Source organism: Procambarus clarkii, chromosome 43 (assembly GCF_040958095.1).
Source record: "Procambarus clarkii isolate CNS0578487 chromosome 43, FALCON_Pclarkii_2.0, whole genome shotgun sequence".
NCBI classification, from domain to species: domain Eukaryota; kingdom Metazoa; phylum Arthropoda; class Malacostraca; order Decapoda; family Cambaridae; genus Procambarus; species Procambarus clarkii.
Window position 1 is genome coordinate 7,855,852 of NC_091192.1, and position 72,089 is coordinate 7,927,940.

At 41.8% G+C, this 72,089-nt stretch overlaps 4 protein-coding genes and 1 long non-coding RNA gene across 6 annotated transcripts in view; all 5 read right to left on the reverse strand.

Moving 5' to 3' along the window:
• Nucleotides 1-2,939, reverse strand: part of LOC138349993 (uncharacterized) — a 5,364-nt gene extending 2,425 nt beyond the window's left edge. The window contains exons 1-2 of the long non-coding RNA XR_011221962.1: nt 2,591-2,939; nt 1,541-1,738 (exon numbers count right to left, since the gene is read on the reverse strand). This is a non-coding gene — a long non-coding RNA (uncharacterized lncRNA). The remainder of the gene's footprint in view (nt 1-1,540; nt 1,739-2,590) is intronic.
• Nucleotides 2,940-10,046: 7,107 nt separating this feature from the next.
• On the reverse strand, nt 10,047-28,769 carry LOC138349994 (hepatic lectin-like). 2 transcript variants are annotated; one of them, XM_069300022.1, is made up of 4 exons: nt 28,576-28,769; nt 15,086-15,175; nt 14,051-14,248; nt 10,047-10,567 (listed from the first exon to the last, which is right to left on the reverse strand). In XM_069300022.1, the coding sequence occupies exons 2-4, from the start codon at nt 15,135-15,137 to the stop codon at nt 10,320-10,322; spliced, it is 498 nt and encodes a 165-aa protein (XP_069156123.1). In that variant the 5' UTR covers nt 15,138-15,175; nt 28,576-28,769; the 3' UTR covers nt 10,047-10,319. The 2 variants fall into 2 exon arrangements, with proteins under 2 accessions (XP_069156123.1, XP_069156121.1); XM_069300020.1 differs by lacking the exon at nt 28,576-28,769 and having other exon boundaries at nt 15,086-15,381.
• LOC138349995 (hepatic lectin-like) lies at nt 21,197-28,631 on the reverse strand. The gene is made up of 3 exons (XM_069300023.1): nt 28,494-28,631; nt 27,444-27,641; nt 21,197-23,997 (listed from the first exon to the last, which is right to left on the reverse strand). The coding sequence occupies exons 1-3, from the start codon at nt 28,543-28,545 to the stop codon at nt 23,750-23,752; spliced, it is 498 nt and encodes a 165-aa protein (XP_069156124.1). The 5' UTR covers nt 28,546-28,631; the 3' UTR covers nt 21,197-23,749.
• Nucleotides 28,770-35,956: 7,187 nt separating the features above from the next.
• Nucleotides 35,957-41,249, reverse strand: LOC138349996 (hepatic lectin-like). The gene is made up of 3 exons (XM_069300024.1): nt 40,955-41,249; nt 39,920-40,117; nt 35,957-36,477 (listed from the first exon to the last, which is right to left on the reverse strand). The coding sequence occupies exons 1-3, from the start codon at nt 41,004-41,006 to the stop codon at nt 36,230-36,232; spliced, it is 498 nt and encodes a 165-aa protein (XP_069156125.1). The 5' UTR covers nt 41,007-41,249; the 3' UTR covers nt 35,957-36,229.
• Nucleotides 41,250-54,688: 13,439 nt separating this feature from the next.
• Nucleotides 54,689-66,663, reverse strand: LOC123755748 (C-type lectin domain family 17, member A). The gene is made up of 3 exons (XM_045738500.2): nt 66,385-66,663; nt 65,052-65,243; nt 54,689-57,240 (listed from the first exon to the last, which is right to left on the reverse strand). Exons 1-3 carry the CDS (start codon nt 66,434-66,436, stop codon nt 56,993-56,995), a joined length of 492 nt encoding a protein of 163 aa, XP_045594456.1. The 5' UTR covers nt 66,437-66,663; the 3' UTR covers nt 54,689-56,992.
• Between the last annotated feature and the right edge of the window lie 5,426 nt (nt 66,664-72,089).

Here is a 72,089-nt window from a genome sequence, read left to right on the forward strand (position 1 = left end):
TAAAACAGGAAACTTTGTAAATAGTTGTAGGCTATAAATGCGTGTTCGACTTTACAAACAGAGATGTTAGCCATTCAAAAGGCTTTGGAACATGCTCTTGCTGAACACCGACAACATGAACAAAATACACATATAATGTACCGACAATATGTTATCATACATACAGATTCGAGAACTACCATCGAAACTTTGCAACAAAAACACATTCGTGATAACATCCATCTGGTCACAAATGTCATATCATTAATGCAAACAATAAAACGTCAAGGCCGTCGGGTACTTATCAACTTGGTGCTAAGTCATGTGGGAATAATAGGAAATGACATTGCAGACGCAGCTGCAAAAACTTGCAACTAAGAGAAGAAATCTAGACATTTACATACCACAGAGTCTATCACAGATTAAAAAAGTAAATTGAAACAGAGCAATGCAAAAGATGTTCATTGATCACAAACCAGCAGTTGCAGCATCAGGATCTGCGGGTTGGTACAAGAATTCAACCAACTATGAATCACTTAGTTTGATGAAAGGGAGCAGTAGAACAACAGAAGTACACTTACATCGCATCAGGCTTGGATACCCATGTGCATGGGAAATAGGTTTACAGGTTCCGAAAGATGAGAGAAAATGCCAGCACTGTGGAGAAATGCCCGACAGACCACTAGAACATTAATTAAGACAGTGCAAAGTTACAAACCCATTAAGATTTCAACTTAGATTCAACAGAGCAGAAGTTGTTAAACACATGGGACAAAATCTTACTGAAGCGACCATACGAGTCATAAATACTCATACTCCGCCCAAGTAAAACAGAAACGAGCAATACTTAGTGGGCCAGCCAGAGGCTTAGGGCCCACGCAGGAATATCCCTGCAAAAAAAAAAAGTGGGTGTCGTCAGTATAATGTGGGGCATAAGCGTTGTGCCGAGAGTTTATGTCTTATTGCTAACGCTTCAAGAAATTAGTTCCCAGAAGCATATTTGCCTCATTCCGAACATTAATGCATTCATTTTTTGCCTTTAGATCCCTACTAATCACGACTTCAAATCTTTATTTTAACATCGATCATCTGAGTAATGTAGGACCCTTCTGAGCACTCCTCGGACTCTCTAAAACTACAGGATGAGGATGTTGCCCTCCTGTGTCAGGTGAGGTTAGTTTGGTTATATCTATACCTCAGCTTATTTTCTGGTCCCCCTTGGTTAGGCCCACGGGCGGGTTCACCTTGGCTACGCCCATGGGCGGGGGCCCACCCTAACTAGATGGTGTCTCAAGGATTTACCTCTTTTTCCATGCGATCATGGGTGGATCCTTAGAAAATTTTGGTCACGAGTGGTCTACAGCAAACTAACACCTCTCCCATCACCATCACCACAGTCAACTACTATCACCATCACCACAAACAATCACAACACAGTAACTCTACATCAGCATTACTCCCACTAACACCACCACAACACACACACGGACATTCCAATAAACCCATTATCAATACAATCACTACAAGCATTGTGCCACCGTAACAACAACAGTAGAACTACCGTTGGAGATGGCGTAGGATTCTATTTTCAGGAAGTCGTCGCAGTAAGTGTCCATGACGACCAGGTCGGCGTCTTCCTCCGGCAAGAGGTTTTTGCAGGTCGCTCGTGCCTCTTGTCACGTCATGAAGGTCTCACTGTAGTAGTAGCAGCCCTCCCCGATCATGAAGAAGGGCGCTGGGCAGGCGTCAGCACCTTCACCTGCACCCACAGTAATAAAACTGGATTCTAACTCAATGCTTAAAATAATTATTGCTTTCCGTGATACCTTGTCAACTTGATTTTACATGCATTATTATCATATTTATTGAGTAGTAAAGACCCAGTTGCAGTTTAATGTACTATTACGTCATTATAATTGTGAAGATGCATGTTGTATTATTCAATCATTGTATTCCATTTATACCAATGGTTGGTGGTCAGGGAGGTGGCCAGCAGTTTTGGACAGGTCCAGTTCTTGCCCGCATGGTGAGAGCGGCAGCTGTGGCCCAGGCCGACCAACAATTGCTGATATTGTAGTTCATTTGCATTTTTCTTTAGCATTATTAATGCTAGATGCTTTTTGACCCACATTCTTGCATAATTTGTTATTTTATTATCATAAATAATGGCAGTGTTGGCCAGAGTGGGGAGATGGTAATATTGTTATATGAATATGACCGGTTGGCTGGCATGTGAGGGAGGTTCCTGGTTGAGTTAAATGTTTCCTGTAGACTGGAACGATAGAATTGTCATCTGCCTGGACCAGTACTTGTGTGCTGTTTAGAGATACAACTGTAAACAAATTCTGTCTGAATATATATAGTTGTGTTAAAATTATTTAGGAGTGAGCCAACCCGTCATATTTCTTCAACAATATTTACCATCTTGCCATTAATTATATTAATGAAAAACAAATCAATGTAAGGAAAACCATCTAACATTAAGCTGCACACGACACTAGAAGAGAAAGTAGTGTTTGATGAGGCCAGAAACCAGGATCACTGGCACGACATGGTGCCCAAGTGGTGACCTCAAGTGGGTGTCAACACTAGTTTACTCTGACACTCTTACCGGCATATATCTGTGTCAGGAGGCTGATGACCAGCACCACTGCTGCAAACATGGTGACCTGGTGACCTAGGGTGGTGGTGACCTCAGGTGATGGTGAACTCGGGTGGTGGTGATGACCTCAGGTGGTGATGACCTCGGTCAGTAGAGGCCGGTGGACGTTGCCTCGGACGAGGGTCTCGGCACAGTGTTGTGGGTGTGTAAGACTGACTATCAGGAAGCGCCGCCTGTCGACGTATCTGGGTCTCGTACGAGTGGCTGGCTGTCCCTTAACTACACGAGAGAGCCAGTTTTTTTGTTATCTTGGTGGTGGTGATCTTGCGTCACCCGCTGCTGCCTGGGAACTGGCACCACCTGCTGCTGCCTGGGAACTGGTAGCACCCGCTGCGGCCTGAGAACTTGTAGCTCCCGCTGCGGCCTGGGAACTCTCCAGTTGGGGCATCACAAAATTGCCAATTGCAGCTTTCCAAACTGTTGTTCATTTCTCACAAGAAATAAAGTTTCATCAATTTATTTTTTGTTCGGGAATATCACAAAAAAAATCTTGCAATAGCTTTTATCAATTTTGTTTAATCCTTTTAAAGACTTCGTTACCAAACCATACCTTAGTACCTCGTGGTGCATTAACTTGATGCTTTAAAGTGAAATCTAACACTTATTACTAACTTATATTACTATTATTATAACATACAAAGAAATAAATAATCCAAACCTAAGACTTGAAACGGAAGTGGCAACATTTCGGTTCGTCCTCGACCCTTGTCACTCCTGGGGAAAAAATGCTTTTATTGCACTTATTGAATTGACCAGAATTTACCTGAGGGCTTCCATCTCTCTAGTGGTCTCGACAGGGAGAGGAAGTCGTTGGCTTGTCAAAGGTTTCCTTATTATTCCTGAGAAGTTTTTCTAAATAGATTTTGAAATGAAATCATGTTTGGGCATGTACGGCTTCGGCGGGTAGGCGATTCCTTGGGTATCTCTCTCTGTATTTATAAAATATAATATTTATCTGTCTGTCTGTCCTAGGGTGGAGGCCAGACGGTTGTGGACAGCTTCACCCACCTTATTATTGTGAATTCTGACTGTTTGGAGAGTGGTCATGATCCACGCCCCCCCCCCCCCCATGGTCTTCTTGAAGAAGGATTTGCCTCCCGTTGCGACAACTCATGCAACCCGTCCTCTTACATATTACATTGCTTTTCGCTCGCATGCGCACTAAGGCTAAAAACCGCAGTACTTGAAAATTAAAGCAGCTCGCGAAAGTTTCGTACTGTCCCATTTTCTGTTTTGGGTCCTCTGTCCTAGTCTGTTTGGTTAGGTGAGGACACTTTAAATTTAAGGTTTTAATGAGGTTCTGAAACCTTAGGAGAGAGTCCTGTCCCTCTTAACGGCAATGTTGACTCCGGTGGTGCTTGCGGAGGAGACCCTCGCGGCATTGACGACGACAACAATAACGGCTCAAACTGTAGAGACCGAAGTTATGGAGGTGTCGGCGGTGACGAGTACGACGACGACGACGACTAAAGCGGTGGGGTCACAAACGGTAGCACCGACTGCAACAGTGACGACGATGACCGCGCGTTGTCCTGCCCAAGACTGGAGGAATGACTGGGAACAGTCTGTGTCCGAGGCACGTTTTACTAGGCTATCCACGCTAGGTCGACGCCGGTGGACGGCCCTGTGTGGGAAAAGGACCAAAAGTGTTACTAAAAGCACGAGACTTTCCCTCAACCATCGATCTCGGGTTATGTGCCACCATCCGGAAGTAACAACCCACCTCCTCCAGCACTCGTCCCCTGGGGAGCCGTTTACCAAATTAGCAAGAGCGATGAGGCGGCTGTGAAGCTGGCCCTTGCCAAATTGACGACCACAAGCAGTGGACTGGCTCTGGTAAAGAAGACGTCGTCAGGGGCAAAAAAATACTTTTGGAGAACCCGAAACATGTGGTAGAGAATATTGGGACAACATTCCAACTATGTACAGAGGACTTGCTGTCATCGCAGACGTTAAACTTGGCGGTGGCGCTCATTAGTAATAACGACTCCGAGGGTCTGGCAGAGTTAGCAGGCGCTGCAGTGAGTATGTTTACGACCCTGTTTGGACCTGTTGAGGGGTTCACATCACCAACGAAGTCGTACACCGAGGTGGCCGACATATTCGAGTGTGGACAGCGGCTTTATGACGAGCTGGACTTTGTGAGGCCCACTCCTACGGCAGACTTGGGAATACCCATTGTGAATGAAACATCAGCAAGAGTCAGCCGAAAAATAAACTTCCCCCAAACATGATTTTGTAGCCTATATATTATTATCATTATTGTAGTTTTTAACATACTAAATAAACAATTAAAATTAAAAATGTTTTTAATTTGACCAGCAGAAACGTGGATAATTTTTTTTCTGTATATGTTTGTATATAAGCAAGTGTATGTGAAATGAGCATTTTTGTATGCATTTTTTCAATGTGTTTATGGGATCTGACACCTGAGTGGACAGCGCTTGGGATTGCGCTGTCCTCGTCCTAAGAACCTCGTCCATTAGAACCTCGTCCTAAGGTTCCGGGTTCGATTCCCAGTGGAGGCGGAAACAAATGGACAGAGTTTCTTTCACGCAGATGCACCCGTTCATCTAGCAGTAAATAGGTGTCATGGAGTTTAACAGCTGGTAGGGGGGCTGCTTCCTGGGGAATGTGTAATAAAAAGGAGGCCTGGTCGATAATGTATGTTTGTGTATGAGTATGTTGTGTAAGAGTATGCATGTTTATGCTTTTTATGTGTAAGTTGATGTTTTTTTTAAGAATGTGTTTATTTTGTTTTGTAATTTTTTTAAATACCACAGTTCTTTGCATGAGCAAACTTGTTCAAAGAAAGAGAGAGGGAGTGCAATATAAAAAACTTAAAAGGGCAAGATACTGCCTCAGTTAGAGAAATTTATTGTGCTTGATAGACTGGACGTAGGGAACTGAACCCGGGGCTTGCATTCCTGTGTAAAAAAATGAAGGAGAAATAGAATGAGAGAAGAAAACAGGAAGAGATGAAGAAATATGAGATGGGGAAGAGAAAGAGTATTCTTTCAGAATTATTATCATATGTTGTTGAATATGACCGTAAAGGTAAGATTAATGACCCTAACACGAATCTCCTGAATATTTTTTATGTTTTTCTCACTGTCGAGGGAAGTTGAAAAATTAACTCGCCAAAGTTCATTTTCAATATATATTTAATGGTCTGACGCCTAGGGAAGCATTTTGCAAGGCGCTCCTTATATTTTCAAAGACAAATTTTCCATATTCTGCTAATGTTTATATTAGCTTGGGGTGAGGTGATACAGGACATGATTGATATGAACAAGTGGATCAATAGTACAATGGGTATAATAGGACATTGTGTGTTCTATCTTCTTGCTTCTGTGTTGGTTCGGGGTCTTGAAGTGTGTAAAATGTAATTATGTGTTAATTTGCTGTTGAACAACCAATTAATAATTAACATTAATGAACTTTGGAGAGAACATTTTTCAACTTCCCTCGACAGTGAAGAAAAACATAGGAAATATTCAGAGGATTCGTCTTAGATTCATTAATCTTTCCTTTACGGTCATATTTAATAACATGTATTTACAAGAAAGATTTCTACCAAAATATACCAATTATTTTCCTCTGAGTTATTATCTCAGAAAAATAAAACTCAAGGTTTTTTAAACTTTAATAACTAGAAGAAAAACAATCTAATAGAACAATATAAACAATACATATTCAGTTATGCCTAGTTTATGTTAATTTATTAAAGATTTTGTGGCATTGCAGTTGCGACTAACATCAGAGCCTGTTTCCTCAAAATACGTTTTTCACAAAATATATTAAGTATTTATGTAATACTAAAAACAACTATTATAATGGACAAATGTTCTTCATAATATTAAATGCAGTTTATATGGTAAATATAATGTAAATATAAATCTGCCTCATATTTTACATATTATTTTAAATAAATATAGCTTTGTGAGATCGTGATCGGCAGTCGGGTGGGGCTGGATGGAGAGTGAGAGGGGGCTGGCAGTTTTGTGTGGCGGAGTGAGAGGGGAGTAACTGATTAAAAGTTCTACCCAAGTTCTAGCACGAGTTTATTCAAGTTCCAAGCAGTTTTTTTTATGAAATAAAGTTGCCTCGACAAGGACAAGAAGATGGCGGCTTACCGGAGGTTTCTTTATTTGCCCTAAAGATCTTTTCAGCTGCTTTTCTAAAGCCCAGCAAAGTTTTTTTGGGCATTTCCGGCATCAGCAGGTAAACGGTTCCATACAATTATCATTATTTTATATTAATTTGCCTGAGGGCTCCGGCTTGGAGTCATATTTTGATAATAACTTACTTACCTGCCTGAGGACTCACTAATTGCACTAATTCTAGTAGCCTCGACGAGGATAGAAAGTCAGCGGCTTGTTCAAGGTCCCTTCATTTGCTCTGATGATCTTTTCCAGCTGTATTTTTAAAACCTTAGCTGTCAGGGTTCTGAAGTTTTATTACAGGTTTGGCCGGTTGGCTGTTCCATATAATCATTATTTTTATATTAATTTGCCTTAGGGCTCGCTAATAATAGTAGCCTCGGCGAGGGCAGGAAGCCGGCAGCTTGCCTAAGGTTCCTCCATTGCCCTCATGATCTTTTTCAGTTGTTTTTCTAAAGCCCCAGCAGACTTTTTTTTTTTTTTTTTTGGCATATACAGCTTCGGCAGGTAGGCGATTTCAAGAGTTTATAAAACCCTATTTCTTACTTATTACTTATACTATATTACTTATACTATCTTACTATATTACTTAAAACTTATTTCACACGTCTCCCCTCCCCGCCCCCACAGAAACACTATTACTGAAATAATAATGATTATTATTTGTAGTTTCAGAGTTTTGGGGATATAGAGAGTTTCAGAGATGCATGCAGCTTCGTCAAATAGACTTAATGAGAGGTGGTAAATTAAATCATCCTCTCAATAGTATTTATAAGTTCATTGGGTCTCCAACCACAATACGACTACTGTGATGCAAAATTTACATTAAAAGGAGGAATATACACAGATTCCAAAAGTATATTGCACCGCTCAAAATAAAACACAACACTATATTAACTTTATATAGCATTACAATTGTTTAAAAGAGAGGTATGTCGTTTGCATTGCCTTACACAAAATGACTGAGGCTATTAATGTAAACAGCATGTTTGAATTTTACAAATGTTTAACTATCCCCATATTTTGACATTTCATAACGAAGATTGCCATTGTATTCTTCGATATTAAAACACATTTATACCCAAAAATGTAAATATGATACGCTTGGAACTATAATAATACCGCTTTGCTATTTGTATTAAGGAAACAAAAACTTTGCTATATTATACAACGAATATTTATCGGAGTTAGCCCTATTAATCCCAGAATATTTGTTCTCATACTGGTCGTTTGTCGTTATATTTCGTCGGGGTCATGGCTCTCCTTCCGGAGTCTAACAATGAATTTTTAGTTTACAATGATGTGATCCTAGCTTGGGGAACGATTTCAATATGATAAACATTCTATGGTCGAATGAGTGATGATTCATGCAACTCATTACTATTATCGACTCAGCTCAACCTTATTCAAATCTTTGAATATGTTAGATATTAAGTCACTGCACATCCTCTCATGTGTTATCTTATATATTTATAACTCTGAACTGCAATGTCAATCCTGATCTTAAAAGTTTCCTAGAAGGTTGTAACAGAACCCATGCGCACCACACCAGAAACAAATATCTATTTGATATTACAAGAGTGCGACTTAAGCAAACTAGAAATGCTCTACAACTTAAGTGACACAGAATGTGGAATGACCTCCCTGATCATGTCAAAGGCTGTACCTCTCTCAACCAGTTTAAGAGTAGAACTAGGTACTACTTAATTAAATTAATTAACTCCATGCAACCTACCTTACCCTCTAATGTCAACCCTTGTCTTGCTATTCTAAACAATGTTGATTATTGACCAACTTGTACAATTGCTATTTTTTGCTATGTTCACCCTTTTTTATTCCTTTTTTTTAACACAATTTATACTTTACTCCCAATTACTATTAAGTTTTAGTCTAAGTGTTTTTCCTCCACACTATGGCCGAAACGCTATGTGTATTAGTGGCTTTAGTTATTGTATGTACTAGCTCTGTCTATAAATCCAACAGAATGTTTGTAACTCTGCATCTATGTATGTACTTTTCCTAAATAAAATGTTTATTGTTTATTGTTTTATTAACTAAAAAGCTTTCAGCAAAAATGGGATCTTTAATAGTTACAGAATACGAGATTTCTGAGGGCTGACTTGGATACATATTTTCAATATGACCCCCCGCCCTCCAAACCCCCATCACAAATAAAATACCATTCTTAAGCTCATTTTATACTAAACTGAAAGCCAATTTACCATAGGGAATGCACTAAGGGTTTCATTTTAGTAATATAACGTAAACTGGTGCCATTGATTCAGAATATATACCCGAGAATTGTCGATAGTACATAGCAAAGCCTTTACATTACACAAAGCTAGTACATTACATTTGTGCAAAGCCAATGTCATTCCCTTGGGATTTCACAGACCATTACAGAAAATGGAGCTCAGTGTAAGGACGACCTATACTATTCAGTTATGCTTCTCCCATCCTACGTGTCATTCTTCGTTTTTATTCAAATATGCATGCATTATCCACCCAAACACACATCCAACATACACACACCTATTGAAACACAAATTTCACCATGCCAGACATGTTTTAACATATTGACCAAACCAAACACTAGAAAGTGAAGGGACGACGACGTTTTGGTCCGTCCCTTCACTTTCTAGTGTGTGGTTTGGTCAACATATTTCAGCTGCGTTATTGTGACTCATCGGCTGCATATTCTAATATGTTAAACAAACCCCCAAAACACAACACGAGTCCAACTGGTGCCCTAACCTAACATGACAAAAGATTTGTTCACTTTTTGGAACGCCATGACTCTGTTTCACCACAAAAGTGGTCGCAGTAGACCGGATATAACTACCATGGGTGTCCCAGACCAACTGATCCACCCCCAAGGTAGACACACGATAACTTCCATGGGAGTCCCAAACCAACAGCCCCACCACCAAGGTAGTCACAGTAGACCCACCATAACTATCGTGGGAGTCCCAGACCAACAGCCCCACCACAAAGGTATTCACAGTAGACCTGCCATAACTACCATGGGAGTCCCACATCAAGTGCTTTAATTCTAATTATTAATTATGTTATTAGGAAACGGGACAGGAATAGACGACATTGTATTTTATTCAGGTTGTGTTCCGGATAGTAAGAACTGGTTGCTTTAATGAAACAACATTATACTGTGCAGTGTTCTCGTTCACTTGTGAGTGTTCAAGCGGGGGCTGAGCAGGTGGGGCAGGACTGGAGAAACAGTTAACTACGTTATAGTTAATGTTTATTAATAACCTCAACAATTATTAACAGAAATACTTGGAACGCTTGACGCATTTATTATAAACATTATCTTTTTATTTGTAAAGTTTTTGTTTTATATATGATTTTTCAAACTGCTCTCTTAACAGGATAGAACATATAGGTTATCACGATAATAGTGCTTGGGTATATATTCTAGATTTTTTTTATATATCCAACAGTTCAGATTTTGTACTGAAATATATAGTTTAATGACTGAGCAGACACAATATCCAAGTCTATTCCAATGCTTGGACGCCCAGCTGGCACAGGAAGGGCCATATATCATAACAGACGTCGTTATATAATCGCACCCGCAAGACGAATTCACCAGTAGAACTCACGTAGGCGCAGTTCTCATCGTTGGCAATTGTTGGGTATCCGGCTTTCCAGTAATGACCCGTGAGGTCTACGGGGCGTCCATCCACCCACGACCAGTAGTCCTGGAGGTTCACTTTAGCAGCGCCAACCCAAAATGACTTCAGGCCTGAGGGAGAGAAGGTGTTGAGGGAAGAGCCACTGTCATGGAGGCTGGTAGTGTTACACAGTTTTCATGTGTTTAGAATACTTCATTGCAAATTTAATATGATTATTTAAACAGAGCAAAATCTTTGAAAAATAAAATGCCAGGGAGATGAAAATTAGACTCCAAATACATCTTAAATAATTGTAGGTGAAATTTATCGGAGAAGCATAGCATACATTCAGCAACATAAGTTTGGAATGGAAATAAAAATTATTATATTAAATCCTTGGATTATAGGTTAGACACAGTAACAGTGTGTGACTGTTACAACAAACACAATTGCAGTGTGAGAATTACAAAAGACCTATTGACCCATATGAGGCAGCTCTTATATATATCTACACAAACACATTCATATATGTATGTCGAACGCTGACTTCAAACAGCGATTATTACGATACCAAGCATTTTTTTTCATAATGAACAATCATGTTTACACTATCTTGTTTTGATATATTTATATCCTTATTGATATTCCCCTTGTTATACCCTTTCATCAATTTATATAGTTGAATCATTTCACCCCTTACAAATGGGTTAAGCCTTTCTAATTTCTCTTCATAAGGAAGGTTTCAATTTCCTGGAATTATTTTAGTCAACCTATTTTGTACACGTTCTATTGAATATATGATCATTCTATAGTGTGGCGACCACAACTGAACTGTATGACCTAAATGTTCAAGTAATTGCCATCAGAGGAGCCAGGCGGGGAGACTATGTAGCGAGGTAGACCTGAAGAGTTACATCAGGTTCTTGGCTTGGTTTAGTGTTGGACTTAAAGCCTGTCAACCTCTTTAGGGTTATTAAGGAAACCACTTAATACATTACAGATCTACCAATAAGTATACTTTAGTACTGTACACAGTCCAGGACTAAACTAAACTCTTAGTGTATATACGGTACACCCACAAATGGGGTACACTCTCAGGGTACATATCCTTGTTGATTAGATGTCTCACCGTACCTTGCTGGGCATATCCTTGTTGATTAGATGTCTCACCGTACCTTGCTGGGCTCCACCGCCAGTCACTAACGGCAGGTCAAAACACCAAAAAGCTTTTTGATTTAGAAATAATGTCATTCTAACATATAAAACTAATAGTTCGTGAAAGAAAACAAGTAAGATTCAGCCTGCTTCTACCGAACTGTGTGACAAAAAAAACTGTACACGTAGGTGTTGTTGAACGTAATTATCGCAACGATGGGAATGCCACAGTAAACGGGTGTCTAAAGGAGAAAGCAAAATCACGAATGAATATAATGAGAGCAATTACAGGGCCCCGTCTAGGAGCGGGACTCAAAGTGTTAAAAATGTTTTACATACACTCCGTTCGTTCCCTAGTTGATTATGCAGCGCCTACCCTACTCACTCTTTCTCCTGGTTAGTGGGCAAACGTTGAAGTTATTCAAAATGATGCAATGCGAGTCATAACCGGAGCTCCCAGATGGACTAAAATACTGAATTAAGAATAGAAAGCAAACTAGTGTCGATTGAAATAAGGGTGAAAGGGATTGCTGCGTGTATGCTGACCAAGATATTGACTAGACCTAGAATCAGTTCACTTAAGATATTATCACTGGAGTACTAACTCGGGGCAGAAGAGCCTCCAATAGCAATAGGTGGACCCATTGTGCGATAAACACCATCAATACATTCGATATAACAAACACAGTCACTGAGAACGGTGTCGACGAAATACATGTAGACTTTGTTATGCAAGCTCCTTGGAAATCTTACCCAGCAGAATTTAGGATTATGGTTCTTGAAGGAAAAAAGAACCGGACTAATCCTCATGTGCTACGTAATATTGCACAGATGCATATAGAAGGAAACTTGGCACCCGACAGCTTCACTTCACAGATGGATCAGTAGACCAGCTGGGACAAGAAACCGGAGCTGCAGTTAAAACAGGAAACTTTGTAAATAGTTGGAGGCTATAAATGCGTGTTCGACTTTACAAACAGAGATGTTAGCCATTCAAAAGGCTTTGGAACATGCTCTTGCTGAACACCGACAACATGAACAAAATACACATATAATGTACCGACAATATGTTATCATACATACAGATTCGAGAACTACCATCGAAACTTTGCAACAAAAACACATTCGTGATAACATCCATCTGGTCACAAATGTCATATCATTAATGCAAACAATAAAACGTCAAGGCCGTCGGGTACTTATCAACTTGGTGCTAAGTCATGTGGGAATAATAGGAAATGACATTGCAGACGCAGCTGCAAAAACTTGCAACTAAGAGAAGAAATCTAGACATTTACATACCACAGAGTCTATCACAGAATAAAAAAGTAAATTGAAACAGAGCAATGCAAAAGATGTTCATTGATCACAAACCAGCAGTTGCAGCATCAGGATCTGCAGGTTGGTACAAGGATTCAACCAACTATGAATCACTTAGTTTGATGAAAGGGAGCAGTAGAACAACAGAAGTACACTTACATCGCATCAGGCTTGGATACCCATGTGCATGGGAAATAGGTTTACAGGTTCCGAAAGATGAGAAAAAATGTCAGCACTGTGGAGAAATGCCCGACAGACCACTGGAACATTAATTAAGACAGTGCAAAGTTACAAACCCATTAAGAGTTCAACTTAGATTCAACAGAGCAGAAGTTGTTAAACACATGGGACAAAATCTTACTGAAGCGACCATACGAGTCATAAATACTCATACTCCGCCCAAGTAAAACAGAAACGAGCAATACTTGGTGGGCCAGCCAGAGGCTTAGGGCCCAATCAGGAATATCCCTGCAAAAAAAAAAAGTGGGTGTCGTCAGTATAATGTGGGGCATAAGCGTTGTGCCGAAAGTTTATGTCTTATTGCTAACGCTTCAGGAAATTAGTTCCCAGAAGCATATTTGCCTCATTCCGAACATTAATGTATTCATTTTTTGCCTTTAGATCCCTACTAATCACGACTTCAAATCTTTATTTTAACATCGATCATCTGAGTAATGTAGGACCTTTTTGAGCACTCCTCGACCTCACTAAAACTACAGGATGAGGATGTTGCCCTCCATTGTCAGGTGAGGTTAGTTTGGTTATATCTATACCTCAGCTTATTTTCTGGTTCACCTTGGTTAGGCCCACGGGCGGGTTCACCTTGGCTACGCCCATGGGCGGGGGCCCACCCTAACTAGATGGTGTCTCAAGGATTTACCTCTTTTTCCATGCGATCATGGGTGGATCCTTAGAAAATTTTGGTCACGAGTGGTCTACAGCAAACCAACACCTCTCCCATCACCATCACCACAGTCAACTACTATCACCAGCACCACAAACAATCACAACACAGTAACTCTACATCAGCATTACTCCCACTAACACCACCACAACACACACACGGACATTCCAATAAACCCATTATCAATACAATCACTACAAGCATTGTGTCACCGTAACAACAACAGTAGAACTACCGTTGGAGATGGCGTAGGATTCTATTTTCAGGAAGTCGTCGCAGTAAGTGTCCATGACGACCAGGTCGGCTTCTTCCTCCGGCAAGAGGTTTTTGCAGGTCGCTCGTGCCTCTTGCCACGTCATGAAGGTCTCACTGTAGTAGTAGCAGCCCTCCCCGATCATGAAGAAGGGCGCTGGGCAGGCGTCAGCACCTTCACCTGCACCCACAGTAATTAAACTGGATTCTAACTCAATGCTTAAAATAATTCTTGCTTTCCGTGATACTTTGTCAACTTGATTTTACATGCATTATTATCATATTTATTGAATAGTAAAGACTCAGTTGCAGTTTAATGTAATATTACGTCATTATAATTGTGAAGATGCATTTTGTATTATTCAATCATTGTATTCCATTTATACCAACGGTTGGTGGTCAGGGATGTGGCCAGCAGTTTTGGACAGGTCCATTTCTTGCCCACATGGTGAGAGCGGCAGCTGTGGCCCAGGCCGACCAACAATTGCTGGTATTGTAGTTCATTTGCATTTTTCTTTAGCATTATTAATGCTAGATGCTTTTTGACCCATATTCTTGCATAATTTGTTATTTTATTATCATAAATAATGGCAGTGTTGGCCAGAGTGGGGAGATGGTAATATTGTTATATGAATATGACGGGTTGGCTGGCATGTGAGGGAGGTTCCTGGTCGAGTTAAGTTTCTTTGAGACTGGAACGATAGAATTGTCATCTGCCTGGACCAGTACTTGTGTGCTGTTTAGAGATACAATTATGAACAAATTCTGTCTGAATATATAGTTGTGTTAAAATCATTTAGGAGTGCGCCAACCCGTCATATTTCTTTAACAATATTTACCATCTTGCCATTAATTATATTAATGAAAAACAAATCAATGTAAGGAAAACCATCTAAAATTAAGCTGCACACGACACTAGAAGAGAAAGTAGTGTTTGATGAGGCCAGAAACCAGGATCACTGGCACGACATTGTGGCCTCAAGTGGGTGTCAACACTAGTTTACTCTGACACTCTTACCGGCATCCATCTGTGTCAGGAGGCTGATGACCAGCACCACCGCTGCAAACATGGTGACGTTATGTGGTGGTGACCTCGGGTGGTGGTGACCTCAGGTGGTGATGACCTCGGTCAGTAGAGGCCGGTGGATGTTGCCTCGGACGAGGGTCTCGGCACAGTGTTGTGGGTGTGTAAGACAGACTATCAGGAAGCGACGCCTGTCGACGTATCTGGGTCTCGTACGAGTGGCTGGCTGTCCTTTAACTACACGAGAGAGCCAGTTTTATTGTTATCTTGCTGGTGGTGATCTTGCGTCACTCGCTGCTGCCTGGGAACTGACACCACCTGCTGCTGCCTGGGAACTTGTAGCTCCCGCTGCTGCCTGGGAACTCTCCAGTTGGGGCTTCACAAAATTGCCAATTGCAGCTTTCCAAACTGTTGTTCATTTCTCACAAGAAATAAAGTTTCATCAATTTATTTTTTGTTCGGGAATATCACAAAAAAAATCTTGCAATAGCTTTTATCATTTTTGTTTAATCCTTTTAAAGACTTCGTTTCCAAACCATAACTTAGTACCTCGTGGTGCATTAACTTGATGCTTTAAAGTGAAATCTAACACTTATTACTAACTTATATTACTATTATTATAACATACAAAGAAATAAATAATCCAAACCTAAGACTTGAAACGGAAGTGGCAACATTTCGGTTCGTCCTCGACCCTTGTCACTCCTGGGGAAAAAATGCTCTTATTGCACTTATTGAATTGACCAGAATTTACCTGAGGGCTTCCATCTCTCTAGTGGTCTCGACAGGGAGAGGAAGTCGTTGGCTTGTCAAAGGTTTCCTTATTATTCCTGAGGAGTTTTTCTAAATAGATTTTGAAATGAAATTATGTTTGGGCATGTACGGCTTCGGCGGGTAGGCGATTCCTTGGGTATCTCTCTCTGTATCTATAAAATATAATATTTATCTGTCTGTCTGTCCCAGGGTGGAGGCGAGACGGCTGTGGATAGCTTCACCCACCTTATTATTGTGAATTCTGACTGTTTGGAGAGTGGTCATGATCCACGCCCCCCCCCCCCCCATGGTCTTCTTGAAGAAGGATTTGCCTCCCGTTGCGACAACTCATGCAACCCGTCCTCTTACATATTACATTGCTTTTCGCTCGCATGCGCACTAAGGCTAAAAACCGCAGTACTTGAAAATTAAAGCAGCTCGCGAAAGTTTCGTACTGTCCCATTTTCTGTTTTGGGTCCTCTGTCCTAGTCTGTTAGGTTAGGTGAGGACACTTTAAATTTAAGGTTTTAATGAGGTTCTGAAACCTTAGGAGAAAGTCCTGTCCCTCTTAACGGCAATGTTGACTCCGGTGGTGCTTGCGGAGGAGACCCTCGCGGCATTGACGACGACAACAATAACGGCTCAAACTGTAGAGACCGAAGTTATGGAGGTGTCGGCGGTAACGAGTACGACGACGACGACGACTAAAGCGGTGGGGTCACAAACGGTAGCACCGACTGCAACGGTGACGACGATGACCACGCGTTGTCCTGCCCAGGACTGGAGGAATGACTGGGAACAGTCTGTGTCCGAAGCACGTTTTACTAGGCTATCCACGCAAGGTCGACGCCGGTGGACGGCCCCGTGTGGGAAAAGGACCAAAAGTGTTACTAAAAGCACGAGACTTTCCCTCAACCATCGATCTCGGGTTATGTGCCACCATCCGGAAGTAACAACCCACCTCCTCCAGCACTCGTCCCCTGGGGAGCCGTTTACCAAATTAGCAAGAGCGATGAGGCGGCTGTGAAGCTGGCCCTTGCCAAATTGACGACCACAAGCAGTGGACTGCCTCTGGTAAAGAAGACGTCGTCAGGGGCAAAAAAATACTTTTGGAGAACCCGAAACATGTGGTAGAGAATATTGGGACAACATCCCAACTATGTACAGAGGACCTGCTGTCATCGCAGACGTTAAACTTGGCGGTGGCGCTCATTAGTAATAACGACTCCGAGGGTCTGGCAGAGTTAGCAGGCGCTGCAGTGAGTATGTTTACGACCCAGTTTGGACCTGTTGAGGGGTTCACATCACCAACGAAGTCGTACACCGAGGTGGCCGACATATTCGAGTGTGGACAGCGGCTTTATGACGAGCTGGACTTTGTGAGGCCCACTCCTACGGCAGACTTGGGAATACCCATTGTGAATGAAACATAATTATCAGCAAGAGTCAGCCGAAAAATAAACTTCCCCCAAACATGATTTTGTAGCCTATATATTATTATCATTATTGTAGTTTTTAACATACTAAATAAACAATTAAAATTAAAAATGTTTTTAATTTGACCAGTAGAAACGTGGATAATTTTTTTTCTGTATATGTTTGTATATAAGCAAGTGTATGTGAAATGAGCATTTTTGTGTAAGTTTTGTATGCATTTTTTCAATGTGTTTATGGGATCTGACACCTGAGTGGACAGCGCTTGGGATTGCGCTGTCCTCGTCCTAAGAACCTCGTCCATTAGAACCTCGTCCTAAGGTTCTGGGTTCGATTCCCAGTGGAGGCGGAAACAAATGGACAGAGTTTCTTTCACGCAGATGCACCCGTTCATCTAGCAGTAAATAGGTGTCATGGAGTTTAACAGCTGGTAGGGGGGCTGCTTCCTGGGGAATGTGTAATAAAAAGGAGGCCTGGTCGATAATGTATGTTTGTGTATGAGTATGTTGTGTAAGAGTATGCATGTTTATGCTTTTTATGTGTAAGTTGATGTTTTTTTTAAGAATGTGTTTATTTTGTTTTGTAATTTTTTTAAATACCACAGTTCTTTGCATGAGCAAACTTGTTCAAAGAAAGAGAGAGGGAGTGCAATATAAAAAACTTAAAAGGGCAAGATACTGCCTCAGTTAGAGAAATTTACTGTGCTTGATAGACTGGACGTAGGGAACTGAACCCGGGGCTTGCATTCCTGTGTAAAAAATGAAGGAGAAATAGAATGAGAGAAGAAAACAGGAAGAGATGAAGAAATATGGGATGGGGAAGAGAAAGAGTATTCCTTCAGAATTATTATCCTATGTTGTTGAATATGACCGTAAAGGTAAGATTAATGACCCTAACACGAATCTCCTGAATATTTTTTATGTTTTTCTCACTGTCGAGGGAAGTTGAAAAATTAACTCGCCAAAGTTCATTTTCACTATATATTTAATGGTCTGACGCCTAGCGAAGCATTTTGCAAGGCGCTCCTTATATTTTCAAAGACAAATTTTCCGATTGATTGATGAAGATTAAGCCACCCGAAAGGTGGCACGGGCATGAATTGCTCGTAAGTGGTGGCCCTTTTGAGCCATTACCAGTATCAAGAGCTGATACTGGAGATCTGTGGAGGTGCGAATGCACCCTGCATGACGGAAGATGTCTCCTTTGTGAATGTGTTAAGATGAAGCCACCCAAAAGGTGGCACGGGCATGAATAGCTCGTAAGTGGTGGCCCTTTTGAGCCATCACCAGTATCAATAGATGATACTGGAGATCTGTGGAGGTGCAACTGCACCCTGCGTGACGGAAGATGTCTTCCGTGATTTAAACAGTTTGATTGATTGATTGATTGATTGATGAAGATTAAGCCACCCAAAAGGTGGCACGGGCATGAATAGCCCGCAAGTGATGGCCCTTTTGAGCCATTTATCAGTATCAAGAGATGATACTGGAGATCTGTGGAGGTGCAACTGCACCCTGCGTGACGGGAGATGTCTCCCGTGGACAATTTAGATTGATTGATGAAGATTAAGCCACCCAAAAGGTGGCACGGGCATGAATAGCCCGTAAAAACAGAAAAACAGATTGAATTGATTGATGAAGATTAAGCCACCCAAGAGGTGGCACGGGTATGAATAGCCTGTAAGTGGCGGCCCTTTTCAGCCACCACTTACAGGCTGAAAAACATTACCAGAATCAAGAGCTGATACTGCTTAAGAGATCTGTGGAGGCGCAACTGCTCCCTGCGTGACGGGAGATGTCTCCCGGACCAAGTGGTGACCAGATGGTGACAAATTTTCCATACTCTGCTAATGTTTATATTCGCTTGGAGTGAGGTGATACAGGACATGATTGATATGAACAAGTGGATCAATAGCACAATGGGTATAATAGGGCATTGCGTGTTCTATCTTCTTCGTGTGTGTCACGGGAGACATCTCCCGTCACGCAGGGTGCAGTCGCACCTCCACAGATATCCCGTATCATCTATTGATACTGGTAATGGCTCAAATGGGCCACCACTTTCGGGCTATTCATGCCCGTGCCACCTTTTGGGTGGCTTAATCTTCATCAATCAATATATCTTCTTGCTTCTGTGTTGGTTCGAGGTCTTGAAGTGTGTAAAATGTAATTATGTGTTAATTTGCTGTTGAACAGCCAATTAATAATTAACATTAATGAACTTTGGAGAGTTAATTTTTCAACTTCCCTCGACAGTGAAGAAAAACATAGGAAATATTCAAAGGATTCGTGTTAGAATCATTAATCTTACCTTTACGGTCATATTTAACAACATATGTTTACAAGAAAGATTTCTACCAAAATATACCAATTATTTTCCTCTGAATTATTATCTCAGAAAAATAAAACTCAAGGTTTCTTTAAACTTTAATAACTAGAAGAAAAACAATCTAATAGAACAATATAAACAATATATGTTCAGTTATGCCTAGTTTATGTTAATGTATTAAAGATTTTGTGGCACTGTAATTACGACTACCATCCGAGCCTGTTTCCTCAAAATACGTTTTTCACAAAATATATTAAGTATTTATGTAATAATAAAAGCAAACTATTATAATGGACAGATGTTCTTCATAATATTAAATGCAGTTTATATGGTATATATAATGTAAATATAAATCTGCCTCATATTTTACATATTATTTTAAATAAATATAGCTTTGTGAGATCGTGATCGGCAGTCGGGTGGGGCTGGATGGAGAGTGAGAGGGGGCTGGCAGTTTTGTGTGGCGGAGTGAGAGGGGAGTAACTGATTAAAAGTTCTACCCAAGTTCTAGCACGAGTTTATTCAAGTTCCAAGCAGTTTTTTTTATGAAATAAAGTGGCCTCGACAAAGACAAGAAGATGGCGGCTTCCCGGAGGTTTCTTTATTTGCCCTAATGATCTTTTCAGCTGCTTTTCTAAAGCCCAGCAAAGTTTTTTTTGGCATTTCCGGCATCAGCAGGTAAACGGTTCCATACAATTATCATTATTTTATATTAATTTGTCTGAGGGCTCCGGCTTGGTGCCTTCTTTTGTTAATTACTTACTTACCTGCCTGAGGACTCACTAATACTAGTGGCCTCGACGAGGATAGAAAGTCAGCGGCTTGTCCAAGGTCCCTCCATTTGCTCTGATGATCTTTTCCAGCTGTATTTTTAAAACCTTAGCTGTCAGAGTTCTAAAGTTTTATTACGGGTTTGGCCGGTTGGCTGTTCCATATAATCATTATTTTTATATTAATTTGCCTTAGGGCTCGCTAATAATAGTAGCCTCGGCGAGGACAGGAAGCCGGCAGCTTGCCCGAGGTTCCTCCATTGCCCTCATGATCTTTTCAGTTGTTTATCTAAAGCCCCAGCAGTGGTTTTTTTTTTTTTTTGGCATATACAGTTTCGGCAGGTAGGCGATTTCAAGAGTTTATAAAACCCTATTTCTTACTTATTACTTATACTATATTACTTATACTATCTTTCTATATTACTAAAAACTTATTTCACACGTCTCCCCTCCCCGCCCCCACAGAAATACTATTACTGAAATAATGATTATTATTTGTAGTTTCAGAGTTTTGGGAATATAGAGAGTTTCAGAGATGCTTGCAGTTTCGCTAAATAGACTTAATGAGAGGTGCTAAATTAAATCATCCTCTCAATAGTATTTATAAGTTCATTGGGTCTCCAACCACAATACGACTACTGTGATGCAAAATTTACAGTATAATGAGGAATATACACAGATTCCAAAAGTACATTGAACCGCTCAGAATAAAACACAACACTATATTAACTTTATATAGCATTACAATTGTTTAAAAGAGAGGTATGTCGTTTGCATTGCCTTACACAAAATGACTGAGGCTATTAATGTAAACAGCATGTTTGAATTTTAAAAATGTTTAATTAACTATCCCCATATTTTGACATTTCATAACGAAGATTGCCATTGTATTCTTCGATATTAAAACACATTTATACCCAAAAATGTAAATATGATACGCTTGGAACTATAATAATACCGCTTTGCTATTTGTATTAAGGAAAGAAAAACTTTAGTGACTGCTATATTATACAACGAATATTTATCGGAGTTAGCCCAATTAATCCCAGAATGTTTGTTCTCATACTGGTCGTTTGTCGCTATATTTCGTCGGGGTCATGACTCTCCTTCCGGGCTCTAACAATGAATTTTTAGTTTACAATGATGTGATCCTAGCTTGGGGAACGATTTCAATATGATAAACATTCTATGGTCGAATGAGTGATGGTTCATGCAACCCATTACTATTATCGACTCAGCTCAACCTTATTCAAATCTTTGAATATGTTAGATATTAAGTCACTGCACATCCTCTCATGTGTTCTCTTATATATTTTAAATCTCTGAACTGCAATGTCAATCCTGATCTTAAAAGTTTCCTAGAAGGTTGTAACAGAACCCGTGGGCACCACACCAGAAACAAATATCTATTTGATATTCCAAGAGGGCGACTTAAGCAAACTAGAAATGCTCTACAACTTAAGGGACACAGAATGTGGAATGACCTCCCTGATCATGTCAAAGGCTGTACCTCTCTCAACCAGTTTAAGAGTAGAACTAGGTACTACTTAATTAAATTAATTAACTCCATGCAACCTACCTTACCCTCTAATGTCAACCCTTGTCTTGCTATTCTAAACAATGTTGATTATTGACCAACTTGTACAATTGCTATTTTTTGCCATGTTCCCCCTTTTTTATTCTTTTTTAATTCCTTTTTTAACACAATTTATACTTTACTCCCAATTACTATTAAGTTTTAGTCTAAGTGTTTTTCCTCCACACCATGGCCGAAACGCTATGTGTATTAGTGGCTTTAGGTTATGTATGTACTAGCTCTATCTATAAATCAACAGAATGTTTGTAACTCTGCATCTATGTATGTACTTTTCCTAAATAAAATATTTATTGTTTATTGTTTTATTAACTAAAAAGCTTTCAGCAAAAATGGGATCTTTTTTTAGTTACAGAATATGAGATTTCTGAGGGCTGACTTGGATACATATTTCCAATTTAATCCCCCCCCCTCCAAACCCCCATCACAAATAAAATACCATTCTTAAGCTCATTTTATACTAAACCGAGTACTAAAAGCCAATTTACCGTGGGGAATGCACTAAGGGTTTCATTTTAGTATTAGAACGTAAACTGGTGCCACTGATTCAGAATATATACCCGAGAATTGTCGATAGTACACAGCAAAGCCTTTACATTACATAAAGCTAGTACATTACATTTGTGCAAAGCCAATGTCATTCCCTTGGGATTTCACAGACCATTACAGAAAATGGAGCTCAGTGTAAGGACGATCTATACTATTCAGTTATGCTTCTCCCATCCTACGTGTCATTCTTCGTTTTTATTCAAATATGCATGCATTATCCACCCAAACACACATCCAACATACATACCTATTGAAACACAAATTTCACCATGCCAAACATGTTCTAACATATTGACCAAACCAAACACTAGAAAGTGAAGGGACGACGACGTTTTGGTCCGTCGCTTCACTTTCTAGTGTGTGGTTTGGTCAACATATTTCAGCTGCGTTATTGTGACTCCTCGCCTGCATGTTCTAACATGTTAAACAAACCCCCAAACCGCTACACGAGTCCAACTGGTGCCCTAACCTAACATGACAAAAGATTTGTTCACTTTTTGGAACGCCATGACTCTGTTTCTCCACAAAAGTAGTCGCAGTAGACCGGATATAACTACCATGGGTGTCCCAGACCAACTGACCCACCCCCAAGGCAGACCCACGATAACTTCCATGGGAGTCCCAGACGAACAGGCCCACCACCTAGGTAGTCACAGTAGACCCACCATAACTATCGTGGTAGTCCCAGACCAACTGCTCCACGACAAAGGTATTCACAGTAGACCCGCCATAACTGCCATGGGAGTCCCACATCAAGTGCTTTAATTCTAATTATTAATTATGTTATTAGGAAACGGGACAGGAATAGACGACATTGTATTTTATTCAGGTTGTGTTCCGGATAGTAAGAACTGGTTGCTTTAATGAAACAACATTATACTGTGCAGTGTTCTCGTTCACTTGTGAGTGTTCAAGCAGGGGCTGAGCAGGTGGGGCAGGACTGGAGAAACAGTTAACTACGTTACAGTTAATGTTTATTAATAACCTCAACAATTATTAACAGAAATACTTGGAACGCTTGACGCATTTATTATAAACATTATCTTTTTATTTGTAAAGTTTTTGTTTTATATATGATTTTTCAAACTGCTCTCTTAACAGAATAGAACATATAGGTTATCACGATAATAGTGCTTGGGTACATATTCTAGATTTTTTTTATATATCCAACAGTTCAGATTTTGTACTGAAATATATAGTTTAATGACTGAGCAGACACAATATCCAAGTCTATTCCAATGCTTGGACGCCCAGCTGGCACAGGAAGGGCCATATATCATAACAGACGTCGTTATATAATCGCACCCGCAAGACGAATTCACCAGTAGAACTCACGTAGGCGCAGTTCTCATCGTTGGCAATTGTTGGGTATCCGGCTTTCCAGTAATGACCCGTGAGGTCTACGGGGCGTCCATCCACCCACGACCAGTAGTCCTGGAGGTTCACTTTAGCAGCGCCAACCCAAAATGACTTCAGGCCTGAGGGAGAGAAGGTGTTGAGGGAAGAGCCACTGTCATGGAGGCTGGTAGTGTTACACAGTTTTCATGTGTTTAGAATACTTCATTGCAAATTTAATATGATTATTTAAACAGAGCAAAATCTTTGAAAAATAAAATGCCAGGGAGATGAAAATTAGACTCCAAATACATCTTAAATAATTGTAGGTGAAATTTATCGGAGAAGCATAGCATACATTCAGCAACATAAGTTTGGAATGGAAATAAAAATTATTATATTAAATCCTTGGATTATAGGTTAGACACAGTAACAGTGTGTGACTGTTACAACAAACACAATTGCAGTGTGAGAATTACAAAAGACCTATTGACCCATATGAGGCAGCTCTTATATATATCTACACAAACACATTCATATATGTATGTCGAACGCTGACTTCAAACAGCGATTATTACGATACCAAGCATTTTTTTTCATAATGAACAATCATGTTTACACTATCTTGTTTTGATATATTTATATCCTTATTGATATTCCCCTTGTTATACCCTTTCATCAATTTATATAGTTGAATCATTTCACCCCTTACAAATGGGTTAAGCCTTTCTAATTTCTCTTCATAAGGATGGTTTCAATTTCCTGGAATTATTTTAGTCAACCTATTTTGTACAAGTTCTAATGAATATATGATCATTCTATAGTGTGGCGACCACAACTGAACTGTATGACCTAAATATTCAAGTAATTGCCATCAGAGGAGCCAGGCGGGGAGACTATGTAGCGAGGTAGACCTGAAGAGTTACATCAGGTTCTTGGCTTGGTTTAGTGTTGGACTTGAAGCCTGTCAACCTCTTTAGGGTTATTAAGGAAACCACTTAATACATTACAGATCTACCAATAAGTATACTTTAGTACTGTACACAGTCCAGGACTAAACTAAACTCTTAGTGTATATACGGTACACCCACAAATGGGGTACACTCTCAGGGTACATATCCTTGTTGATTAGATGTCTCACCGTACCTTGCTGGGCTCCACCGCCAGTCACTAACGGCAGGTCAAAACACCAAAAAGCTTTTTGATTTAGAAATAATGTCATTCTAACATATAAAACTAATAGTTCGTGAAAGAAAACAAGTAAGATTCAGCCTGCTTCTACCGAACTGTGTGACAAAAAAAACTGTACACGTAGGTGTTGTTGAACGTAATTATCGCAACGATGGGAATGCCACAGTAAACGGGTGTCTAAAGGAGAAAGCAAAATCACGAATGAATATAATGAGAGCAATTACAGGGCCCCGTCTAGGAGCGGGACTCAAAGTGTTAAAAATGTTTTACATACACTCCGTTCGTTCCCTAGTTAATTATGCAGCGCCTACTCTACTCACTCTTTCTCCTGGTTAGTGGGCAAACGTTGAAGTTATTCAAAATGATGCAATGCGAGTCATAACCGGAGCTCCCAGATGGACTAAAATACTGAATTAAGAATAGAAAGCAAACTAGCGTCGATTGAAATAAGGGTGAAAGGGATTGCTGCGTGCATGCTGACCAAGATATTGACTAGACCTAGAATCAGTTCACTTAAGATATTATCACTGGAGTACTAACTCGGGGCAGAAGAGCCTCCAATAGCAACAGGTGGACCCATTGTGCGATAAACACCATCAATACATTCGATATAACAAACACAGTCACTGAGAAGGGTGTCGACGAAATACATGTAGACTTTGTTATGCAAGCTCCTTGGAAATCTCCACCAGCAGAATTTAGGATTATGGTTCTTGAAGGAAAAAAGAACCGGACTAATCCTCATGTGCTACGTAATATTGCACAGATGCATATAGAAGGAAACTTGGCACCCGACAGCTTCACTTACTTCACAGATGGATCAGTAGACCAGCTGGGACAAGAAACCGGAGCTGCAGTTAAAACAGGAAACTTTGTAAATAGTTGTAGGCTATAAATGCGTGTTCGACTTTACAAACAGAGATGTTAGCCATTCAAAAGGCTTTGGAACATGCTCTTGCTGAACACCGACAACATGAACAAAATACACATATAATGTACCGACAATATGTTATCATACATACAGATTCGAGAACTACCATCGAAACTTTGCAACAAAAACACATTCGTGATAACATCCATCTGGTCACAAATGTCATATCATTAATGCAAACAATAAAACGTCAAGGCCGTCGGGTACTTATCAACTTGGTGCTAAGTCATGTGGGAATAATAGGAAATGACATTGCAGACGCAGCTGCAAAAACTTGCAACTAAGAGAAGAAATCTAGACATTTACATACCACAGAGTCTATCACAGATTAAAAAAGTAAATTGAAACAGAGCAATGCAAAAGATGTTCATTGATCACAAACCAGCAGTTGCAGCATCAGGATCTGCGGGTTGGTACAAGAATTCAACCAACTATGAATCACTTAGTTTGATGAAAGGGAGCAGTAGAACAACAGAAGTACACTTACATCGCATCAGGCTTGGATACCCATGTGCATGGGAAATAGGTTTACAGGTTCCGAAAGATGAGAGAAAATGCCAGCACTGTGGAGAAATGCCCGACAGACCACTAGAACATTAATTAAGACAGTGCAAAGTTACAAACCCATTAAGATTTCAACTTAGATTCAACAGAGCAGAAGTTGTTAAACACATGGGACAAAATCTTACTGAAGCGACCATACGAGTCATAAATACTCATACTCCGCCCAAGTAAAACAGAAACGAGCAATACTTAGTGGGCCAGCCAGAGGCTTAGGGCCCACGCAGGAATATCCCTGCAAAAAAAAAAAGTGGGTGTCGTCAGTATAATGTGGGGCATAAGCGTTGTGCCGAGAGTTTATGTCTTATTGCTAACGCTTCAAGAAATTAGTTCCCAGAAGCATATTTGCCTCATTCCGAACATTAATGCATTCATTTTTTGCCTTTAGATCCCTACTAATCACGACTTCAAATCTTTATTTTAACATCGATCATCTGAGTAATGTAGGACCCTTCTGAGCACTCCTCGGACTCTCTAAAACTACAGGATGAGGATGTTGCCCTCCTGTGTCAGGTGAGGTTAGTTTGGTTATATCTATACCTCAGCTTATTTTCTGGTCCCCCTTGGTTAGGCCCACGGGCGGGTTCACCTTGGCTACGCCCATGGGCGGGGGCCCACCCTAACTAGATGGTGTCTCAAGGATTTACCTCTTTTTCCATGCGATCATGGGTGGATCCTTAGAAAATTTTGGTCACGAGTGGTCTACAGCAAACTAACACCTCTCCCATCACCATCACCACAGTCAACTACTATCACCATCACCACAAACAATCACAACACAGTAACTCTACATCAGCATTACTCCCACTAACACCACCACAACACACACACGGACATTCCAATAAACCCATTATCAATACAATCACTACAAGCATTGTGCCACCGTAACAACAACAGTAGAACTACCGTTGGAGATGGCGTAGGATTCTATTTTCAGGAAGTCGTCGCAGTAAGTGTCCATGACGACCAGGTCGGCGTCTTCCTCCGGCAAGAGGTTTTTGCAGGTCGCTCGTGCCTCTTGCCACGTCATGAAGGTCTCACTGTAGTAGTAGCAGCCCTCCCCGATCATGAAGAAGGGCGCTGGGCAGGCGTCAGCACCTTCACCTGCACCCACAGTAATAAAACTGGATTCTAACTCAATGCTTAAAATAATTATTGCTTTCCGTGATACCTTGTCAACTTGATTTTACATGCATTATTATCATATTTATTGAGTAGTAAAGACCCAGTTGCAGTTTAATGTACTATTACGTCATTATAATTGTGAAGATGCATGTTGTATTATTCAATCATTGTATTCCATTTATACCAATGGTTGGTGGTCAGGGAGGTGGCCAGCAGTTTTGGACAGGTCCAGTTCTTGCCCGCATGGTGAGAGCGGCAGCTGTGGCCCAGGCCGACCAACAATTGCTGATATTGTAGTTCATTTGCATTTTTCTTTAGCATTATTAATGCTAGATGCTTTTTGACCCACATTCTTGCATAATTTGTTATTTTATTATCATAAATAATGGCAGTGTTGGCCAGAGTGGGGAGATGGTAATATTGTTATATGAATATGACCGGTTGGCTGGCATGTGAGGGAGGTTCCTGGTTGAGTTAAATGTTTCCTGTAGACTGGAACGATAGAATTGTCATCTGCCTGGACCAGTACTTGTGTGCTGTTTAGAGATACAACTGTAAACAAATTCTGTCTGAATATATATAGTTGTGTTAAAATTATTTAGGAGTGAGCCAACCCGTCATATTTCTTTAACAATATTTACCATCTTGCCATTAATTATATTAATGAAAAACAAATCAATGTAAGGAAAACCATCTAACATTAAGCTGCACACGACACTAGAAGAGAAAGTAGTGTTTGATGAGGCCAGAAACCAGGATCACTGGCACGACATGGTGCCCAAGTGGTGACCTCAAGTGGGTGTCAACACTAGTTTACTCTGACACTCTTACCGGCATATATCTGTGTCAGGAGGCTGATGACCAGCACCACTGCTGCAAACATGGTGACCTGGTGACCTAGGGTGGTGGTGACCTCAGGTGATGGTGAACTCGGGTGGTGGTGATGACCTCAGGTGGTGATGACCTCGGTCAGTAGAGGCCGGTGGACGTTGCCTCGGACGAGGGTCTCGGCACAGTGTTGTGGGTGTGTAAGACTGACTATCAGGAAGCGCCGCCTGTCGACGTATCTGGGTCTCGTACGAGTGGCTGGCTGTCCCTTAACTACACGAGAGAGCCAGTTTTTTTGTTATCTTGGTGGTGGTGATCTTGCGTCACCCGCTGCTGCCTGGGAACAGGCACCACCTGCTGCTGCCTGGGAACTGGTAGCACCCGCTGCGGCCTGAGAACTTGTAGCTCCCGCTGCGGCCTGGGAACTCTCCAGTTGGGGCATCACAAAATTGCCAATTGCAGCTTTCCAAACTGTTGTTCATTTCTCACAAGAAATAAAGTTTCATCAATTTATTTTTTGTTCGGGAATATCACAAAAAAAATCTTGCAATAGCTTTTATCAATTTTGTTTAATCCTTTTAAAGACTTCGTTACCAAACCATACCTTAGTACCTCGTGGTGCATTAACTTGATGCTTTAAAGTGAAATCTAACACTTATTACTAACTTATATTACTATTATTATAACATACAAAGAAATAAATAATCCAAACCTAAGACTTGAAACGGAAGTGGCAACATTTCGGTTCGTCCTCGACCCTTGTCACTCCTGGGGAAAAAATGCTTTTATTGCACTTATTGAATTGACCAGAATTTACCTGAGGGCTTCCATCTCTCTAGTGGGCTCGACAGGGAGAGGAAGTCGTTGGCTTGTCAAAGGTTTCCTTATTATTCCTGAGAAGTTTTTCTAAATAGATTTTGAAATGAAATCATGTTTGGGCATGTACGGCTTCGGCGGGTAGGCGATTCCTTGGGTATCTCTCTCTGTATTTATAAAATATAATATTTATCTGTCTGTCTGTCCTAGGGTGGAGGCCAGACGGTTGTGGACAGCTTCACCCACCTTATTATTGTGAATTCTGACTGTTTGGAGAGTGGTCATGATCCACGCCCCCCCCCCCCCATGGTCTTCTTGAAGAAGGATTTGCCTCCCGTTGCGACAACTCATGCAACCCGTCCTCTTACATATTACATTGCTTTTCGCTCGCATGCGCACTAAGGCTAAAAACCGCAGTACTTGAAAATTAAAGCAGCTCGCGAAAGTTTCGTACTGTCCCATTTTCTGTTTTGGGTCCTCTGTCCTAGTCTGTTTGGTTAGGTGAGGACACTTTAAATTTAAGGTTTTAATGAGGTTCTGAAACCTTAGGAGAGAGTCCTGTCCCTCTTAACGGCAATGTTGACTCCGGTGGTGCTTGCGGAGGAGACCCTCGCGGCATTGACGACGACAACAATAACGGCTCAAACTGTAGAGACCGAAGTTATGGAGGTGTCGGCGGTGACGAGTACGACGACGACGACGACTAAAGCGGTGGGGTCACAAACGGTAGCACCGACTGCAACAGTGACGACGATGACCGCGCGTTGTCCTGCCCAGGACTGGAGGAATGACTGGGAACAGTCTGTGTCCGAAGCACGTTTTACTAGGCTATCCACGCTAGGTCGACGCCGGTGGACGGCCCTGTGTGGGAAAAGGACCAAAAGTGTTACTAAAAGCACGAGACTTTCCCTCAACCATCGATCTCGGGTTATGTGCCACCATCCGGAAGTAACAACCCACCTCCTCCAGCACTCGTCCCCTGGGGAGCCGTTTACCAAATTAGCAAGAGCGATGAGGCGGCTGTGAAGCTGGCCCTTGCCAAATTGACGACCACAAGCAGTGGACTGGCTCTGGTAAAGAAGACGTCGTCAGGGGCAAAAAAATACTTTTGGAGAACCCGAAACATGTGGTAGAGAATATTGGGACAACATTCCAACTATGTACAGAGGACTTGCTGTCATCGCAGACGTTAAACTTGGCGGTGGCGCTCATTAGTAATAACGACTCCGAGGGTCTGGCAGAGTTAGCAGGCGCTGCAGTGAGTATGTTTACGACCCTGTTTGGACCTGTTGAGGGGTTCACATCACCAACGAAGTCGTACACCGAGGTGGCCGACATATTCGAGTGTGGACAGCGGCTTTATGACGAGCTGGACTTTGTGAGGCCCACTCCTACGGCAGACTTGGGAATACCCATTGTGAATGAAACATCAGCAAGAGTCAGCCGAAAAATAAACTTCCCCCAAACATGATTTTGTAGCCTATATATTATTATCATTATTGTAGTTTTTAACATACTAAATAAACAATTAAAATTAAAAATGTTTTTAATTTGACCAGCAGAAACGTGGATAATTTTTTTTCTGTATATGTTTGTATATAAGCAAGTGTATGTGAAATGAGCATTTTTGTATGCATTTTTTCAATGTGTTTATGGGATCTGACACCTGAGTGGACAGCGCTTGGGATTGCGCTGTCCTCGTCCTAAGAACCTCGTCCATTAGAACCTCGTCCTAAGGTTCCGGGTTCGATTCCCAGTGGAGGCGGAAACAAATGGACAGAGTTTCTTTCACGCAGATGCACCCGTTCATCTAGCAGTAAATAGGTGTCATGGAGTTTAACAGCTGGTAGGGGGGCTGCTTCCTGGGGAATGTGTAATAAAAAGGAGGCCTGGTCGATAATGTATGTTTGTGTATGAGTATGTTGTGTAAGAGTATGCATGTTTATGCTTTTTATGTGTAAGTTGATGTTTTTTTTAAGAATGTGTTTATTTTGTTTTGTAATTTTTTTAAATACCACAGTTCTTTGCATGAGCAAACTTGTTCAAAGAAAGAGAGAGGGAGTGCAATATAAAAAACTTAAAAGGGCAAGATACTGCCTCAGTTAGAGAAATTTACTGTGCTTGATAGACTGGACGTAGGGAACTGAACCCGGGGCTTGCATTCCTGTGTAAACAAATGAAGGAGAAATAGAATGAGAGAAGAAAACAGGAAGAGATGAAGAAATATGAGATGGGGAAGAGAAAGAGTATTCTTTCAGAATTATTATCATATGTTGTTGAATATGACCGTAAAGGTAAGATTAATGACCCTAACACGAATCTCCTGAATATTTTTTATGTTTTTCTCACTGTCGAGGGAAGTTGAAAAATTAACTCGCCAAAGTTCATTTTCAATATATATTTAATGGTCTGACGCCTAGGGAAGCATTTTGCAAGGCGCTCCTTATATTTTCAAAGACAAATTTTCCATATTCTGCTAATGTTTATATTAGCTTGGGGTGAGGTGATACAGGACATGATTGATATGAACAAGTGGATCAATAGTACAATGGGTATAATAGGACATTGTGTGTTCTATCTTCTTGCTTCTGTGTTGGTTCGGGGTCTTGAAGTGTGTAAAATGTAATTATGTGTTAATTTGCTGTTGAACAACCAATTAATAATTAACATTAATGAACTTTGGAGAGAACATTTTTCAACTTCCCTCGACAGTGAAGAAAAACATAGGAAATATTCAGAGGATTCGTCTTAGATTCATTAATCTTTCCTTTACGGTCATATTTAACAACATATGTTTACAAGAAAGACTTCTACCAAAATATACCAATTATTTTCCTCTGAGTTATTATCTCAGAAAAATAAAACTCAAGGTTTTTTAAACTTTAATAACTAGAAGAAAAACAATCTAATAGAACAATATAAACAATACATATTCAGTTATGCCTAGTTTATGTTAATGTATTAAAGATTTTGTGGCATTGCAGTTGCGACTAACATCAGAGCCTGTTTCCTCAAAATACGTTTTTCACAAAATATATTAAGTATTTATGTAATACTAAAAACAACTATTATAATGGACAAATGTTCTTCATAATATTAAATGCAGTTTATATGGTAAATATAATGTAAATATAAATCTGCCTCATATTTTACATATTATTTTAAATAAATATAGCTTTGTGAGATCGTGATCGGCAGTCGGGTGGGGCTGGATGGAGAGTGAGAGGGGGCTGGCAGTTTTGTGTGGCGGAGTGAGAGGGGAGTAACTGATTAAAAGTTCTACCCAAGTTCTAGCACGAGTTTATTCAAGTTCCAAGCAGTTTTTTTTATGAAATAAAGTTGCCTCGACAAGGACAAGAAGATGGCGGCTTACCGGAGGTTTCTTTATTTGCCCTAAAGATCTTTTCAGCTGCTTTTCTAAAGCCCAGCAAAGTTTTTTTGGGCATTTCCGGCATCAGCAGGTAAACGGTTCCATACAATTATCATTATTTTATATTAATTTGCCTGAGGGCTCCGGCTTGGTGTCATATTTTGATAATAACTTACTTACCTGCCTGAGGACTCACTAATTGCACTAATTCTAGTAGCCTCGACGAGGATAGAAAGTCAGCGGCTTGTTCAAGGTCCCTTCATTTGCTCTGATGATCTTTTCCAGCTGTATTTTTAAAACCTTAGCTGTCAGGGTTCTGAAGTTTTATTACAGGTTTGGCCGGTTGGCTGTTCCATATAATCATTATTTTTATATTAATTTGCCTTAGGGCTCGCTAATAATAGTAGCCTCGGCGAGGGCAGGAAGCCGGCAGCTTGCATAAGGTTCCTATATTGCCCTCATGATCTTTTTCAGTTGTTTTTCTAAAGCCCCAGCAGACTTTTTTTTTTTTTTTTTTTGGCATATACAGCTTCGGCAGGTAGGCGATTTCAAGAGTTTATAAAACCCTATTTCTTACTTATTACTTATACTATATTACTTATACTATCTTACTATATTACTTAAAACTTATTTCACACGTCTCCCCTCCCCGCCCCCACAGAAACACTATTACTGAAATAATAATGATTATTATTTGTAGTTTCAGAGTTTTGGGGATATAGAGAGTTTCAGAGATGCATGCAGCTTCGTCAAATAGACTTAATGAGAGGTGGTAAATTAAATCATCCTCTCAATAGTATTTATAAGTTCATTGGGTCTCCAACCACAATACGACTACTGTGATGCAAAATTTACATTAAAAGGAGGAATATACACAGATTCCAAAAGTATATTGCACCGCTCAAAATAAAACACAACACTATATTAACTTTATATAGCATTACAATTGTTTAAAAGAGAGGTATGTCGTTTGCATTGCCTTACACAAAATGACTGAGGCTATTAATGTAAACAGCATGTTTGAATTTTACAAATGTTTAACTATCCCCATATTTTGACATTTCATAACGAAGATTGCCATTGTATTCTTCGATATTAAAACACATTTATACCCAAAAATGTAAATATGATACGCTTGGAACTATAATAATACCGCTTTGCTATTTGTATTAAGGAAACAAAAACTTTGCTATATTATACAACGAATATTTATCGGAGTTAGCCCTATTAATCCCAGAATATTTGTTCTCATACTGGTCGTTTGTCGTTATATTTCGTCGGGGTCATGGCTCTCCTTCCGGAGTCTAACAATGAATTTTTAGTTTACAATGATGTGATCCTAGCTTGGGGAACGATTTCAATATGATAAACATTCTATGGTCGAATGAGTGATGATTCATGCAACTCATTACTATTATCGACTCAGCTCAACCTTATTCAAATCTTTGAATATGTTAGATATTAAGTCACTGCACATCCTCTCATGTGTTATCTTATATATTTATAACTCTGAACTGCAATGTCAATCCTGATCTTAAAAGTTTCCTAGAAGGTTGTAACAGAACCCATGGGCACCACACCAGAAACAAATATCTATTTGATATTCCAAGAGGGCGACTTAAGCAAACTAGAAATGCTCTACAACTTAAGGGACACAGAATGTGGAATGACCTCCCTGATCATGTCAATGGCTGTACCTCTCTCAACCAGTTTAAGAGTAGAACTAGGTACTACTTAATTAAATTAATTAACTCCATGCAACCTACCTTACCCTCTAATGTCAACCCTTGTCTTGCTATTCTAAACAATGTTGATTATTGACCAACTTGTACAATTGCTATTTTTTGCTATGTTCACCCTTTTTTATTCCTTTTTTTTAACACAATTTATACTTTACTCCCAATTACTATTAAGTTTTAGTCTAAGTGTTTTTCCTCCACACTATGGCCGAAACGCTATGTGTATTAGTGGCTTTAGTTATTGTATGTACTAGCTCTGTCTATAAATCCAACAGAATGTTTGTAACTCTGCATCTATGTATGTACTTTTCCTAAATAAAATGTTTATTGTTTATTGTTTTATTAACTAAAAAGCTTTCAGCAAAAATGGGATCTTTAATAGTTACAGAATACGAGATTTCTGAGGGCTGACTTGGATACATATTTTCAATATGACCCCCCGCCCTCCAAACCCCCATCACAAATAAAATACCATTCTTAAGCTCATTTTATACTAAACCGAGTACTGAAAGCCAATTTACCATAGGGAATGCACTAAGGGTTTCATTTTAGTAATATAACGTAAACTGGTGCCATTGATTCAGAATATATACCCGAGAATTGTCGATAGTACATAGCAAAGCCTTTACATTACACAAAGCTAGTACATTACATTTGTGCAAAGCCAATGTCATTCCCTTGGGATTTCACAGACCATTACAGAAAATGGAGCTCAGTGTAAGGACGACCTATACTATTCAGTTATGCTTCTCCCATCCTACGTGTCATTCTTCGTTTTTATTCAAATATGCATGCATTATCCACCCAAACACACATCCAACATACACACACCTATTGAAACACAAATTTCACCATGCCAGACATGTTTTAACATATTGACCAAACCAAACACTAGAAAGTGAAGGGACGACGACGTTTTGGTCCGTCCCTTAACTTTCTAGTGTGTGGTTTGGTCAACATATTTCAGCTGCGTTATTGTGACTCATCGGCTGCATATTCTAATATGTTAAACAAACCCCCAAAACACAACACGAGTCCAACTGGTGCCCTAACCTAACATGACAAAAGATTTGTTCACTTTTTGGAACGCCATGACTCTGTTTCACCACAAAAGTGGTCGCAGTAGACCGGATATAACTACCATGGGTGTCCCAGACCAACTGATCCACCCCCAAGGTAGACACACGATAACTTCCATGGGAGTCCCAAACCAACAGCCCCACCACCAAGGTAGTCACAGTAGACCCACCATAACTATCGTGGGAGTCCCAGACCAACAGCCCCACCACAAAGGTATTCACAGTAGACCTGCCATAACTACCATGGGAGTCCCACATCAAGTGCTTTAATTCTAATTATTAATTATGTTATTAGGAAACGGGACAGGAATAGACGACATTGTATTTTATTCAGGTTGTGTTCCGGATAGTAAGAACTGGTTGCTTTAATGAAACAACATTATACTGTGCAGTGTTCTCGTTCACTTGTGAGTGTTCAAGCGGGGGCTGAGCAGGTGGGGCAGGACTGGAGAAACAGTTAACTACGTTATAGTTAATGTTTATTAATAACCTCAACAATTATTAACAGAAATACTTGGAACGCTTGACGCATTTATTATAAACATTATCTTTTTATTTGTAAAGTTTTTGTTTTATATATGATTTTTCAAACTGCTCTCTTAACAGGATAGAACATATAGGTTATCACGATAATAGTGCTTGGGTATATATTCTAGATTTTTTTTATATATCCAACAGTTCAGATTTTGTACTGAAATATATAGTTTAATGACTGAGCAGACACAATATCCAAGTCTATTCCAATGCTTGGACGCCCAGCTGGCACAGGAAGGGCCATATATCATAACAGACGTCGTTATATAATCGCACCCGCAAGACGAATTCACCAGTAGAACTCACGTAGGCGCAGTTCTCATCGTTGGCAATTGTTGGGTATCCGGCTTTCCAGTAATGACCCGTGAGGTCTACGGGGCGTCCATCCACCCACGACCAGTAGTCCTGGAGGTTCACTTTAGCAGCGCCAACCCAAAATGACTTCAGGCCTGAGGGAGAGAAGGTGTTGAGGGAAGAGCCACTGTCATGGAGGCTGGTAGTGTTACACAGTTTTCATGTGTTTAGAATACTTCATTGCAAATTTAATATGATTATTTAAACAGAGCAAAATCTTTGAAAAATAAAATGCCAGGGAGATGAAAATTAGACTCCAAATACATCTTAAATAATTGTAGGTGAAATTTATCGGAGAAGCATAGCATACATTCAGCAACATAAGTTTGGAATGGAAATAAAAATTATTATATTAAATCCTTGGATTATAGGTTAGACACAGTAACAGTGTGTGACTGTTACAACAAACACAATTGCAGTGTGAGAATTACAAAAGACCTATTGACCCATATGAGGCAGCTCTTATATATATCTACACAAACACATTCATATATGTATGTCGAACGCTGACTTCAAACAGCGATTATTACGATACCAAGCATTTTTTTTCATAATGAACAATCATGTTTACACTATCTTGTTTTGATATATTTATATCCTTATTGATATTCCCCTTGTTATACCCTTTCATCAATTTATATAGTTGAATCATTTCACCCCTTACAAATGGGTTAAGCCTTTCTAATTTCTCTTCATAAGGAAGGTTTCAATTTCCTGGAATTATTTTAGTCAACCTATTTTGTACACGTTCTAATGAATATATGATCATTCTATAGTGTGGCGACCACAACTGAACTGTATGACCTAAATGTTCAAGTAATTGCCATCAGAGGAGCCAGGCGGGGAGACTATGTAGCGAGGTAGACCTGAAGAGTTACATCAGGTTCTTGGCTTGGTTTAGTGTTGGACTTAAAGCCTGTCAACCTCTTTAGGGTTATTAAGGAAACCACTTAATACATTACAGATCTACCAATAAGTATACTTTAGTACTGTACACAGTCCAGGACTAAACTAAACTCTTAGTGTATATACGGTACACCCACAAATGGGGTACACTCTCAGGGTACATATCCTTGTTGATTAGATGTCTCACCGTACCTTGCTGGGCTCCACCGCCAGTCACTAACGGCAGGTCAAAACACCAAAAAGCTTTTTGATTTAGAAATAATGTCATTCTAACATATAAAACTAATAGTTCGTGAAAGAAAACAAGTAAGATTCAGCCTGCTTCTACCGAACTGTGTGACAAAAAAAACTGTACACGTAGGTGTTGTTGAACGTAATTATCGCAACGATGGGAATGCCACAGTAAACGGGTGTCTAAAGGAGAAAGCAAAATCACGAATGAATATAATGAGAGCAATTACAGGGCCCCGTCTAGGAGCGGGACTCAAAGTGTTAAAAATGTTTTACATACACTCCGTTCGTTCCCTAGTTGATTATGCAGCGCCTACCCTACTCACTCTTTCTCCTGGTTAGTGGGCAAACGTTGAAGTTATTCAAAATGATGCAATGCGAGTCATAACCGGAGCTCCCAGATGGACTAAAATACTGAATTAAGAATAGAAAGCAAACTAGCGTCGATTGAAATAAGGGTGAAAGGGATTGCTGCGTGTATGCTGACCAAGATATTGACTAGACCTAGAATCAGTTCACTTAAGATATTATCACTGGAGTACTAACTCGGGGCAGAAGAGCCTCCAATAGCAATAGGTGGACCCATTGTGCGATAAACACCATCAATACATTCGATATAACAAACACAGTCACTGAGAACGGTGTCGACGAAATACATGTAGACTTTGTTATGCAAGCTCCTTGGAAATCTTACCCAGCAGAATTTAGGATTATGGTTCTTGAAGGAAAAAAGAACCGGACTAATCCTCATGTGCTACGTAATATTGCACAGATGCATATAGAAGGAAACTTGGCACCCGACAGCTTCACTTCACAGATGGATCAGTAGACCAGCTGGGACAAGAAACCGGAGCTGCAGTTAAAACAGGAAACTTTGTAAATAGTTGGAGGCTATAAATGCGTGTTCGACTTTACAAACAGAGATGTTAGCCATTCAAAAGGCTTTGGAACATGCTCTTGCTGAACACCGACAACATGAACAAAATACACATATAATGTACCGACAATATGTTATCATACATACAGATTCGAGAACTACCATCGAAACTTTGCAACAAAAACACATTCGTGATAACATCCATCTGGTCACAAATGTCATATCATTAATGCAAACAATAAAACGTCAAGGCCGTCGGGTACTTATCAACTTGGTGCTAAGTCATGTGGGAATAATAGGAAATGACATTGCAGACGCAGCTGCAAAAACTTGCAACTAAGAGAAGAAATCTAGACATTTACATACCACAGAGTCTATCACAGAATAAAAAAGTAAATTGAAACAGAGCAATGCAAAAGATGTTCATTGATCACAAACCAGCAGTTGCAGCATCAGGATCTGCAGGTTGGTACAAGGATTCAACCAACTATGAATCACTTAGTTTGATGAAAGGGAGCAGTAGAACAACAGAAGTACACTTACATCGCATCAGGCTTGGATACCCATGTGCATGGGAAATAGGTTTACAGGTTCCGAAAGATGAGAAAAAATGTCAGCACTGTGGAGAAATGCCCGACAGACCACTGGAACATTAATTAAGACAGTGCAAAGTTACAAACCCATTAAGAGTTCAACTTAGATTCAACAGAGCAGAAGTTGTTAAACACATGGGACAAAATCTTACTGAAGCGACCATACGAGTCATAAATACTCATACTCCGCCCAAGTAAAACAGAAACGAGCAATACTTGGTGGGCCAGCCAGAGGCTTAGGGCCCAATCAGGAATATCCCTGCAAAAAAAAAAAGTGGGTGTCGTCAGTATAATGTGGGGCATAAGCGTTGTGCCGAAAGTTTATGTCTTATTGCTAACGCTTCAGGAAATTAGTTCCCAGAAGCATATTTGCCTCATTCCGAACATTAATGTATTCATTTTTTGCCTTTAGATCCCTACTAATCACGACTTCAAATCTTTATTTTAACATCGATCATCTGAGTAATGTAGGACCTTTTTGAGCACTCCTCGACCTCACTAAAACTACAGGATGAGGATGTTGCCCTCCATTGTCAGGTGAGGTTAGTTTGGTTATATCTATACCTCAGCTTATTTTCTGGTTCACCTTGGTTAGGCCCACGGGCGGGTTCACCTTGGCTACGCCCATGGGCGGGGGCCCACCCTAACTAGATGGTGTCTCAAGGATTTACCTCTTTTTCCATGCGATCATGGGTGGATCCTTAGAAAATTTTGGTCACGAGTGGTCTACAGCAAACCAACACCTCTCCCATCACCATCACCACAGTCAACTACTATCACCAGCACCACAAACAATCACAACACAGTAACTCTACATCAGCATTACTCCCACTAACACCACCACAACACACACACGGACATTCCAATAAACCCATTATCAATACAATCACTACAAGCATTGTGTCACCGTAACAACAACAGTAGAACTACCGTTGGAGATGGCGTAGGATTCTATTTTCAGGAAGTCGTCGCAGTAAGTGTCCATGACGACCAGGTCGGCTTCTTCCTCCGGCAAGAGGTTTTTGCAGGTCGCTCGTGCCTCTTGCCACGTCATGAAGGTCTCACTGTAGTAGTAGCAGCCCTCCCCGATCATGAAGAAGGGCGCTGGGCAGGCGTCAGCACCTTCACCTGCACCCACAGTAATTAAACTGGATTCTAACTCAATGCTTAAAATAATTCTTGCTTTCCGTGATACTTTGTCAACTTGATTTTACATGCATTATTATCATATTTATTGAATAGTAAAGACTCAGTTGCAGTTTAATGTAATATTACGTCATTATAATTGTGAAGATGCATTTTGTATTATTCAATCATTGTATTCCATTTATACCAACGGTTGGTGGTCAGGGATGTGGCCAGCAGTTTTGGACAGGTCCATTTCTTGCCCACATGGTGAGAGCGGCAGCTGTGGCCCAGGCCGACCAACAATTGCTGGTATTGTAGTTCATTTGCATTTTTCTTTAGCATTATTAATGCTAGATGCTTTTTGACCCATATTCTTGCATAATTTGTTATTTTATTATCATAAATAATGGCAGTGTTGGCCAGAGTGGGGAGATGGTAATATTGTTATATGAATATGACGGGTTGGCTGGCATGTGAGGGAGGTTCCTGGTCGAGTTAAGTTTCTTTGAGACTGGAACGATAGAATTGTCATCTGCCTGGACCAGTACTTGTGTGCTGTTTAGAGATACAATTATGAACAAATTCTGTCTGAATATATAGTTGTGTTAAAATCATTTAGGAGTGCGCCAACCCGTCATATTTCTTTAACAATATTTACCATCTTGCCATTAATTATATTAATGAAAAACAAATCAATGTAAGGAAAACCATCTAAAATTAAGCTGCACACGACACTAGAAGAGAAAGTAGTGTTTGATGAGGCCAGAAACCAGGATCACTGGCACGACATGGTGGCCTCAAGTGGGTGTCAACACTAGTTTACTCTGACACTCTTACCGGCATCCATCTGTGTCAGGAGGCTGATGACCAGCACCACCGCTGCAAACATGGTGACGTTATGTGGTGGTGACCTCGGGTGGTGGTGACCTCAGGTGGTGATGACCTCGGTCAGTAGAGGCCGGTGGATGTTGCCTCGGACGAGGGTCTCGGCACAGTGTTGTGGGTGTGTAAGACAGACTATCAGGAAGCGACGCCTGTCGACGTATCTGGGTCTCGTACGAGTGGCTGGCTGTCCTTTAACTACACGAGAGAGCCAGTTTTATTGTTATCTTGCTGGTGGTGATCTTGCGTCACTCGCTGCTGCCTGGGAACTGACACCACCTGCTGCTGCCTGGGAACTTGTAGCTCCCGCTGCTGCCTGGGAACTCTCCAGTTGGGGCTTCACAAAATTGCCAATTGCAGCTTTCCAAACTGTTGTTCATTTCTCACAAGAAATAAAGTTTCATCAATTTATTTTTTGTTCGGGAATATCACAAAAAAAATCTTGCAATAGCTTTTATCATTTTTGTTTAATCCTTTTAAAGACTTCGTTTCCAAACCATAACTTAGTACCTCGTGGTGCATTAACTTGATGCTTTAAAGTGAAATCTAACACTTATTACTAACTTATATTACTATTATTATAACATACAAAGAAATAAATAATCCAAACCTAAGACTTGAAACGGAAGTGGCAACATTTCGGTTCGTCCTCGACCCTTGTCACTCCTGGGGAAAAAATGCTCTTATTGCACTTATTGAATTGACCAGAATTTACCTGAGGGCTTCCATCTCTCTAGTGGTCTCGACAGGGAGAGGAAGTCGTTGGCTTGTCAAAGGTTTCCTTATTATTCCTGAGGAGTTTTTCTAAATAGATTTTGAAATGAAATTATGTTTGGGCATGTACGGCTTCGGCGGGTAGGCGATTCCTTGGGTATCTCTCTCTGTATCTATAAAATATAATATTTATCTGTCTGTCTGTCCCAGGGTGGAGGCGAGACGGCTGTGGATAGCTTCACCCACCTTATTATTGTGAATTCTGACTGTTTGGAGAGTGGTCATGATCCACGCCCCCCCCCCCCCCCCCCCCATGGTCTTCTTGAAGAAGGATTTGCCTCCCGTTGCGACAACTCATGCAACCCGTCCTCTTACATATTACATTGCTTTTCGCTCGCATGCGCACTAAGGCTAAAAACCGCAGTACTTGAAAATTAAAGCAGCTCGCGAAAGTTTCGTACTGTCCCATTTTCTGTTTTGGGTCCTCTGTCCTAGTCTGTTAGGTTAGGTGAGGACACTTTAAATTTAAGGTTTTAATGAGGTTCTGAAACCTTAGGAGAAAGTCCTGTCCCTCTTAACGGCAATGTTGACTCCGGTGGTGCTTGCGGAGGAGACCCTCGCGGCATTGACGACGACAACAATAACGGCTCAAACTGTAGAGACCGAAGTTATGGAGGTGTCGGCGGTAACGAGTACGACGACGACGACGACTAAAGCGGTGGGGTCACAAACGGTAGCACCGACTGCAACGGTGACGACGATGACCACGCGTTGTCCTGCCCAGGACTGGAGGAATGACTGGGAACAGTCTGTGTCCGAAGCACGTTTTACTAGGCTATCCACGCAAGGTCGACGCCGGTGGACGGCCCCGTGTGGGAAAAGGACCAAAAGTGTTACTAAAAGCACGAGACTTTCCCTCAACCATCGATCTCGGGTTATGTGCCACCATCCGGAAGTAACAACCCACCTCCTCCAGCACTCGTCCCCTGGGGAGCCGTTTACCAAATTAGCAAGAGCGATGAGGCGGCTGTGAAGCTGGCCCTTGCCAAATTGACGACCACAAGCAGTGGACTGCCTCTGGTAAAGAAGACGTCGTCAGGGGCAAAAAAATACTTTTGGAGAACCCGAAACATGTGGTAGAGAATATTGGGACAACATCCCAACTATGTACAGAGGACCTGCTGTCATCGCAGACGTTAAACTTGGCGGTGGCGCTCATTAGTAATAACGACTCCGAGGGTCTGGCAGAGTTAGCAGGCGCTGCAGTGAGTATGTTTACGACCCAGTTTGGACCTGTTGAGGGGTTCACATCACCAACGAAGTCGTACACCGAGGTGGCCGACATATTCGAGTGTGAACAGCGGCTTTATGACGAGCTGGACTTTGTGAGGCCCACTCCTACGGCAGACTTGGGAATACCCATTGTGAATGAAACATAATTATCAGCAAGAGTCAGCCGAAAAATAAACTTCCCCCAAACATGATTTTGTAGCCTATATATTATTATCATTATTGTAGTTTTTAACATACTAAATAAACAATTAAAATTAAAAATGTTTTTAATTTGACCAGTAGAAACGTGGATAATTTTTTTTCTGTATATGTTTGTATATAAGCAAGTGTATGTGAAATGAGCATTTTTGTGTAAGTTTTGTATGCATTTTTTCAATGTGTTTATGGGATCTGACACCTGAGTGGACAGCGCTTGGGATTGCGCTGTCCTCGTCCTAAGAACCTCGTCCATTAGAACCTCGTCCTAAGGTTCTGGGTTCGATTCCCAGTGGAGGCGGAAACAAATGGACAGAGTTTCTTTCACGCAGATGCACCCGTTCATCTAGCAGTAAATAGGTGTCATGGAGTTTAACAGCTGGTAGGGGGGCTGCTTCCTGGGGAATGTGTAATAAAAAGGAGGCCTGGTCGATAATGTATGTTTGTGTATGAGTATGTTGTGTAAGAGTATGCATGTTTATGCTTTTTATGTGTAAGTTGATGTTTTTTTTAAGAATGTGTTTATTTTGTTTTGTAATTTTTTTAAATACCACAGTTCTTTGCATGAGCAAACTTGTTCAAAGAAAGAGAGAGGGAGTGCAATATAAAAAACTTAAAAGGGCAAGATACTGCCTCAGAGAAATTTACTGTGCTTGATAGACTGGACGTAGGGAACTGAACCCGGGGCTTGCATTCCTGTGTAAAAAATGAAGGAGAAATAGAATGAGAGAAGAAAACAGGAAGAGATGAAGAAATATGGGATGGGGAAGAGAAAGAGTATTCCTTCAGAATTATTATCCTATGTTGTTGAATATGACCGTAAAGGTAAGATTAATGACCCTAACACGAATCTCCTGAATATTTTTTATGTTTTTCTCACTGTCGAGGGAAGTTGAAAAATTAACTCGCCAAAGTTCATTTTCACTATATATTTAATGGTCTGACGCCTAGCGAAGCATTTTGCAAGGCGCTCCTTATATTTTCAAAGACAAATTTTCCGATTGATTGATGAAGATTAAGCCACCCGAAAGGTGGCACGGGCATGAATTGCTCGTAAGTGGTGGCCCTTTTGAGCCATTACCAGTATCAAGAGCTGATACTGGAGATCTGTGGAGGTGCGAATGCACCCTGCATGACGGAAGATGTCTCCTTTGTGAATGTGTTAAGATGAAGCCACCCAAAAGGTGGCACGGGCATGAATAGCTCGTAAGTGGTGGCCCTTTTGAGCCATCACCAGTATCAATAGATGATACTGGAGATCTGTGGAGGTGCAACTGCACCCTGCGTGACGGAAGATGTCTTCCGTGATTTAAACAGTTTGATTGATTGATTGATTGATTGATGAAGATTAAGCCACCCAAAAGGTGGCACGGGCATGAATAGCCCGCAAGTGATGGCCCTTTTGAGCCATTTATCAGTATCAAGAGATGATACTGGAGATCTGTGGAGGTGCAACTGCACCCTGCGTGACGGGAGATGTCTCCCGTGGACAATTTAGATTGATTGATGAAGATTAAGCCACCCAAAAGGTGGCACGGGCATGAATAGCCCGTAAAAACAGAAAAACAGATTGAATTGATTGATGAAGATTAAGCCACCCAAGAGGTGGCACGGGTATGAATAGCCTGTAAGTGGCGGCCCTTTTCAGCCACCACTTACAGGCTGAAAAACATTACCAGAATCAAGAGCTGATACTGCTTAAGAGATCTGTGGAGGCGCAACTGCTCCCTGCGTGACGGGAGATGTCTCCCGGACCAAGTGGTGACCAGATGGTGACAAATTTTCCATACTCTGCTAATGTTTATATTCGCTTGGAGTGAGGTGATACAGGACATGATTGATATGAACAAGTGGATCAATAGCACAATGGGTATAATAGGGCATTGCGTGTTCTATCTTCTTCGTGTGTGTCACGGGAGACATCTCCCGTCACGCAGGGTGCAGTCGCACCTCCACAGATATCCCGTATCATCTATTGATACTGGTAATGGCTCAAATGGGCCACCACTTTCGGGCTATTCATGCCCGTGCCACCTTTTGGGTGGCTTAATCTTCATCAATCAATATATCTTCTTGCTTCTGTGTTGGTTCGAGGTCTTGAAGTGTGTAAAATGTAATTATGTGTTAATTTGCTGTTGAACAGCCAATTAATAATTAACATTAATGAACTTTGGAGAGTTAATTTTTCAACTTCCCTCGACAGTGAAGAAAAACATAGGAAATATTCAAAGGATTCGTGTTAGAATCATTAATCTTACCTTTACGGTCATATTTAACAACATATGTTTACAAGAAAGACTTCTACCAAAATATACCAATTATTTTCCTCTGAATTATTATCTCAGAAAAATAAAACTCAAGGTTTCTTTAAACTTTAATAACTAGAAGAAAAACAATCTAATAGAACAATATAAACAATATATGTTCAGTTATGCCTAGTTTATGTTAATGTATTAAAGATTTTGTGGCACTGTAATTACGACTACCATCCGAGCCTGTTTCCTCAAAATACGTTTTTCACAAAATATATTAAGTATTTATGTAATAATAAAAGCAAACTATTATAATGGACAGATGTTCTTCATAATATTAAATGCAGTTTATATGGTATATATAATGTAAATATAAATCTGCCTCATATTTTACATATTATTTTAAATAAATATAGCTTTGTGAGATCGTGATCGGCAGTCGGGTGGGGCTGGATGGAGAGTGAGAGGGGGCTGGCAGTTTTGTGTGGCGGAGTGAGAGGGGAGTAACTGATTAAAAGTTCTACCCAAGTTCTAGCACGAGTTTATTCAAGTTCCAAGCAGTTTTTTTTATGAAATAAAGTGGCCTCGACAAAGACAAGAAGATGGCGGCTTCCCGGAGGTTTCTTTATTTGCCCTAATGATCTTTTCAGCTGCTTTTCTAAAGCCCAGCAAAGTTTTTTTGGGCATTTCCGGCATCAGCAGGTAAACGGTTCCATACAATTATCATTATTTTATATTAATTTGTCTGAGGGCTCCGGCTTGGTGCCTTCTTTTGTTAATTACTTACTTACCTGCCTGAGGACTCACTAATACTAGTGGCCTCGACGAGGATAGAAAGTCAGCGGCTTGTCCAAGGTCCCTCCATTTGCTCTGATGATCTTTTCCAGCTGTATTTTTAAAACCTTAGCTGTCAGAGTTCTAAAGTTTTATTACGGGTTTGGCCGGTTGGCTGTTCCATATAATCATTATTTTTATATTAATTTGCCTTAGGGCTCGCTAATAATAGTAGCCTCGGCGAGGACAGGAAGCCGGCAGCTTGCCCGAGGTTCCTCCATTGCCCTCATGATCTTTTCAGTTGTTTATCTAAAGCCCCAGCAGTGTTTTTTTTTTTTTTTGGCATATACAGTTTCGGCAGGTAGGCGATTTCAAGAGTTTATAAAACCCTATTTCTTACTTATTACTTATACTATATTACTTATACTATCTTTCTATATTACTAAAAACTTATTTCACACGTCTCCCCTCCCCGCCCCCACAGAAATACTATTACTGAAATAATGATTATTATTTGTAGTTTCAGAGTTTTGGGAATATAGAGAGTTTCAGAGATGCTTGCAGCTTCGCTAAATAGACTTAATGAGAGGTGCTAAATTAAATCATCCTCTCAATAGTATTTATAAGTTCATTGGGTCTCCAACCACAATACGACTACTGTGATGCAAAATTTACAGTATAATGAGGAATATACACAGATTCCAAAAGTACATTGAACCGCTCAGAATAAAACACAACACTATATTAACTTTATATAGCATTACAATTGTTTAAAAGAGAGGTATGTCGTTTGCATTGCCTTACACAAAATGACTGAGGCTATTAATGTAAACAGCATGTTTGAATTTTAAAAATGTTTAATTAACTATCCCCATATTTTGACATTTCATAACGAAGATTGCCATTGTATTCTTCGATATTAAAACACATTTATACCCAAAAATGTAAATATGATACGCTTGGAACTATAATAATACCGCTTTGCTATTTGTATTAAGGAAAGAAAAACTTTAGTGACTGCTATATTATACAACGAATATTTATCGGAGTTAGCCCAATTAATCCCAGAATGTTTGTTCTCATACTGGTCGTTTGTCGCTATATTTCGTCGGGGTCATGACTCTCCTTCCGGGCTCTAACAATGAATTTTTAGTTTACAATGATGTGATCCTAGCTTGGGGAACGATTTCAATATGATAAACATTCTATGGTCGAATGAGTGATGGTTCATGCAACCCATTACTATTATCGACTCAGCTCAACCTTATTCAAATCTTTGAATATGTTAGATATTAAGTCACTGCACATCCTCTCATGTGTTCTCTTATATATTTTAAATCTCTGAACTGCAATGTCAATCCTGATCTTAAAAGTTTCCTAGAAGGTTGTAACAGAACCCGTGGGCACCACACCAGAAACAAATATCTATTTGATATTCCAAGAGGGCGACTTAAGCAAACTAGAAATGCTCTACAACTTAAGGGACACAGAATGTGGAATGACCTCCCTGATCATGTCAAAGGCTGTACCTCTCTCAACCAGTTTAAGAGTAGAACTAGGTACTACTTAATTAAATTAATTAACTCCATGCAACCTACCTTACCCCCTAATGTCAACCCTTGTCTTGCTATTCTAAACAATGTTGATTATTGACCAACTTGTACAATTGGTATTTTTTGCTATTTTCCCCCTTTTTTATTCTTTTTTTAACACAATTTATACTTTACTCCCAATTACTATTAAGTTTTAGTCTAAGTGTTTTTCCTCCACACCTTGGCCGAAACGCTATGTGTATTAGTGGCTTTAGGTATTGTATGTACCACCTCTATCTATAAATTCTACAGTATGTTTGTAACTCTGCATCTATGTATGTACTTTTCCTAAATAAAATGTTTATTGTTTATTTTTTATTAACTAAAAAGATTTCAGCAAAAGTAAGTAATTATCAATAGAAGGCACCAAACCGGGAAGGCTTTGTATCACCATCAAATGTGCGGGATAATCAGAGGACGCTAAATATCACCAAGGATGCCAATACGAGAACAAAAACGCATAAGACGAACGATATCAAAAGTATCAGAGTCGCCAAGAATTCTATCGAGGGACAAGCAACTTTGGGGGACGGTCGGAAAACAAGACACACGCTCGTCCTGGAAGTCAGAACATTCAACAAGGATATGTACGACCGTAAGAGGGACAATGCAATTGGGACAATAAGGAGCAGGACGGCGTTCCATTAAGTGACCGTGAGTTAAACGGGTATGGCCAATACGTAACCTAGCCAGAGCCGTTTCCCACCGCCGGTTACGGTGGCAGGAGGAAGGCCACTGGGACACACGACTCTTAAGAGTACGCAGTTTGTTACCAAGAACAGAAGACCAACAACTCTGCCAACGGGTGAGGACGGAGGAATGGATAACCGGGTAAAATTCGGAATATGGAATACCTTTACGAGAGACGGGACAAGAGCGGACAGCTTCCTTAGCGGCAGCATCCGCACGGTCATTTAAAGAGACACCAACATGGCTGGGAACCCAGCAAAACGCAACCGACTTAAATTTACTGGAGATAAAAAACAGCCAATGTTGAATCTCGATGACCACAGGGCGGACTTGATTAAAGGACCCTAAAGCCATGAGGGCACTACAAGAGTCAACTACTACCACGAAGGAGGATTGCCCCCGGGAAAGCAGGAGACGAAGAGCATAGAGAATAGCATAGAGTTCCGCTGTGAAGATGCTAGCCTCCGGAGGAAGGCAACATATATAAGTGTGGTCAGGAAAAACAACAGAGTAGCCCACACCGTCAGCAGACTTAGACCCGTTGGTGAAGATGGGAACGGAGTGGGAGTGAGAAGAAAAGTGCTCAAGGAAGAGGCGTTTCAGAACTGTAGGAGGGGTAAAAGCTTTAGTGATGCGGGTCAGAGAAGTACAAAATTTGGGAAGGGTACTAGTGTAGTGTAGAGGGTATTGCCCCCCTCCACGGGGGCAAGGAGGGAACAATATGAGGAGAAATATTAGTAAGATGAACCGAAAGAGAATCTTGTAAGCGAGACAAACGGACAGAAAGAGGAAGGAGGTGAAGAGGAACAGGAACTACAGGAGGGGTAAAAGTCAAAGCACGATAGAGGCGAGAGTGAGGATGCTGTAAGGATCACGCAAGACAGCGAAGACTGTAGCGATCACGGCGATGCTGGAGAGACAGAAAGCTAGTGTCAGCGTACAAGCTGAGGGTAGGAGTTGAACAAAAAGCACCAGAGCTGAGGCGCAACCCAGTATGGTGCAAAGGATCAAGACGGTGAAGAGTAGAAGGAGAAGCAGAAGAGTATGCAGGGCAACCATAATCGAGTTTAGACAGGACGAGAGAGGAATACAAATAGAGGAGCGTGCGCCTATCCGCTCCCCAAGAAGTATGGGACAAAACCTTAAGTAGGTTAAGGACCTTAGAGCATTCAACACGGAGGTAAAAGACATGGGGCGACCAAGGCAAACGAGTGTCAAAGAATAACCCCAAAAGCTTCGTGGAATCTTTGTACTCAAGGGGATGACCATAAAGTGACAAAAAGGGACGAAGAACGACCCGCTTCCGAGTAAAAGTCATGGCACAAGTCTTAGTAGTAGAGAACTTAAAGCCATGATTGGTGGCCCAAGATGAAACGGCATCAATCGCAAGTTGAAACCGCCGTTGAAGGAGAGGCGAATCATCACCTCGACAGCAAAGAGTAAGATCATCAACATAAAGAGCGGAGAAGATGCCAGAAGGAAGGGAGGAAAGGAGACCATTGAGGGCAACCAGAAAAAGAGTAGTACTCAGAACACCACCTTGGGGCACACCTTCATACTGCCGAAAAGAGGCAGAGAGAGTGGCACCAAGCCTGACTCGAAAGGTACGACGAGAGAGAAAGCTATGAAGGAAGAGAGGGAGATTACCACGAAGGCCAAAAGAACGAAGTTGGGACAGAATATGGTATCTCCAAGTCGTGTCATAAGCCTTTCCCAGGTCAAAAAGGACAGCAACAGCTGAGGTCTTCGCAGCAAAAGCAGTACGAATATAGACCTCCAATTTCACCAGGACATCAGTCGTGCTGCGGCACTTGCGAAAACCAAATTGAGAAGGAGAGAGGTGGTGATGGTGTTCCAAAAACCACATCAGACGGACATTTACCATACGCTCAAACAGCTTGCAAACACAACTCATGAGAGCGGAAGACCTTAGGAGACGTACCGAAAGACCCTGGTTTCCGAATAGGGAGTACAACGGCATCGAGCCAGTCCTCAGGAACGGACGACGACTCCCAGACCTGGTTATACAGATTCAGTAAATACTGAAACATGCACGGAGGGAGATGGCGAAGCATCTCATAATGAACGTCATCCGAGCCCGCTGCCGTAGATCCGCAGAGGGCCAGGGCAGACTGAAGTTCAGAAAGAGAGAAAGGATCGTAATAGGGAAGGCAGAGATGAGTGTGGAAATCTAAAGGATAAGATTCAAGAACAGGCTTATGAAGAAGGAAGGATTGAGGAAGATGAGAACCAGAGCTAACAGAAGAAAAGTGGGAACCCAGTTCGGCCGCGACCTTCACTGGATCCGCCACAAGAGTCCCACGGAGGTGGAGAACCGGCGAGACATCTGGAACGAACTTGCCCGCAATCTTGCGGATCTTCTAGATCTGCGGTAGAGGAGTATCGGACGTAATGGTGGAAACATAAGATTTCCAACTCTCACGTTTAGCTGTACGGATGGTTCTACGGGCCACCGCACTTGCCTTCCGAAACAGAATAAAAGAATCAGCCGTCTGCCGGCGGCAGTGTTTTTTCCAGGCTGCACGCTTACAGCGGACAGCCCGAGCACAATCCGCATTCCACCAGGGAACACACTTCCGTATGCCCCAGGAGGAAGAGCGAGGGATAGAGCTGAGGGCAGCGTTGAAGACAGTGTCGTAAAAAAGGAGAAGGGCGCGAGGAAGAGGCAGAGAGGAGTGGTCAGAGAGAGTAGCACGGAGGGTGAATAGGCACCAGTCAGCCTTGGCAAGCTGCCACTTAGGGAAGGAAAGGAGAGGGTGGAAAGAGAAAAAGGAAACGAGGATGGGGAAATGATCACTGTTATGGAGGTCATCAAGAACCTGCCAGGTGAAATCTAAGTAAAGGGACGACGAGCAGAGAGAAAGATCAAGACAGGAAAGGGTGCGAGTTCGAGAGTCCACATGAGTGGGCTCACCAGAATTCAGAAGAGATAGAGAAGAAGCGAGGACAAACGGTTCGAGAAGACGGCCTCGAGTGTTTGTCAGAACATCACCCCAGAGGGAATGTCGACAGTGGAAGTCACCCAAAAGGAGCACTGGCTCTGGCAAGGAGTCCAGGAGGTGCTTAAGATCAGGAAGGGAAAGAGGGACATTTGGAGGGAGATAAATGGAACAGACTGTATACCATTTACCCACAAAAACACGGGCAGCAGAACAATGTATAGGGGACAGAAGAAGTAGGGGGACGAAGGGAATATCAGAACGAATTAAGAGAGCAGTAGACTTATGGGCCCTAGCAAGAGCTGGGGGGAAAGAAGAAAGAAAGGAATAACCACGAAAGTGACCAGGACGAGCATTAAGCATTGGTTCCTGGAGACAAACACAAAGTGATGAAAACTGTGTAATTAGAAGTTGGAGTTCATGGAAGTTGGCATAAAATCCACGAATATTCCACTGAAGAATAGACATTACCAAAGAGAAAGGACAGTAACAGAGAACAAGAAAGAAATAAAAGTAAAGAGGAACACAGTTTATTAAAGAAACTCAGGATCAGGGTCAGGGTCAGGATCAGGAGCAGGGTTGGCAAAATCAGGGTTAGGGGGCATGGGTAAACTTAGTAAGGAGAGAGGGAAGGGAGCGAGAGAACAGACCAGAGGCGGACTGACGGGGTCCGGAGGAGGAGGAGACAACAGAGAGGGGCAGGCAAGGAAAGTTGGAGGAGGGGGGGGGGCAGAAATCAGGGAGTGCACCTCAGGAAGGGCAGCTACAGAGAGGGAATCGGGGGCGGAAGAAACCTCCATATCATAGACAGGGGGTTCGACTACTGAAGTGGGAGGGGATGTAGTGACAGAGTCAGAGGGAGGGGGTGAGGAAGAAAGCGAAACCTTCTTACCCGCCGGAGAGGAAGAAGGAGAGGAGCCAGGCTTACGTTTTTGACTCGAAGAGACAGGTGTTCCAGTAACAAGGTACCGGGCGAAAAACTCAATGGTCTCAGCAGGAGAAGAGGAACGAGAGCGAACAACACGAAGATTGCTGGGAGGATGATGGATATCAGCCTGGACAGACAGGTGGCGTGGAGGGTCAAGAGACTGGGGGAGGGTCGGGAAGAAAGAGTGGGGGGAGATGGGGAAGAAGACAAAGGAGATATGGCGGACTGGGTAGGAAGGGGGGAAATCCCAGATGGAGAACCTGGAGGGAGACCATCTGGGACAGGAGGCAAAGGAACAGGGGGAGGAGGTGGTGGGGGTGGTCGGGTTTAAGGCCTGGAAACGGTTGTGAGACTGAGGAAGACGGGAAGGACGAGGAGAGGTAGAACGCAACACGCGAGCGTAGGAGACGCCCGCGAAAGGGGTGAGACGACGAACTTGGCGTCTCGCTTCAGGGAAAGACAGACGATCACGGTGCTTCAAGTTGAGGACGGCTTCCTCAGTTTGTAGTGCATGCACGAGCGTGAGAAGGTAGGGTGGGCTTCACCGCAATTGAGGCAGCGAGCCTGGGGAGAAGTGCACTCGGACTTAGAATGACTATCGTCCCCACACAAGGGGCACAGATACACAGTACCGGTGCATTTGAGGACACCGTGCCCAAACATCCAACACTTATTGCATAGTCTAGGAGAGGGAATGTACTCCTGAACGGAGCATCTGGCACCAGCAAGAAGAATAGAGGATGGAAGGGCCCTACTATCAAAGGTGGTTTTTACAACTCGAAGGGGCTGACGGCGACGACCACGAGGGGGTCGAGTAAGCGTGTCCACCTGGAGGACAGAATGGCCTTGGACTTCGAGGATATGTTTAATATCCTCATGGCAATCTTTGAGGTCCCGAACACCAGTTGCAACATGGTGTGGGAGGAGAACAGTGCCAACACTGGCATTTAACCGAGCGTTCTTGGAGACCCGAACAGGGGTCTCTCCAATGCAGGATAAAGCGGTTAAGCGAATAGCTGCATCCTGAGAAGGAGCAGCGACGACACGCGTACCATAACTGGTGGAGTTAAAACTAACAGAAGCATCTACTGAATCAACAAGGTGTTTATGGAGGGAGAAATCGTCAGGAGGAGTAGAATCCAGATGGTGGAGATCAAAGTATTTAGCCCACGTAGCGGGACCAAACAAGGCGTTGTAAGTACTATTACGGGAAGGGATCGTGGGAGTGCGGCCGTGGCGGGAATGGCGTTGAGAATCCCCGGAGTTCATAGGGGTAAAAGGCGCAGTAGTCACAATGAGAGACGAAGCCGTGCCAGGGGACGAGGTGGTCACCACTGGGGGCTGGGGACTCGACCCAACCGCAGAGGAGGGAGGGGAGCTGAGGGGAGTAGTCAGGTTGTTGGGGCCCAATGCAGCAGGGGCTACAGGGCCTGGTCTTCCAACACAGTCCAACTCAGGGGCTTGGTCGCCCACCCCACGAGCCTGAGAAAGTACAAAGGAAACATTATCAGCCATGAAAACGAGGGAAAACTTTCATTCACGAATGTGCCCCCACACCCACCATGGAGCCACAATTAGAGGCAGGACACCCAACAAGAAGTTATCGCCGATCTTGCTGGGGCCCCCCCAGGGGTGCATCATGAGTATACGCCCCACAAACGCCACCTTAAGAACCGTGAGTCCGTCGAGAGCGGGTTCAGTGACGAAAGGAGGATTGACAATAAAAGGCTCCCCTCGCTCGAGACGTTGGGTACTACAGTTCTACGAGTGCAAGGGTATGCCTCCTCACACACCCGGGTGTCAAAACAAAAGAAGGTCGAAAGAATAATCAAAACAAGCAAAAGGTCGGCAGGAAATGACAATTTGATAGAAGTGGGGGGGGGGGGGGAGAAAAATGAAACACGAGGAAAAGGAAAAGGGGTCTGGCAAAATTGGTGAAGGCAGCAGCAGGAGCATAAGGCTGCAAAAGGACAGAGGACTGACCCATGGAGCATCACACTCCAGCAGCTGCCCACCAAGCCCCCTCATGGCGACAACGAGCCAGACAGTGAGGGGGATTTCAGCGAAAATGGGATCTTTAATAGTTACAGAACACGAGATTTCTGTGGGATGATTGCATTCTTAAGCTCATTTTATACTAAACGAGTACTGAAAGCTAATTTACCATGGGGAATGCACTAAGGGTTTCATTTAAGTACTAGAGCGTAAACTTGTGCCCCTGATTCTGAATATATCCCCGAGAATTGTTGATAGTACATAGCAAAGCCTTTACATTACACAAAGATAGTACATCAAGTTCAAGTACGTTTATTGAGACAAGAAAAAATGCATCTCAAAGGGATAGAGTAGCTTAGGCTATTTCTACCCCTATCTATTTTAAGTCCCTCAAGGGGCGCACAAATTCCGTGAGTACAGATACCAAATCACAATACAACAATCCCATTTAACATTGCAGGTTAATATAGTAAGCACAGCATATAAGTGTTACACTCATTAGGCAAAATTCTTGTAGCTCCTAAGTATTCTGTCTATCATACCATTATTACACATCCAAACAATTTGATGTGGTACATTACTTATTTCCTTATTTCTACAGTTATCAATAAGTTGACATTCTAATACATAATGTTCTCTGAAGTTCAAATATGTTAATTGAGACAAGTAAAATATATATATATATCTCAAAGAGTAGCTTAGGCTATTTCTAACCCCCCCCCCCCCTTCTCCATACTTCAAGTCTCTCAAGGGGCGCACAAATTCAGTGAGTACAAATACAGAAATCACAATATAAGAATCCCATTTAACATTTTAGAATAATATAGTACTATTTGTGTCTCTGTACCAACTAAGAGTGATAATTGAGGAGCTAACTTGAAGTAAATCCAGCATTGATACAAGGTTACCACTCAAATTATAGTGTGTATGATTATATAGTGTATTTTTTAAATGATAAACAGCTATAGTTCAGAAATTAGTTCCTCTACTAGCTCAAGTGCTAGAAACAGTCCAAATCAAAGTCCAACAAGGCTTAGCACTAGTACATCTGCAACACGGCTAGCAAATACAGCCATTATGTCTACTGCCAAAAATATAAAAGCGACCCTCACTGGAATGAAAGGCCACTTAATCGACAGATAAAAAAATGTGAAGATTTATGTAATCAAACTCCAGTTGATTATGTAGAACTGGAAGGCCATTATAAGGTTGCACAGACCAAATATCAGCATGTACAAATGCAAATCCTGAAATATCAGGATGTACTTGCTATTACTAACATCGATAAAGAGGCAATGGACGCTGTAGTACAAGAAAACGCAGATTATGAAGATACAATACATACAAAGTTACAACACTGACAATTTAATGACCATACACAAGGCCACTACAAACATTGCAGTCACAGCTTCCCAAAACCCGACCCAACCAGAAGTCAAATTACCATCACTCAGTCTCTCAGCTTTCTCTGGTACAAGGGAAGATAGTTGGGACAACTTCTGGAACAAATTTGTCGATTCTGTGGAATCGAACCTGGGCCACAGGATTACGTGTCCTGCGTGCTATACACACCACCATCGACGCCCCACCGATGTGTGTGTGTGTACTCACCTATTTGTGCTTACGGGGGTTGAGCTTTGGCTCTTTGGTCCCGCCTCTCAACTGTCAATCAACTGGTGTACAGATTCCTGAGCCTACTGGGCTCTATCATATCTACACTTGAGACTGTGTATGGAGTCAGTCTCCACGACATCATTTCCTAATGCATTCCATTTGTCAACCACTCTGACACTAAAAAAGTTCTTACTAATATCTCTGTGGCTCATTTGGGCACTCAGTTTCCACCTGTGTCCCCTAGTGCGTGTGCCCCTTGTGTAAAATAGCCTGTCTTTACCCTATCAATTCCCTTCAGAATCTTGAATGTAGTGATCATGTCCCCCCTAACTCTTCTGTCTTCCAGCGAAGTGAGGTTTAATTCCCGTAGCCTCTCCTCGTAGCTCATACCTGTCAGCTCGGGTACTAGTCTGGTGGCAAACCTTTGAACTTTTTCCAATTTGGCCTTATCCTTGACTACATATAGACTCCATGCTGGGGCTGCATACTCCAGGATTGACCTGACATATGTGGTATACAAAGTTCTGAATGATTCTTTACACAAGTTTCTGAATGCCGTTCTTATGTTGGCCAGCCTGGCATATGCCGCTGATGTTATCCTCTTGATATGGTCTGCAGGGGACAGGTCTGGCATGATGTCAATCCCCAAGTCTTTTTCTCTCTCTGAGAAAATGTGTGTGCATATTTTGCACAGAGAGTGTGCAATGTGTGTGCACATCAGTGCACACACACACAGTGTGTGTGTGTGTGTGTGTGTGTGTGTGTGTGTGTGTGTGTGTGTGTGTGTGTGTGTGTGTGTGTGTGTGTGTGTGTGTGTGTGTGTGTGTGTGTGTGTGTGTGTGTGTGTGTGTGTGTGTGTGTGTGTGTGTGTGTGTGTGTGTGTGTGTGTGTGTGTGTGTGTGTGTGTGTGTGTGTGTGTGTGTGTGTGTGTGTGTGTGTGTACACTCAGTTGACGTGCCTGGATTTACATAACAACAACTCATGAACTATTTCAGGGCGTGGACACCCAGCTGACACAGGAAGAGTTCTGAGGCAGAACAGGTGTAATCTTCGAGGCGCATCCTATGGTTGGATTCATAAAAATCAACAAACATAATGCAGTTATATGATGTACTGGATTTTGGCTCTTGTTCTCTCCAGTAAGTGGCCTCCAGGTTAATAGGGCGTCCATCCACCCAGTTCCAGTATCCTTCGTGGCCCTCGTCCGTGCCACCCACCCAAAAGAAGTACGTCTCTGGTGAAGAGAAAGTGTTGATTAAGGGGACAGTTCTGTCATAAGTGAGGACACACTTTACATGATGACTGTAGGCGCCTCTCTCACTTCATGAAGGAGGCGGCTGTATCGTGAAGAATGTCAACAACCACTCCATGGAGTGGCTATACATTTAAAATTGTATACATATAAATTGAATACTTTAAAAAATACACACATATAGAAGTGTGTATTTTGTAAAGCATAATAGTAAATGAAATATATAACACAAGCAGACAGATAAAAGACAAAAGGTAGGAAAAATTTAGGCGTGTAATTGCTGAATCATACACCTTGTGGCAGAAAAGACGGGCACCAAAGCTGGAGCTTGATCTAGCGGGAATAAGCTGGTGAGTACAAATATGTGAGTACATACACAAATAGACACTTTCACACGTGCGAGTACACACACACACACACACAAAACATGGGGGGGGGGGGTTAGGTCATTATGATATGGTTTGAGATGAGGGAGGGACAGAACAGCGTCCAGAGTGTGTTGAAGTCATCAGTGACGAGACACAGAGCCTCAAGGAGAGTCCATCATAGAGCCAACATGAGACAACTAAGCCTCCAGAAGCTACAACGCAAATAGTGGATGAGTTGTACTGTACAAACGTTATTCACAGAAATGTTAAAAAGGATCCAGAGTAAATGTTAATTTTCTCTGTGGACAGACAGGAGGCACTAAAATAGAGGCATCTTGGGCGTGTGCTCATAACTTGCATGCAATGTAAGGCAGATGAAGTTTTTTAAGAAGAGCCTAGTAGCACATATAGAGATAAGAGACCTTATGTTTCACCACCAACACGTGTTCAGGGATGGAAAACCTTGCTTAACTAGCCTGACAGAATTCAATGATCGGGCGAACAATATTAGACAAGACAGAGAAGAGTGACCAGCTCGCAAATGTGTGGATTGTCAGCAAGTTTTCGACACGATGTCCAGCAAGAGAAAAGTGCTCAAGCTGGAGAAGCAGCCAGGAGTGACAGGTAAGATGACAGTAGATAAGGAAGTAACTGAGGAGTTATCAGAGGAGTGTTCTCAGAATAGCGAAATGTCACCAGAGGGGTCCCACTGAGCCTGTGGGACTCTGTAGGACTAACATCTATCAAGGCAGGATAGACACATTTATCTCAGTGTATGCTGAAGACGATAAAATAACGAGGGGGGTTCATTTAAAGAACTAAAGAAACTACAAGATGACGTAGACACAGGAAATAATAATCCAATAAAAAGATACTAGAGTTTAAATCGAGCAAGTGGATAATAATGAAACTATATACAGAAAGTAACTTTTAACACATGTTGTAGATCCATCATCTCCATTAACTCTTCTTGCTTTAAGTTATACTGACACCTAATATCAGACAGCCCAGAGTAACTTTAGTTAGAATTAGCAGTATATAGGTTATATATTTATTGTATAATATTTATTTTGTTGAATTATCAAGACCAGCCTGTAGAAGATAATTTCCATATGTGGCATCAGTTCGTATCTTCACATCATCTGCCGCGAGACATGTTAGGTTCTAGATGTTGGGTATATAGGGCTATGACTCAAATATGGAATTAATTATGAGAATTAATATAATTCAGGGACCACCCACTTTTGGGAAAAGAGGGAAAACAATTAAAAGTGATTATATATAATCTGAGTATAGACTAGGCAGGTACACTATTGACACTATAGAACCAGTGCCTATGTATGTTAGATTATTTAACAATCACTTAAAGAGAATGAATGGACTGTATTATTAATTGATTAAAGTTAAAAGCCTCAAATAACAACACTGGGGGAGTATTTCTAGAAGTTCATATATATCTAGGAACCAGTGTGGTTCGTCACCAGTTCATTAATGGGGTTAGTAAAATAGTAGAATCTGAACTAGAATGTAGATTCTAAAGAATCATGAAGTATTAAATAATCAATATATTGAAAGATTATTAAATCCTAAGAAATAATATATGCAAACTTTCTGAGTACTGAGCAGTAAATTATTGCGTTATATTATTCCTCATGGTCATCATATATAGAAATATTTATATAGAAATTAATAATGACATTAGCCAAATTTTCTATACAACAAGATTTTGTCTTATTTGTAAGACGAATTCACTATGTCCGTTTCGCTACTGGTCGTCGTGATCACAAGGTCCCAATAAGGAAGAAACACCAGTGGTGAACATCGTAGGTGAAGGAAGAAAAACTTGGTTCATCCTCGTCTACGCGCTGTAATAGAGGAAATTTAAGTAGCAATTGACTAGGCTATAATTTATTCCAATACTCACTGAAATTGGAATTAAAAATTGTAAGAAACTAACATTGTACTGGTGGTCTCCTCACAACTTAACGACAGGCTACCCACAAATACACAATCTAGAATGATGCATCAAACCAAAATGTATACTTAACTTGAGCGTGTTGGAACACTAAAGCCTGCTGATATTGTGTCTGCCAGTCCCTGATGTTCACTGCTGTGGACGTGTGATTACGAGCCGTGACTATATTTCTAGACGCGCAATTAAACAGTTGGAGTACTGTAGACCACGTGATGTTGTTAAATGGCTGCCGTCTGTGGAGGCACGTGTGCACCACGCGACACCTTGTGCTTGAGTCCTTCCTCCTTCCTCCCACCACGCTCGGTCACGCATGCGCAGAGACGCTCAAAGCGATCCCGGACTTAAACCATTTCGGTTTATTATTAATTATTTGGGAAAAGGAAGAAGTACAATTTCAACTATCATCACCAATAAATATATTGGATAATAATATCTTTTCTCGTAAGGCAACTGATCTAATTAACATTGCACAAATTGAACGAGAAGGGTTGACGTGTTTTTATTTTACGCCACAGTAATATTTTACTGGAATAATTAATTTGGGTAAATACCCAAGCTCAGTACGCATAAGTATGCGAAACGGTTATCTCTTTCATAAAGAACAATAATTCTAGAAAGAACGTAATTATTACACAGAAATCACAATTGCGTGATGTATCAAATGAACAAATGAAGGGGGGAAAGTTGTGTAAAACCCTGGTTTGTGCCTCGGAGAAGCTGCAGGATCCAGTAAGTTCAATAGAACTTCGGTTTCAACTCCTTTTTGCCATGTCGTAGCTCAGTCGATTAAGGCATCGTCTGGGATGCTCTCGGACGCAGGTTCGAATCCTCGTCACGGCCCTTGTGGATTTGTTCAAAGAGTAATTAACTGCACTCTATATTTCTCCAACATGTGTGGGAGACTTCATGTTTAAGCTTGCAATCGACGCTTTGCGTCATGATGGCTGGGAATTTTCTGGCTAAATTATGCCTTACTATTGAAACGCTAATGCTATTAATTCTACATATTAGTAGTGTTAGTAATTACTATGGGTTAATACAATAATGATGTATTGTTATACAATAATGATGTATTAGTGTTGGAAACTTTCCAACACTGGATTCCTGAAGATTATTAAGTCCACTACGGGCACACCATAACCCATGCTACTTGCAACTCTTTGTTCCAAGTAGCTGAATCTAAAAGAACAACAATCCTGAATATTGGCATGCGACCTTATTGGTCAATGTATATATCGGTCATCCAACCAGGGCATGACACGAGGTCACGTGACTCCAAGGAGGTGGAGCTGGAGTCAAGAGACAACACCTGAGCTCATCAAACACAGGTGTTGGTCGCGAGGCGTCTCTTATATGACGGAAAAAATCTGTGATTTACGGAAGGCGGATCTCAAAGGGAAAGTCTGGGGGTTACCGCATTATGGACATCCGGCGAGACGTCTTCAAGAGGAATATCTAACTACTTTTTTCAAGATCCGAGGCTAGAGGCTAGAGAGAAAGAAGTGTATGCTGAACTCTGAGGTACAGCAGAACTCCATAGTGAGGAGTTGAACTTCAAGCAGTGTAGGGAAGCTACACGTTTTATTGTGGAACCAGTGAAGGAGCGTCACTGATGTTGGAGTAGGACTTCGTTGGGCAGCAGATTGGGAGAACTGAAGAAGTGCCTTTCCTGATTTTTGAAAGAACTAAAGATATGCATTGATAGTGAGCCTCTAGGATCAGAATAGAGGATCGTTTTGGACACATTATTGTATAAGACACATTATTGTTTGAATGCTTATTGGCATATAAGACGCAGTGTAAGGTGAGAGATTGATTTCTTCTTTTGTTGAGGGATACTTATGTATATGTTCCAGGTATTTCAGCCCCGAGCAGAGTTTCATATACTTGTATGGTTGAAGATACATTTTTGTCGTGTCAGGTATTTCAGCCCCAAACAGTGAGGGGGATAGTAGGTTTTGAGCCAAGAGTTGTGCAGCCGCTTGATATGTATAGTTGGTGATGCTGAACCCATCTCCAAGATGTAGATGCGTACAGGGTGATCTCCTAGATATATTGCAAGCACTCTAGTGTCCATTGTTGGTCAGCTGACGGTACTGGGAGTGTGGCTGCTGAGGTCGACTGTTGTTCTGTCAGGGAGTGGTTGGAGACACTGTCCGCCTGCATGCAAGTAACAGTCTAGTGAAACAACCAGAGCTCCCTTTTGGGTTTAAATCTCCAACCAGCTCATCATAATACCTGACGTGGGAAGAGACCACAGGGGAGGCTCCAGGGGCGAGTATTATTAAAGCAGTAGCTTAAGAGAAGTAAGGTACGGTCAAACAATATCCTGCAGCGACAATTAAGGGGAAAGCCTACTGGAATAGGGGCCACAGTGAATCTGGAGTGATAAGTGTTGTCAAGTGGTAGTCAAGTTAAAGTGGTTCCAAGAAGTGACCTCCAGTCCCACTAAATGAATAAGGAGAAAATATGAATAATGGGAGAACAAGGAAGGGAAGGGCAGGGGAAGTGTTGGAGGGACGGGAATGAGCTTCCTGGAGGGAGAGTAGAGAAGGAGACACCAGCCTACCAGACACACGCAAGTGACACACTACGAGGTTAAGCGAGTGCCAGCACATGGGAACAATCAGGGAGGCGTCTTCAGTATTCATGTTGGGCAGGAACAACACTCTAACTCTCCACCTGCACATTCTCTCTCAGACCAAATAGACCAAGTACCAAAAATCCACTCACCTTAGCCTCACCAGTTCCCTTACCCCCCATCCACTAACTATCTATAATTCTATCATTTCGCTTCCTCCAAAATATCTACAAATTCCTCCCTCCCACTATATCACTTCATCAATCTACCCGCATCTTCTGAATGGCCAATTCTCCTCCACTCCCCTATACCTTCTTCCCCTTCCACTACTGCCCTCCCCACTCTGGTTATTAACTTGATCTTACATGTACCCCACCCATAGGGTAGGACCCTTACCCCACCCATAGGGTAGGACCCGTGCTCCACCCATAGGGTAGGACCCGTGCTCCACCCATAGGGTAGGACCCGTGCTCCACCCATAGGGTAGGACCCGTGCTCCACCCATAGGGTAGGACCCGTGCTCCACCCATAGGGTAGGACCCGTGCCCTACCCATAGGGTAGGACCCGAGCTCCACCCATAGGGTAGGACCCGTGCTCCACCCATAGGGTAGGACCCGTGCTCCACCCATAGGGTATGACCCGTGCTTCACCCATAAGGTACCTTATGGTAGGTACCTACCCATAGGTACCTACCCTTATGGGTAGTACCTACCCATAAGGTAACTAAGACCCTACCCATAAGGTTGGACTGACCTGGTCAAAGACTTGTATAAACAATGTATTGCCAAAAACTCTGGTACACCAACGCTGATAGCATGACAAATAATAGCAGAGGAACTCTGAGAGAGAGAAGGATACACAGACGATGATGCTATAGCAGTTGTAGAGAATAGCTTAACGTAAATGAATAATTAAATATTCCACAGTTATGGGGCCAATTTGGAAGTGATCACATAACTGAAATGAACGTTGAAGAAGAATTAAGGGCAATGAACCTCACATTAGTGGATGAGAGACGAAGCAGAGGAGATATGACCACGATGTCCAAGGTCCTCAGGGGCATTAACAAAACAAACAAAGACCTTCTGTTATGTAAAGAAATTGATGTTTTTTGTAATCGCATAAATGAGTGATTAGAAAAAACGTCGATGTTGGGATAATTACGGATGGGAACGAACAGGTTGAGGCAATTCCGAAGATTGACTAAAACGAAGATGTTACCAACTTAAGCAAACTTAATCTTGCACATGTTAGGCACCATTTATATATTATGCAGTTCGGTTTTGGTCTCCACACGTTCACGTGTGGAATTAACATATATTCAAATGGATGCATAGAGAGAAGAATGACAAAGTTTATCTCATAAATTTGAAACCTTCCTTATGAAGAGAGATTTAAAAATGCAAAATTTACATTCTCAAGTCAGACGAAGACTGAGAGATGAAACGATTGAGGACTATTACGACTGAATGGACATAACAAAAGTGATGCAAATAAAGTTTTAAATATAGTGGTTTCAAGAAGAACCACTTTATAAAATAATGTCGCAAAATATTGCTGGAAAACAATGGATATATATTGGGCAAGTTTAGGTACAGGTAAGACCTGGGTAAATACTGGTTTATTATCTGACGTGTAGATTTAGGTTCAAGTTACCGAACATCATAATAGAAGTGAGATCCTTTAATTGTTTGAAGAGTAGGTTAGACACAAATAGGAAAGAGTCTACGTGGATATATATATAAATATAAACTGCCTCGAATGGGTTAATAGAGGATCTGCAGTCTCTCTTATTATTATGCTCTTGAGATATAAGAGCTAGCAGCTTATCGACAGCTCGCACAGCTTGACGCCAGCTGCACAGCTTGACGCCAGTTCACACAGCTTGACCTCAGTTCACACAGCTTGACGCCAGTTCACACAGCTTGACGCCAGCTGCACAGCTTGACGCCAGTTCACACAGCTTGACCTCAGTTCACACAGCTTGACGCCAGTTCACACAGCTTGACCTCAGTTCACACAGCTTGACGCCAGTTCACACAGCTTGACCTCAGTTCACACAGCTTGACCTCAGTTCACACAGCTTGACCTCAGTTCACACAGCTTGACGCCAGCTCACACAGCTTGACGCCAGCTGCACAGCTTGACGCCAGTTCACACAGCTTGACCTCAGTTCACACAGCTTGACCTCAGTTCACACAGCTTGACCTCAGTTCACACAGCTTGACCTCAGTTCACACAGCTTGACGACAGTTCACACAGCTTGACGACAGTTCACACAGCTTGACGCCAGCTGCACAGCTTGACCTCAGTTCACACAGCTTGACCTCAGTTCACACAGCTTGACCTCAGTTCACACAGCTTGACCTCAGTTCACACAGCTTGACCTCAGTTCACACAGCTTGACGCCAGTTCACACAGCTTGACGCCAGCTGCACAGCTTGACGCCAGTTCACACAGCTTGACGCCAGTTCACACAGTTTGACGCCAGTTCACACAGCTTGACGCCAGCTCACACAGCTTGACGCCAGTTCACACAGCTTGACGCCAGCTGCACAGCTTGACGCCAGTTCACACAGCTTGACGCCAGCTCACACAGCTTGACCTCAGTTCACACAGCTTGACGACAGTTCACACAGCTTGACGCCAGCTCACACAGCTTGACGCCAGCTGCACAGCTTGACGCCAGTTCACACAGCTTGACGCCAGCTCACACAGCTTGACGCCAGCTGCACAGCTTGACGCCAGTTCACACAGCTTGACGCCAGCTCTCACAGCTTGACGCCAGCTGTCACAGCTTGGTGTAACACAGAGAACTAGGCAAGTGTACACAACTACACTAAAGAAAAAACAGTAAGGAGTCACTACCGGCATTAAGGGCGTAGGAAGCTATGTGGGAGTAGTCGTTGCAGTAGGTCTCGAAGACGGCCAGGTCGGCGTCCTCCCCCGGCAGGAGGTCCTGGCAGTACCCCCGCGCCTCGCTCCACGTCATCGCCGTCTGAGACAAGTAGTAGCAGCCCTCCCCGATCCTGACGAAGGGCTCAGGGCACGAGGACTTACCTGCGTCACGGCCCGCACCAGGAGATGAGCATAGTTAGTGATGAGTGTGAAGGTGACCCCTCACGTCAGTCATGAGTTAACCAGTCACGTCAGTCATGAGTCAACCAGTCACGTCAGTCATGAGTTAACCAGTCACGTCAGTCATGAGTCAACCAGTCACGTTAGTCATGAGTCAACCAGTCACGTCAGTCATGAGTCAACCAGTCACGTCAGTCATGAGTCAACCAGTCACGTCTCCCATGAGTCAACCAGTCACGTCACCCATGAATCCTCCAGTTAAGGCAATCATGAATCATCCAGTTAGGTCACCCAAGCTGTTTTCAGCAGCTCAGTCAATAAAGCAATCCTACTTTACTTCAGCAGTAAAACTTTTCAATATTTAGTTCTATCACCCAAGTTCTGTTCTCGCTATCCCTATATTTTATTAGCTAAAAAAAATTAAGGTATTCTTTGTTATACACTGGCAAACTATCATTGTTTTATTTAAATATTTTATTATCTGCCATATATACTTTTTAGTTGCTTAACATACTTTGAGATTGTCCTTGCTTTATATGGAGCCGGATGAAGCCTGCCCTGGTTTTTTATCCTGTAGTAAGACTGTTCAGGTGTCCGGAACACCGTCCAGGTGTCCGGAACACCGTCCAGGTGTCCGGAACACCGTCCAAGCGTCCGGAACACCGTCCAGGCGTCTGGAACACCGTCCAGGCGTCTGCAACACCGTCCAGGCGTCTGGAACACCGTCCAGGCGTCTGGAACACCATCCAGGTGTCCGGAACACCGTCCAGGTGTCCGGAACACCGTCCAGGCTTCTGGAACACCGTCCAGGCGTCTGGAACACCATCCAGGCGTCTGGAACACCGTCCAGGCGTCTGGAACACCGTCCAGGCGTCTGGAACACCGTCCAGGCGTCTGGAACACCGTCCAGGCGTCTGGAACACCGTCCAGGCGTCTGGAACACCGTCCAGGCGTCTGTAACACCGTCCAGGCGTCTGGAACACCGTTCAGGCGAACGGGAACACTACTCCAATACCTAACGTTACACTATTTTACTATAAAATTTGCGGTTCTATTCTCATGCCGAGTCAAAATATGATTATAGTTATGCTGACTACTACATAATATATCTAATACCACTCACCGGCCTCCACCTGCGTCAAGAGGTTGATGACCAGCAGAACTGGCACGAACATGGTGACCTCAGCTGGTGGTGATCTCGGATGGTGGTGACCTCGGGTAGTGGTGACCTCAAGTGGTGGTAACCTCAGCTGGTGGTGACCTCAGCTGGTGGTGATCTCAGGTAATGGTAACCTAGGGTGGTGCAGGTCTCAGGTGGTGGTGACAGTGGTGAAATAGTGATGCTACGAGTCTCTTAACCAGGTTTGCTTGTGAAATCTGCCGTCGTCTCACCGTCATTCCAAGTACCTGGTCGCTTTATATCGGAACCAGGAAGCGTCCACCTTTTTTACTGGCGTGACCTTGCGTCATCCACATGGGAACTGGGCAGCTGAAGTCTTTTATTTATGCAGATTACGATTTCCCTGACTGATATACACCTTCTGGCAGAAATGAAGCATGTTCACCTTGAACTTGTCACTCCTAATTGTTTGTTTTACCTCCAGGTTCGTAGCTAGGTATCCTCGAGAGATAAGATATAATTATGAAATCCGATAGTACAAGAAAAATCGGAATATTGGACATAATGGAGAAACTAACACCAGTGCATTTCCACTTTGGTAGTTCTAGGGAACAGTAGAGACGACACACACACGGGAACTATACCTGCCATCATAACGGCTCAGCATATTGGTCACTCTCTCTTTCCCAATGTACTCGGGTGTCCTTCTCTCAGACCTTACTCCATTATTAGTTCCAAAATTATTTTATTGGGATTGATCTTTGTCAGTACGAAGGATAATCTCGTCATCTCTTTTACACATCACACAGAGGTGTGAGGAAAAATCTATAAACACACATTTAATAAAACAAAGAAATGCACAGAAATGATACATCAAGAGAATTCCCCCAACATCCTTGCACCGATTTACTGCAGCCTCACGTCTGTAACATGACTTAATTTGTAATTCACCTCTTGCCTGCCAGATAGCCTTCCAGCCTACCTGCCAGCCTGTCTGCCAGCTAGCCTGCCAGCTTGCCTGCCAGCAACCTGTCAGCCAGCTTGCTAGCCAACCAACCTGGCTGCCAGCTAGTCTGGTAGTGTAGGGTGAGGTGATGGGTCAAAATAATATAGGAACAATCAAACATATGGTAAGAAATTGGGGAAAAGCGGGGTAATAAGGGGAAATGGTGCTCATCAAACACTGGGTAAGACAGTGGGCAGGGAGAACTTGGTAGAGGTATCTTATATCTGTCTGGGCATGCACTGTAACCATTGTTATACATTCCATTGTTGGTGGGTTTAGTATAAACTTCTGTGGTGAAAGTGTTGACTTTGGTTCTCACTTAGACATCGAAGAAAGGGAGTGTACCATCGATGCCTAGTTCATGGGGTAATGTTAAGCACTGAGTTTCGGGTAAGTACATCCTTTAATTGCAACCATTCCTGGAGGAGTTTTACACATAATTGTTACGACTAACGGGCCAACTTACTCAAAATTCAGTGCTTAACTTTAATCTAAGGAAAATTAGAGAACATTTGCGCTAGAATCATTGATCTCACCCTATCGGTCACAATCTATATAAATAAAAATGTAAATGTTCGTTTGTTCAAAATCTCCGAAAAATCTTCACCGATTGCTTTGAAATTTTCACACAACGTTTCATTCGCATCCGAGCGGGTTTTTATATGCATACTATATAGATGTTAAGTCTGTGACGGGAAAAACATGAGTTTTTCATGTGAAGGAAATCTTCGAAACCTCCTTACCGATTGCTTTGAAATTTTGACACAATGTTGCATTCGAATTGGCGCATGTTATTATATACCTACTATATACATGCCTCACCTGTGACTGGAAAAAACATGTTTGTTTTTTTAAACAGCGCCATCTGTTGGACGTAAGAGCAACACACGCTACAATCTTCGAAAGTTCTTCTTAGATTGCTTTGAAATTTTGACACAACCTTCCATTCAAATATGCGTATGTTTTTAAATACCTACTATATAGATGCCACACCTGTGACAGATAAAAACATGCTTTTTTGAAAAACAACGCCATCTGCTGCACATAATAGCAACACTCGCTATACTAAATACGTTATGATTCCTTTTTGTTGTTTCCGATTGCATTGATGAATTGAATTTTCATTGATTTTTATTTATTTTCATTTTGATATAATTATTTTGTGTGACATTGCGCTGGAATTGATCTGTGCTTTTTACCATTCCATTCATTTCATAAGTATAAGTATTTGTTGCCACACCTGTGACAGGTAAAAATCTTTTTTTTTTAAGAAACAGCATCATCTGATGCATGTAAGAGCAACTCTTACATCAAATACACGAGCTTGATCCTTATATCAAATACATTGCTATACTAAATATGTTACGATTCCATTTCAAGTGTTTCCGATTGCATTGACAAATTGAATTTTCATAGATTTCGATTTATTTTAATATTGATTTAATTATTTTGTGTGACATTGCATTGGAATTGAGCTGTGTTGATTACCATACCATTCATTTCGTGTGTATAAGTACAGATGCCACACCTGTAACAGGTAAAAACATGTTTTTTATGAAAAACAGCGCCATCTTGCACGTAAGAGCAACAAACGCTTTACTAAATATGTTACAATTCCATTTCAACATTTTTTAACTTCATTGATAATTGAATTTTCATAGGTTTATATTTATTTTCATTTTGATTTAATTATTTTGCGTAACTTTGTGTTGGAATTGAGCTGTGTTGTTTACCATACCGTTCATTTCGTGAGAATATATATATATATATATATATATATATATATATATATATATATATATATATATATATATATATATATATATATATATATATATATATATATATATATATATATATATATATATATATATATATATATATATATATTGTGACGGTGTTCCCCCCCCCCCCCTTATATTTCTCCCACGCCTGCAGTAAGAGTCATGTCCACTTTACCCAAGCGTTCTCTACGTCGCAGGCATCAATTTGATATATGTGGGAGAGTGGAGTGTTCTCGGAGTGCCGAGAAATTTATAAAACAATGATATTTTGGCCTGTGGTTTAGGCCCTTTAGGAAGCCAAGATGGCGCTGGCTCTCCTGTTTCCCCGCCAAAACTGTGTGACGTCAGTGACACCGGATTGGTCACCGACAGCAATGTGGCACAGGGAGCCAATGAAAACCTCCCGTGGCAAATGTGACGTCATGAAGGAAGGGGGGTCCGGTCAGCGCGCCGCGTTGGCGCCATCAGTCAGACACGACACGTCAAGGAGGTTGGACGTGCGAAGATTGGTCCTGTCAGTTTGGCAGTGTTTTCCCACTCCCGTGGATTTTACGCGTCACCTGAAGTCTGCCAGTACTCTGTGAGGTCTTCCTTCGTTCATGTGTGGAACCAGAGAGGGAATCGACGGTTATTGAGCAACAAGTGCTCCAGGACAGGTACTGTGCAAGAAGTGAAGTCTGTGAAGTGACGTATGCGACGTCTGAGGCAGTTCACCCATTCGTGAAGGCGTAGTGGCTGAACAGAGCCACTGGGTAGCAGAGGAAGAAGAGGACTATTTGGGAATACGAACGACTGCAGCCGAGAAGTAGGCGGGCAGCCGTAGCTGGGAGAAGTCGACAGCCGGGAGACCGACTCCAACCCTACAAGAAGTCGAGGAGGAGCACGGACCTGCAGGGATAAGGCACGGAGACGATGCGCTTACGGTGGGACATTGTTTGAGTTCCTGGAGGACACGACAACGTGTGTGTGTGGGGGCGTTCCCGACACAAGGCAGGAGCCAGGACCAGGAACTACAACTCAACTCTCATCGGAGGATAGGTGGAAGTAGGTGGTTCTAGTTTCCCTCCCAATTCCCCTTTAGTCAGCTATATTATTCAGCTATATATTTAGCCTGAGGATTTTGTATGTCGTGAGCAAGGCTCACCTATGTCACAGTAAGGCACCAGTGTGCAGAATAGTACTATCAAGAGTACTCACGATATTCATGTTTATTATTGGTGTGTACAGGCACCCGGAGTTATTGATGAATTTACTGTGTTGAGAATGTCTTTCATGAGACTTTAATTGAAACATATAGTGAGAGAATATATATAATATTATGCCAGTATTTGGAAGTTAGGCTATGTGCCCAGTAACTATTTATTACCATTTATTGATGTCTGATTTATCTATATATATTATATATGTCTATGTTCGTGCACTGAATAATCATGCGTGTGTGCAGTGATTAATTGCGTTATCGCCCACGAAAGGAAATTACTGAGAACTCCAGTGTTAAATAATTCATAAATTATAAATAAACGAAGGGCAGTGTGTAATACCATTACAGTGAATTATTGTCGCATTTATTATAGAAACGATTGTTTGAGCCCGAGAACAGTGTAGCGAAGTAATACGTGCTATTGTCGCAAATATCGAGTGTTCGAACTTCTAGTGATCTTTGAGAACTTAAAGAAACAGCGCGCATGACGCCAGAGAAACAAGCAATAAACATTCGCGCGGGGGAAGGCGCCCAGCTGATTTTGACAGTGACGAGAGGGGGAGTGTTGCCGACTTAGCGAGTGTATATTATACATGGGAACGAACGACTCCCGTCTGGATCAGCTGATTGTTTATTGATATGACCTTGTGATGCCTTTTGAATGAGTTTTAAGTAAAATACAAAATACATTTGTGTTTATATCATCCCCTCCATTTATCTTGTGGCTATATAATACCTGCAGACAGAGAGTGATAGAAGTAAATACCTGCCTGATATCCTGATCTATTGAGTGTGTCCTTGCCAAGGTTACCGCAAATTCAACAAATCCACTGACGTGTTACTGGACACCGAAAACACCAGTTGGCGACCTTGTGGTTAATAGTAAAGCCCTATTGTTGGGGCGGGCACATAACAGTTAAGTGAACGAGTTGTGTTCCCACTCCTTCTCAATCAGAGGCCGGTTGGGATTGACTGGGATACTCTCCTGGCGTGCAGTGGCGCCGCGAGGATAGAGTGAAGACCCGCAGGGCTACGGTGAGTGACCTTGAGTATAACTGTTGCTCACACCACCAGAGAGTGGAACCTAATTCCCCAACAATATATATATATATATATATATATATATATATATATATATATATATATATATATATATATATATATATATTTAACTGTTTTTCTTATATTTCAGTGATGGGAACATCAGAAAATTTGAGGTTCCCACTTTTCTGATGGGAACATCAGATCATTTGGGAATGCATCTGGACGAGGGAGTGGGGAATGTTGGGGAGGAAGAGGGGATGGTGGAGTGGGTAATGGTTAGCAGCATGAGGGGACGCTGGAGTGGGGAGGGTAAAGGGACAGGGAAGTAGGGAATGGTTGGGAGGACGAGGGGATGGGGGAGAGAGGAATGGTTGGGAGGAAAAGGGGATGTGGGAAGGGGGAATGATGGGAAGGACCGGGAAACAGGGGAAGATTGCTGTGGCTCAACAACGCACATGCATTGTTGAGACACAGCAACGCATGGCCGGGTACAGCTAGTACAATATATATTAATTTAAGACATGTTACAGCAGTTAATTTCTATGTTCATAAATTTTATATTGTATAAAGCTGTTAATGCTTTAGTGCCTTTACCTATAATTAGTAAACTTATAATTTTTAAACATAAATTTGTCTTTGATTGATTTAAAACCTAAATGGCGTGTCTCAAGAA

Excerpts from the sequence above, each read along its gene's own strand:
- LOC138349994 (XM_069300022.1), bottom strand. The coding sequence starts at position 15,137 with ATGTTTGCAGCGGTGGTGCTGGTCATCAGCCTCCTGACACAGATGGAT. Across the intron at positions 14,249-15,085 it reads CCTGACACAGATGGATGCCG|GTGAAGGTGCTGACGCCTGC; the intron begins GTAAGAGTGTCA and ends CTGTGGGTGCAG. Across the intron at positions 10,568-14,050 it reads ATCCTACGCCATCTCCAACG|GCCTGAAGTCATTTTGGGTT; the intron begins GTAGTTCTACTG and ends TCTCTCCCTCAG.
- LOC138349995 (XM_069300023.1), bottom strand. The coding sequence starts at position 28,545 with ATGTTTGCAGCAGTGGTGCTGGTCATCAGCCTCCTGACACAGATATAT. Across the intron at positions 27,642-28,493 it reads CCTGACACAGATATATGCCG|GTGAAGGTGCTGACGCCTGC; the intron begins GTAAGAGTGTCA and ends CTGTGGGTGCAG. Across the intron at positions 23,998-27,443 it reads ATCCTACGCCATCTCCAACG|GCCTGAAGTCATTTTGGGTT; the intron begins GTAGTTCTACTG and ends TCTCTCCCTCAG.
- LOC138349996 (XM_069300024.1), bottom strand. The coding sequence starts at position 41,006 with ATGTTTGCAGCGGTGGTGCTGGTCATCAGCCTCCTGACACAGATGGAT. Across the intron at positions 40,118-40,954 it reads CCTGACACAGATGGATGCCG|GTGAAGGTGCTGACGCCTGC; the intron begins GTAAGAGTGTCA and ends CTGTGGGTGCAG. Across the intron at positions 36,478-39,919 it reads ATCCTACGCCATCTCCAACG|GCCTGAAGTCATTTTGGGTT; the intron begins GTAGTTCTACTG and ends TCTCTCCCTCAG.
- LOC123755748 (XM_045738500.2), bottom strand. The coding sequence starts at position 66,436 with ATGTTCGTGCCAGTTCTGCTGGTCATCAACCTCTTGACGCAGGTGGAG. Across the intron at positions 65,244-66,384 it reads CTTGACGCAGGTGGAGGCCG|GTAAGTCCTCGTGCCCTGAG; the intron begins GTGAGTGGTATT and ends GCCGTGACGCAG. Across the intron at positions 57,241-65,051 it reads TTCCTACGCCCTTAATGCCG|AGACGTACTTCTTTTGGGTG; the intron begins GTAGTGACTCCT and ends TCTCTTCACCAG.